Source organism: Cryptomeria japonica, chromosome 4 (assembly GCF_030272615.1).
Source record: "Cryptomeria japonica chromosome 4, Sugi_1.0, whole genome shotgun sequence".
NCBI lineage: Eukaryota > Viridiplantae > Streptophyta > Pinopsida > Cupressales > Cupressaceae > Cryptomeria > Cryptomeria japonica.
Genome location: NC_081408.1, coordinates 526,160,417 through 526,232,505, shown reverse-complemented (window position 1 = coordinate 526,232,505; position 72,089 = coordinate 526,160,417).

Sequence of the window (72,089 nt, the reverse complement as noted above, 5' to 3'; positions counted from 1 at the left end):
GTTGACAACGTTCAGTCCATACCGTCATCTAATCAAGATTGTTTGTAATATACAAATGTAGTGCATCCCACTCTCGATCAACTGTACAAAAAATAAATAGACGTCTTACAACCGATTTATTTTGAAGATTAAGAATTAATTAACTACAATAACATTTTATAATTACCTCTCACTTTCCTCAATCTACCTTTCCCCATCAAGTACTCCCCTTCAAATTTGTTAATGGGGTTGGGATCCCAAATGCAATCCACATGGATATTTGCTGCAAACTTAGGAAGATATTCATAAATGTACACTATAGTTTGGTATACCATATATCCCTCCACCATAGAACTCTTAGGATGTGCTCTTTGTCGAACCATAGCCTTCAAAAATTTCAAGTTCCTCTCAACCATCCACATTGACCTAGTGTGTATAGGTCCACACAATTCAATCTCCTCAACTTGGTGTATGAGGTAATGTTCTTGTGCATTGAAAAAAGATGAAGGTAGACACTTTTGCATTTCACACATTAGATGAGGAATTTTTCTCTTCCAATATTTTATATCTTCTTTATGGATTTCTTTACATGAAAACCGCCTACAAGATATTCAAGATGCAAAAAAATATATTACATAACAAGTAAAACAAATCGCAAATATAATATCTATACAACAAACTAAACAAATATCACTACTTACCACATGTATTTTCCAAGATCATATATGACTTGCTTGACATTATTGTTAAAGCCATCTGTGAGAGATAGAGGTAGAACGTACTACAACAATTATAAAATTATCTTTTCATTTTTTCTAACATAATACAATGAAAAGTACATGCGCAATATACAAATATATAGTAAAAACACAAGAACATGAATTACCTTAATGAAGGTATGCCAATCATGCATTTTCATCCCTGGCCCAAGTTCACTTTTCTTTGATATGAGAATGTTTATGTTCGCAACAAATCCTGTGGGAAATCGAATTTTTTCGTATGACTTGTTTTATAGCATTGCTTTGCTAGTCCGTTAATGACCAAGGAGGGTCACTTATATTAATCTGGTCTCCATGACTATTTGATTGAATGACATTTTTCATTGCATGATTGGATTCCTGAATGTCAGTATAAATTTTGACAATTTTTCCTTTGTCACGCCTTCCATCCAATATTTTCCATAATGTCTCTGTTGTATTCTTTCCAATATGCATAGTATCAAACAAATGCACAATTTGTAACTGCTCGTAGTAGGGCAACCTACTAAATTGTTGGGGATAACTTTTTAGTCCCTTAAGAAGGTGGTCATTTATGCCTTGACGACCTTCATGATCATCAATCACATCATCAGTAAACAAAACGCAATAGAAAAGATGTTTTATGATATAAACCATTAGATGGAATGGCATTACCTTGACGATTAATTCTATTATATTCCAACTTCCATAGGTGAGGTTTCATTCTTCGTTGCTTAGATGTTTTCTCTTCTTTCCCATTGAAAACATTTTTTTCAGTATTTCGATACTTATGATTTTTGTGGAGAAAGTGCCTATACTCATCAAACACCTGCTTTCTTAAACTTTTTGAATGACGAGATTTCATCTTTGGACCACAAACTGGACATGCAAGTTTTCCCTTTGTTTGAAGACCTACAAGATAATGTATGATTGGATTAAATATGTTAATTTTTTGAATTATAATTATTATGCGCAACTTGAACACTATAACATACCACAAAAATATGTTAGCCCTGGGGCATCGTGTATTGTCCATACAAGCATCGCATGGAATTGAAATTGTCTTCGTCCTACCAGTCTAGAGACATCATACATACTAACACCATTCCATAACTCCAACAACTCATCGATAAGAGGCTCAATATATATATTCATATATTTAACTTGGTACTTATCTAATCAAATGAACAAAAATATTACATAATTATTATGACCATTTTATTACAATATTTATAATTAAATATAGACGACTATTAAATGATAAAATACTTGGAACAATCATTGCCAACATTATGTGCTCCCTCTTTATTGGCATCCATGGAGGAATGTTATTGTTGATAACAAAAATAGGCCACACTGAGTAAACAGATATCAACTCTCCAAATGGATTGACATCATCAGGTGCCAATGAAAGCCTGAGATTACGAGGTTCTTCTTTAAAGTGCAGCCACTTTTCCTCTATGTCCATAAATGATGAACCATCCACAAGAATTCCAATAATTTCATCCCAATTTCTATTGTGTGCATGGTAATCCATAAATTGTGCCAAGCTAGTGCACTTGAATAATCGTTCCATACGTGGAATAATGGGAATATAATGAAGAACCTTGCAAGGAACCCTTTTTGTTATTTGATATGTTCAATATCTACTAATATGACATTTAGGGCATTCAGTTCGAAATTCATGTTGTTTGTGATATATAATATGATCATTGGGACAAGCATTTATTGTTTGATACTCCATTCTAATATCTTTCATAATGGCAGATAATTCTCGGTATGAGCGAGGTAGAATATTTGATGATGGTAACAAAAACTCACCTATCAATTTATAGTAAAAAAATATAATTTGTTAATATAAAGAATATTAATGGTACATGATTCACCATGTATTAACTAAAATGACATATATGACATACCTTAACATACATGAGATTGTTATGTTGGATAAACCATTCATAACCTTCAAATTCACCAACAATAATACAACAGAAAGAAGAGTTGTCTGGGAGCCTTCGTAAAGGGCCTCAGATGCCTTCTCAAGTAGAGGGACATCATGAACAACATCAAGGTCATCTTCATCATCATGATTAGCTGCACCAGTACTAAATGTGTCATGGATCAATGTATTTGTACCATCATCTTCAATTGTGTTTTGAGGCTCATGATCGTCATCTTCCATAGGATCATTATCTTCAGCTTCGATATTCACACCTCCATGTTCGTCCATTTTGAAAACCATATTCTTTGGGTTGTGTTGATCCATATCATGTGCTCCGGGGTGCTCACCCTATATAAAATTGATAAACATAAATAAACCATGATCATGATCTCATCATCAAGTCATTTCTTATGTATATAAATTGTTAAAACAATATAATGAAAAACTTACCAATGGATGATAATCATGTCCACCTTCAATGTGACCATGCAACCTACAACATTTCTTAGTTGTTTTGATTAGAAGTCTTCTAGTCTTTAACCCCTTACAAATTTTACAGGGACAATAACATTTTCCATCACCTTTTCTTTTCAAGTTAGACCACAATCTAGCAATTGTCTCCTTATTTTGTTGTTTGTTGATATTGTCTGACATGGTCTTTCTTCACAGGCAAAAGAATCGGGCTATAGAACTAGTTGTATAGAAGTTTAAATGTTAGTTATGAAATCACGTTTCAGTATAATATACCAAATTAAATTACTTGAACATAGAAATTATGCAAATTGAACCAAAACCATTTAACTCTTCTTTTTCATCTTAAAACATATCTAATGGCTTTGTGGTGATTTAGACACAACTCCCAGTGCCAAATGGGTGCATACCACTCCAAGGTACTGCATGAGAACTTCAAGGGAACTCTTTTTCATAGCCAAACACCCTTCTTTACCCTCCCAACCACCCTAAAGGTCACAAAGTATCCTACTGCTGCAACATTGTCCTATTAAGACAACCATGTATGCTTGGGATAATCACACTTTCAAGGGACAAACCCCCTTCCCAATACTCCAAATTCTTATCACAAATATTGTGAACCCCTTCTAATCTATTTCCTAACACCAAACACACACAAACCCCTTGCTTACACCTCTTTCCACTAGGATTATTTCAACCCACTACTGTATTATTGCAGTCTAAAGCATTGTCATTAGGCCAACCATAATCTTCCTTCTTTGGCTTGGTTATTTGGCATTGCCAACCCTTGGGACATATTTGTGATGTCTTCACACACCCTTCTAGACTTCCACTAACTCTTCCAAAGCCCAATTCTTGTCCAAAACTCATCATCTCATTGTCTTATCAGACTGAGACACAAAAACCAGTCTCTCCAACACACTTTGCACATGTAGATTGCATCACGGAACCATACAAAGCATAAGGTATAAAAACAGATATGTATACAAGATTTTCCACCCATTGGTGGGGTTATTTAACTTGTAAATAAAACAAAAATCATTATTGTACAGACACTGGTTACCCCAATTGTAAGTTTAATAAAGATTCATGAATGGTATATTGTCTTTATACCAGCACATTCCTAGGAATGCTTGGTATGCGAACAGTGGGGCCTCTAGGCATATGTCATTAACTACTATATTTACTTTACTTTTTGAAATGAATTTTTTTATAAACTATCAAAAAAATAACCATAATAACTAATTTTACGTCTTTTGTATCAATAGCTTCATTAAATTTGAAATTAAGGTTTCAACTTTATTCAATAATTATATATTTTAAGTAATTCACATGCTCATTACCACGTTTCAAAAATAATAGAATAATAAATATTGTGAACTCTATGAAACTGTATATTTTTATACTTCTTTTAGAGATCTTTTTATAACTGCTTTGGTGCATTCCAAATGGATAGACAAACTTTAAAAAATCAAAACATTGCTACATAAGAACTTACCAATGAGTTTAGATGCCAAATATAATCAAAGACAACATTATTGAAATTCACCTTTTATTATGCCAAATATAATCAAAGACAACATTATTTTATTGACAAAATGCTTTCCCTCATGACTTGTGATACTTAAGGAGCACTTAAATTTGGTAATGATATTATTGTACAAGAATTTAGCAGCAGCATATGCAATATAATCTTTGGCTGGTTTATTTTCTACCAATTTGGCTAAGTAGTCAACACGGGTAATAATGAATCTTTCTTTGGATTGCTTTGTTTAGCTCTATTTTCACCCTTTTCTTCATGTTAGGGTTTACATTGTATGGCCTTTTTGTATGTGGTTTAGTGCTCTCCTTTAGTTGTATTTTCATAGTACCTACTTCCTTAATTCCCTTCATCTCCATGAAAGTTTAGGGGAATAGTTCCACAAACTATGTCAATAATTCAATTATCGATACTACAACTAGTTCTTTCCTAATAGTCTCCTATTGTTGCCATTTTTGGGCTATCTGATATAGCTAAGTTTTCTTCTCAGAGATTAAGTGGTTAATTAAAATAGTGAATTTTAGAATCCTTGTTTACTTGTAATTGTCATTCTCCTTTTCCTACCTTAATATCTATTTTTGGATTTGCCTCTTCTTCATCCTTGTGAACCTTGTAACATCTATTTTCTATAAATTTGGTCTATTTATCCAACCACTTGACTAACTTACATACTCCTTAACTTTGAGGTGGTGGGTTGGGTTCTAATTACTTTCAACCATTCTTCTAATTCTAGTCCTCAAATAACTGGTTCACTTGTTTCTTCTTATTCCAGTACTTTTCCCATTGTTTTAATTGAAGCACCAATTCCTTTTTTCTGGCAAGGGTTGCTAGTTCTTAAAGCATTTTAACTTCTTCCTTAGTGAAACAACCCTCCTCTTCATTTTATTGTCAAATTATTGATTATTTAGCCTGCTCTACCACTCTCTCATGTTGCTTTTTATTGGGCTAAAAATATTTTGGTTCTTCATCATCTTCTTCCTCTAGACTATAACCTTCTTCATAATCTTTCTCTACCATTTATTTCTTCTTATTCTTTCTAGTATCAGTACCTTGTCTAGTTAGAACATGTGCTTTCTTCTCCCATCTAGTTTTCTTTTTCTTCTTATTCTCCATGACTGGTTTTCCTCTAGAGTACTCTTCCATAGAAGTATCCAAGGACCCCATATCCATTCTATGACATCCTCTAATTCCTTTTTCTAGCATCTTCAAATCACTCTTGCTTCTCTTTTTAACTCATCACTTTGGGTAGGTTGAATAGCTAGTTTTTGAAAGAATATCCTTGCATTTTCACATGAAAATATATATTGAGTGTCTTGCTCACAAAAACCACATTTCTCTTTCTTCTTCGCCCAATATATAAATGCATGATGTCCCACTTTTCCATAGTGAAAACAATTTGCATCACTTCTTCTTCTATTGCTTCAATCTCTTCATGTACCTCCTCTATAATTATATTGTCTATTGTCTCCATGATAAATTTGTTGCTAATTATTCAACATGCAGTAGGAATTTTGGTTATCTTGCCAGTGTGGGATTTAGTATCCAACATTGCTTTTCTTATCCACATCATAGTTGTGATTATGACAATATTGATTTCCTCTATTTTAGATTGGAGGTTTTTCTTCAGACAATTTTTTGTTAGATGTATATTTCATTCTTGATAAATAACATAGCACATAGAATTGGCTCATACTAATTTCATTGTAGCTAGTGTCTTCTTTGATTTGTCCTTGGGGCATTCATTTTGGATACACCCTTACCTATTACAGTATGTATACCAAATTTTCTTAGGCTTTTTAGGTTCACTGACCTTGTTTACTTCTTGTACTACTAATTTATGTACTTTTAGTTGTAAATCTTCAAGGATTTTATCATTCCTATCTTTCTTCAGTCTTCTCCATGTTTGAGCTTCAATCCGGTATGCCATGGCAATTGAATAAACATATTTGTTAAGTACTTCCATCCAATCTTGCTCAAATATCTCTATGTAATACGTGTATGAACTATTCTATTTTCTATTTTTTACTTAAAGGTTCCTCCAGTTTTCTATATACTTCCTTAAATTTCTTGTTATAGCTTTTAACTGATTAACTGTCTCCTTGTGTTAAGTTTTTCATCCTACTAACACTTTCTTTTGGAATTTCTAGGGTACATAGCTAGCACTGTAGAAAGATTATGCACATATTGCAGGAAGATATTGAGGACAATATTCAATCGAGAGGAATCAAACTGGTCTAATCGATTATGGAATTGTGACCCAGTAGTTTCACGATTGATCATTATAAAAAGGCCATTGTGTTTGTAGAGAGGAGGCATGTGATATTCAACTAAGTGTCATAGAAATGGTTCATCATTTCGGTTTGAGTTGCATGTGTAGAGAGGAAAGTTTTTAAATGCAGTGCAAGAGGTTGTTTCATACCGATGATAGGGCAGGAGATGCAGTATGGAGACTGGTGACCTCCATCTTGGGCGGTGGTAGATATTGGTGTGATGTTTTCATCTATGAAGTCGTGCTTTGCCCAATGGTCGATGTTTCGGATTCAAAGGAGGCATGCATCCAAAAGATAGATGGGTTTATTCACTCTGTGGATGGATAGGCTATTGCTAACGAAATATTGAACCTGGATTTAAGAAGCTAGGTAAGCCTATTGGGTTTGTTTTTCAATTGAGAAATTACATCTCGTTAGATTTAGAAGAGGACCCAGACGATGAGGAAGAGGACCACGTCCAAGCAAAGGTGAAGAAGGAAGGAAATAAAACCCTGGTAGAAGATGCATGAGAGGTGTACCAAAGTGGGGTCATCAACATAAATTTATCCCCCTTCCAAAGGATGTTGGATGCAGAAGATGGCTAGCTCTCAGCGGCTTCTGCAGTGAAAGTAGTAGAAATTGGCAATTATCTGGCTATCATTCTTGAAGCCCTTGCAAATTAATGCTATGTTTCAGAGGAATTATACATGCTAGTATGTCTATTAGGTCTAGTATACTGATGATGGGAATGTAAGGAAAGAGGTCCTTTTAAGGATTATTCCTGATATGATGTATGGGAGCTTCAACAAGGCTTAAGGGTTTTCTTCAACATTTTATTAAGGTTCAACTTCCATATTTTGTTAGCATGATCAAGGTTAATCTAGCTGTCGATAATCATGTTCTTCATAGATAATCTAGCTGTCGATAGCGTGGCATAAATTTCCCTTGCAGTAGGTCCAAAATTCATATGCAAAATTCAATATTATCAATGTTAAATTGATAATGTGCGACCCCAAAATGAAAATTCTTATGAAGTAGAGCGCCCTAACCTTTTAGTTGTTAAATTACGCAAAATGTTGTCAAAGTTGGAATGTGCCACCATAGTGAAGCTTGAATGTTGGGTTGGGTGGGAGTGATAGAGCTTTTCTTTTCATAGGTCGGTGGTTTGATTTAGGATTGGGTGGAGGAGATTGCACGCAGGGAGTGATAGAGCTCTACTTGCACGGGATTGCAACTTTGGGTTAAAATGAAATGCGGTGTTTCTTTTTTTTTTTCAAGTAATGCTCGTTGTCGTCAAAATTTTGATGAATGAGGGCACTTTTTAAAAACAACAAACAAAGTTCATTCCTAATGCCTTCTCCGTCGAAACCAAATGTGAATATCATCGGAATTCCAATGAATTCGGGCATTTTTTCAAAAAAAAATCAAATTTGGTCACAATATACCTTCTCCGTCAAAAATCTCTATTAGAATTCTAGACCAAATGTATTAGTGTTAGAATTCCAATGAACATGGGGCAATTAAAAAAAACAAAACAAATCAATCTGACAAAGCAAAAGAAATCCCATAGATCGTCGGAAATGCTCGTCGGAATTTGAGGCCAAATGTATTAGTGCAATATTAGATAGAAATTAATTTGATGCTCTGACACCAAGGTAGGATAACAATTCTTTGCCTATTTATAGCTCTGTTTCTTTCCAAATTCTTTAATGCATGTGATGACTCAAACGTTGTGCCCAATTTTTTTGTCATGCCATACATGTTTCATAGCTAGAGTAATAAATTTTATTTGCATTCGGTCTGCTAAAACTGGGAAAAAAGAAGCTGTTTTTATCTCTTTGTGTAAACCTTCCTTGGTGTTGCCATTTGTCTTGAAAATGATGTTAGATTATTCATTTTCACCTTCCTAGATACTCCTACATCGTTGTGCCTTGGAAAGGGATGGGGACTGTAGAGACACCATAGTTGTGTGACATCTACACAAACAAAAGGGATCATTATGATACATGGTTGTAGGGGATAAGGAAATGGTTAAGGATCTGTGTAGTTTAGAATTTGAGAGTGAAAAATAAATAGAAGAGAAAATAATGAAGGTGATGTAATAGATAATGACAAGGGTAAGTGTTGACTCTAAATTTTACCTTGGAAATGAACAACCTTATGGGAAATTTAGTGATGGGGAACCAGTTGCACAGGTTTCACTGAATGACCTCCGAGATTGAGAAGCCGGCTCTTCCTTATGGGTTTGGAGGAAAGGGAAAAGAAGGAAACTTTTAAAACAATAAATCTAGACTATTGAGGCGATGTGCCATAATTTTTTTAAGAAGACATGAGCATACAAAACCCAAGTACATATGATTTTGGAGCCCATTCAAAAATCTACAAGTCTGAATCAGGAACATAACCAAGATATAATTAAATTTACTTGCAACATAAAGAAATACTTATCATGCATTTACCAGATAACAAGTGCAAAACATAGTTTAATCAGCAAAATCTTAGATAATTGTATTCCCAAAGTTATTGGAATTCTAATATAACATCACATAAAAGACCATCAAAGCATACTAAAAGAAGTATCACAAAGGCCGTAGGCATAGTTTGAATAACCTTCTTCAGAAAACAATAATAGTTTTAAAAGGCTAAAATTCTTACTAAGCAAACTTAATTGTTTTTCTTGAAAAGTTCTGAACCCCTCAAAACAGGGAAAAAGGTAGCATAAATAGAGCCTGTGGCTTTGGAAACAGCTCCCAAACACGCCAAAAAGGCATAACCACCCCTGAATAGAAAACCATGTCGTGTTGCCCTGAAGATCACACCTAGCAAAACAGCCCTAAGACTTCACTCCCTACCTGCAACGATCTTCATACTGTCATAAACCGAAAAGATTTCGCTAACCGCAGAGGTGCAAGCTAGGAAATCCTTTCAAACAGAAATGTACCCGCCAAAACATGATGATATTGGGTAACCGCTTGCTTACTGCGCTAAAAGGTGGAGCCCAAAAAGAACCCCGATCAGCAAAGTCTTTCCATTTGTCACCATCGCGCTACTCCAAAAAGTAAATGCCAAATACGGACCAAGGGAGTAATGTCGAGCTGACAATTGTCTTATACGCCCTACGCTACTGGAAAGCTAAAAGGGTAAAATTAAGCAACCTGGCTGAAAACCTTAGTTATAGGAATTTTAATGTGAACATTTCTTGGTGACTAACAAGGGAAATTCTGCCTGCAAAATATGGGAACCCAAAAATGTTGGCTCACAGATTAGAGCTTATGCCAAAATGGGACAAGAAGATCGAAGGCCTGTTGCAAAGGCAACCATTCATCCTCGGAGAGTGGAACCCGTGCCTCTAAATTCTGGAAATACTGATCTAGACAAATCACTTCATCAAAAGGTAAGGGTGCAGGTTCATCCTGGACCTTCTTTCGGAGAGCAAAGAGCTGGGCCAGAGGGTGTAAAAGACACTCCACCTCAGTTACTGAAATAGGATTGCCTAAGCGTTGCAGGAAAGTTATATCTTGTTGCAAATGCTCAATCTGACTTAGCATTTGCTCAATGCCTAACACAATATCATCCATGGGAAACGGGGAAGGGAGGCCTAATGAAACAAACCTCTCTAAATGTTGCTTGATGTTCGGGACTAAAAACTGTAAGGGTGCAAGGGCTGCCAAAACCTGCATGATTACCCCATGTTGGTTGATGAAAGCATTCATCTTTCTAATCAATTACCAACGGTTGGCAATCCCCTTTTCCCTTAATTCTTCATCTTGAGCAGAATACAACAACTAAATAAGATCTGGGCTATCGGTAACTTAGGACCGATGACAAGCATAGAACTTCTAATGAGGGCATTGGCCTTAGCACAGAGGGATTGCACTTCACTAAGGAATCTTAGCACAGGTTGCAGTGAGGGGCAATACTGTTTTACCTTTTTCCAATGTGAGACATATAACTCTGTTAACATAGTAGAAAAGTCTTGGGAAATTTGCTCTGGAGGTGGAATGCTTAGCAATCACAAAATTTTATCGTCCTTTGTAACCATCTGCTGCTGGAGCCTACTGCATTTGCTTTGTTCAATGGCCATTTGCTTCTCCAAAGTGAGGATCTTTGCCTCTCCGTCTCGGACAACTTGTTTCAGCTGCGATGTACGATCTTGTTCACTCCGCAAAAGAGTCTCCATCTCTGAAATGCGCTCATCGGATTGTTCGAGACTAGCCTCTCTCACTTTTAGTTCTGCTTCAAATTTCATCTTTTCTTCAGACAATGATACTTGAGCCTCACTCAGTTGACGGGCATAACCTTCCTTTAGAATAATTTCCTCACGTAGCTGCATTTGGACCTGAGTAACATCCCTAGAGGCTGCTTTTAATTGTTGTATCTCTGCATCCTTCTCTTGAAATTATTTCAGAGCCATGTTCCTTGTTGCCTCTTAGCCTTTTAACTAAGAGCTCACATTGTTGAAGGCCGACTGTAGCTTCCCTTTTTCCGAATTAGTTTGGGCCAGTAGGCTTTGCAGATGATTGGTTTCTGAGCTCCGGGCTTTATCTTCCTTTCTTTGCTGGGTGAGGGAATCTTGGAGAATAGCATTCTCCACTTGGATCTTTTCCAGACGACGACTCTTCTTGATAAAATCCATGGATACAACTTTTGAAGTCTCCTCCATCATCTCTACTTTGTCAGATGTCATGGCACTTTGAAGGCTAACGTCGATGGCATGTAGTGTGTAAACATTTGGTCTCATCTGAGATTCTCGCTTGTCAACCTTGGGGAAAATATTTTCAAAGTAGAGGCAATCCTTTTGTTTGCTGAAGTGTGTCTGCAAATGAGGTCGGGCTAGATAAGCACCTTCCTTTTCCTTTTGCTTGCCCATCTTACCAAGGTGAGCAGTTCTATCATAAGCAACCTACTACTGGAACTCATCTGGATTATCGATAGCCTGACCCGCAAAAGTTGCGCTAGGAGGAACTGCAAAAGGGAATTGCGAAATAGGCCCAGCGAAAGTAGTCTGGGTGGGATGGTCCAGAGCTAATGGGAAAAATAATGGGATGAAGGGGGAAGCTCCTAACAGGAAAGGGTTTGAGGACGCTACTCCCATAACCTGAGGAGAGGATTCTCCAAAACCTAGCCTACATGACACAGAATTTGCTTCTAATGTTGGCAAGGGAAAAGCTACAGATATAAAAGTCGTGGCCAAGAAAGGGATAGAAGCCTGCGAGAGAACATTTTAGTGATCAAATGACATACCCGCTGGGGCTAAAGTGAGAGCAGTAGCGACTAAGACCTGTATTGCGGTCATGGGGACATCTGAAGAAATATCCTGAGCAAGAGATGAGGGAAAAAAAGGACATACCTAAGCAGTGGAAGATGTCAGCCGCTCAATATTTGAGGATGTTTCTAGGATTTGAGAGGGTGGGCTCCCTCCTGACGTGCTAGGATGTTGCCTCTTCTTTGGAGGGCTTTCACGTGACTACTTCTCGGACCATCTTTTACCAGTCTAGGAATGATGTCTGTGAGCTGTGCTATCCAAAGGAAGGAGAATTTGTGGCTCTGGATCTTTCCTTTAAATATTTATAACCTCTACCTCCTCCCGCAAGGCAACCTCGGGAAGTGAAATTTTAACCATGGGGAGCATCTTAAAATAGGAAAGTCATCAAGGCCCACATACAGGCTCGGGTCGTCAACCTGGGGGTTTGTGCACTCCACCCATGAATTCTGAGGCTCATGATTAACAACATTCTTTCTTTTGCTGAGCTCACCGTCAGGGTCATAGCTCCAGGAGTCATCAATCACTACAAAGTCGAGTTGCACCATTTTAGACATCAGAACCTCTTCTACTATATTCCTCCACACTAGAGTGATTAGGCCAATGGCCTTGTTGTCTTCAGTGATAGAGGTATCATGCTTACCTGCTCCAATGGCCCTTTCGATCCTCACCAACTACATTACAATTTCAAGAGCCAGGGTTCGATCAGTTACATAAGTAGGTAGTCGGAAGGGCTCTTCGGAGAAACCTTGCACCCGGATGAAAGAAAAATTAGGACCCAAGAACCAGTCGCAAGAGGGATGCTCATTTTACATCCAGTTCATCTCGACCTAGGAGAAATAGGCTAATGGTTCATTAGGGATCACGTCGAGGTCATTGAGCATGAGAGTCATGAATAGATCCGAAAACTGGTATGAATCATAGGAGGCTAGTAGAAGAGGTGTCTAGCAGGACACCAACATTCTATTTTCGGATTCATCATAAGTGGCCAATTGCATGAACTGACCGAAGAAAGCCTCATTTTGGTATAATAGCAGGTGCACCAATACTGAAGAGAACCTGAAGTGCCGCAACTGCTGGAACTCTAATAATTGCTTAATAATGGCCTTGGAAATAGTCATAGAGAAGTCAAAAGTGAAATAGATCCCTTTGTTTCCTACATTTGAAGAGAAAACCCATCATGGAGGCTATGATATCCCGGTCTCTGTCATGACCGCACAACCATGCAAGGGTAGAAGAGATATCCTTGAGGTCCTCTTACCTTAGATCACTGTAGGATAGGAGAAACTTCAGAAGTCTAGAAGATAGACTTCGATTGAGAGTTCTTTGATAGAAAATCAAAGCGTCTCTCCTAGTGCTCCAGAACTCCTCCATTGAGCTTTTCGAGAATACCTCTATTGCTTCAAAAATTGGGTAGCACATCATCTCCCTAATGGTCTCTAGAGATACTACCAATCTCAAGAGGGAGCCGTTGACAAAGCATGAGGTTGGATCAAAAACCTCCACGCAAGCTGCTATGAGCTCAGGGTAGTATGGGACCATGGGAACCGCACATTGGGGAGAACCACTAGTCCAGAAATGTACTACCATGGATTGAGAGTCTGCTCTGTGATGAAGAATCCTGGAGCATGCAGCCTCTCTGAGACTCTTAGGCTGCTTATGAACCTCAGGTTCAAAAATATTTTCCAAGGAGTCCAAAACAACAGACGCATTCCGAGTTGTCATTTTAGCCTTGGTCTTCATTCTTGGATACTCCATCTTTGGAGGGATGGCATGCGCATGATAGGATAGTTCCCCGAAAACATCAACCCAGAAACCTCCAGGAACAACACTTGTGGACGTAGCCTCAGACTCCATTATAGGCAGAAAGCTACTTTCCTTTGCTAGAAAAATTCTAAAATCAGGAGAGAAAAGCACTTGGGCTTCCTTTTTCTTTCTTTTAAAAAATAGATGGATATGAGGAAAGAACCTCAAGCCTTAAATGCAAAATGCGCCTAGATTTTTGCAAAAGTGGTTGTTTAATGGCAAGTACCTGCTTACATGCATGCCAGCTCAAATTGCAACTACAATAAAATCCCACAGATGAAGGGCACTGCCATTCCCGCTTCCCAAGACTGCCTTTGGCTAACTTGTCGTTACTCAAGGAAAATCCATTCAGGCAAATCTTTTCTTTGATCGAGAGGATCGATAGGTAATAAAGTTCATGCGAGCTGAGATAGTCTGGTGGAACTTGGTATTTAAAATGTGATGTACCTATATATACGCGTGGCTCTTGATCACATCAACCTTCCTCTCGAGGTAACTGGTAGGACAATGACATTCTGAGAACAAGCTCATTCGCATGTCACAAATTAATGGAGATATGACAGAAACATTGGGATTTGGGAAGGCATGCGCTTTGAGCATTCAACATCTTCTGCTGAAATTCTGCTATAAATATATCTTTTCAGACATTCTTTCACCACATTGCAAGCGTTAATGGTGGAGCTTTTATAGTCATGGATACTCCAGTTAGGCTCATTAGCAACAAAGTGTAGGTCGCTTTCTTAGAAAATATCTTCGATCGGAGATTACAGAGGATGACGCATAGGAAGAATCTTTTAATAATAGCCACCATTAAGTGGATACTTGGAGAATATTTTATTGATAATAAAGAATGATGCCGAGTGAATACAGATATCTGCTCGTGGTTCATAGCCTCTCTGCTAGATTGTGGTCAGTCTGGGCTGCTAGCTTCGCAGCTGACTCGGGCTCTCTTTTCCAAAGATTACTTGGGTGGACTAGAGAATGTGGTTGCATACTACATCCCTTTCCAAGGGCTTGCCCTGCCATTTGACCTAGAGTAGTTCGTCACACACAACGAGGAGGTAGCTTGGCACCCGCTCATCAGTGGGATGAAAACAATGACGTTGTCCTCTCATCGGTATTGTGTCGAGCTTGCCACACAATTTCTTCTGTGTGTCCATTTGATAGTCCCGGTCCTAGAAGGTATGGACTGGTATACTGGATTCAGGGACTATATCTTCCTGAGGATTCTGACGCCCGATCAATAACCAAACCTGGTTGTTATTTTCATGTCCAGGGAGCTCGAGAGCACCTCTAACTCTGAGTGGTCGGGATAAGAGGAAACTTCTGATGATGATGAGGAAGAGATTGAAGAGAGCTATTGAAGATGTCATGAACCGTCGTCTTAGACTTGAGCAAAATTATTGTAGAAAAGGAGGGGCCTAGAGCCTACTCATTTTGTAATGAAAATACAAAATTCTTTAATATAATGAATTTTTTCGCTTTTCGCTTTTCTCCTTTCTCTGTTTTCTCTTCTTTCTCTTCTTTCTTGCTTGATTTTAGCCGAGAATAAATAAGATAAATAGGCACTAAAAATACAATATATACATTATATACATTTAAAAGGGCATGAAACACCTAATGAAAAGGTTTGAGGTGGAAACCATTAACCGGGATTGGGAGGGGGTCCCCATTCATGTCTTTTAGCTCAAAAGCATTGAAACCTTTGCAATGTACAATGCAGAAAGGTCCCTCCCATAGGTAATTGAACTTGGCGTACTGACCAGGCTTTGCCGCCCTCTCATTGTATTTCAATACAAGGCTAAAGACCATATCAGAGCTCTTTTTACTATCAAACCATATTTTGATGACTTCCTGTCTGTCTTGGAGAGCCGCAAAGCCTGCCTCCCTTGCTTCTTTTAGCTCCATAATCTTTGCCAATTTTATGGTCATAGGGTTGTTTTCAACCACTTTCATTGATTTTAGTAATTGCAATGTTGGGTTCTCTAGCGACATGGGGAAAAGTGCACCCTTTCCATATACTATCTTATATGGGGAGTTTTTTAGAATCTGCTTGGGTGTTATGCGATCCACCCATAATGCACTTCTCAAGTGGTGATGCCACTCCCTCTTGTATTTAGAGCCTATTCTTTTAATAAGTCTGATTAAGATTTTGTTAGTGGACTCGGCAAGTCCATTCCCTTGAGGATAGTAGTTAGAAGAGGTTTTGAGATAAATACCTCTGTTGAGGGCAAATTGGGTAATTCGCGAACCTATAAATGCGCACGCATTATCCGATATAACAGTTTTTGGGGGACCGTATTGGCACACCAGATCCTCTAGAAAAGCCAACACCTCACTTTCTGATGAATTCCGTAAAGAAATGGCTTCGGACCATCTGGTGAAATAATCAGTAGCAGTCAGGATCCACTTATGTCCAACTGAATTGGGGATTTGATCATTCCGATAAAATCAAGGCCCCATTGAGCGAAAGGCTCTTCCACTAACATAGGCCTGAGTGGCATTGTAGCTTTCTTGCTCCTTCCCGTGTAATACTAGCACTCCTTGCATCCCCTCACTAAATTGTGTGTTTTTTTTAACATGAACGGCCAAAAATACCCAGCTTGAGTAATCTTGATAGCAGTTGTTGGTGCAGAGAAATGGCCTCCTGAGGAGTCATAGTGGAACTCGTTTAGGATTTTATCAGCTTGGCTCTGGTCTACATAGTGGAGCAGGACTCCATCAAAATTTCTTTTGAAAAGTGTTCCATCTATTAAGTGGAAACCGCTATTTTAGAGTTTGTAAAATCTCCTCTTAGCCAGGGGGAGATCTTTGGGAAAAATCCTGATCTTCATAAATTGCTTTCTCTTCTCAATCCAGCTATCATTTGGAACATCAGGCAAAAGCATAACCATTTCCTCTATAGATGCTTCTTTATCACGGGGCTCACATTGTTGAACTATATATTCACACAGATCTCTCCCGCGAATGAGCTTTGTTGGCTTGACGTCAACATCATATTCCAAGATCTTGATGATCCAATTTGACCTTTTTTCAGTGATGTTACCCTCCATAATGTATTCCCTTACTGTGGGATGGGCTACGTACATTGTGGTTTTATTATAGGCAATGAAATGCCTAAATTTTTTTAGTCTTTTTACAGCGGCTAAGGCCTGCTTCTCGACAAAATTGTATTGGGCCTCATAATCCTTAAGAGTTTTTGAATGGAAAGCTATGGGATTCTCTCCTCCTTTTTGGGCATCTTTTTTGGTTAGGACCATGGCGATGCTATGCTAACCAGAAAAAACATACATTATGAAGTCCTTTGACATGTCTGGGTTAGACAATACGGGAGCAGAATAGATAGCATTTTTAATTTCATCAAAAGCTTTTTTGGCCTCAGTAGTCTATTTGAAATGTATATCCTTTTTTAACATGAGGGTGATGGGTCTTATTATTCCAGCAAAGTCAAAAATAAAATGACTAACAAAATTGACCTTTCCTAAAAAAGATTGGACTCCCTTTTTGTTGACTGGGAGGGGAAGGTCTTTAATGGCCTTGACTCGGTCTGGGTCAATGGAAACACCCTCCTTTGAAACTATATGCCCGAGTAATTTTCCTTGAGGAACCCCAAAGATACACTTTTTTGGATTTAAGGAAATCCCAAATTCAAGATATTTTTGGAGGACTAATTCAAGATGGTCAAAATGATCTTCCTGGTGCTTGGAAAACACAATCAAGTCATCTAAGTATATTAAGATGATCTTATTAATTAGCTCTTTGAAAGCTGAATCCATGGCCCTTTGAAAATTTGCCCCAACATTTGACAATCTGAAGGGCATCTTCTGGTATGCAAACATCCCCCACTTAGTGGTGAACGTAGTCTTGTGTTGGTCCTCCGCCTTCACACTTACCTGGTTATATCCTAAGAAACCATTGAGCATTGAGAATATTTCTGATCCTGCCATTGTGCTCAGTAATTGCTCCATTGATGGCATAGTATAGTGGTCTTTGAGAGATGCCTGATTTAGATATTGGAAATCCACATAGAGACGGATATCTCCATTCTTTTTCCTAATAGGCACCAAATTTGACACCCATGTACTGTGTTTTATGGGGTAAATGATCCTTGATTTGATCAGATTTTTCAACTCTTAAGCCATGAGAGACTCATTTTTTGGGTTAACCGGTCTTTGCTTTTGTCAGACCGGCTTGGCCTCATTTGTAAGCTCAATGGTATGCTAGATGATATTAGGATTGTATCCTCTTAAATCCTCATAAGACCAAGCCAAGACACCTTCATATTCATCACCGTATCGGGCCAACTTCTTTCTGTCTTCAGAGGAAACATCCTTTCCTACTTTGAGAACTCTTCCACTGTCGACCGACATTTTGGCTTAATCCTCTTTGTTTGTTGTGAGCTTCTGCTTATTTTTTTTGACGTCCTCATGGTCAAACAAGTTGTCTAAAGTGATCAAATCGTTAGGGATCTTGCTAGATCATAGCTGGATGACCTGATTCCTGTAGGCTTCTTTTATCTTAGGTTGCAGCTAATCAGCAAATTCTCCCAAGCTTTGGATGAACAAAGCAATCTGTTCATCTCTCTCAAACACCTACGAGTGAGTATCATTATCAGGGATAGCCAGGGGGACAACCATGCCGACTAATTAGGAGATGGTGAGTAAGTCTGTAGCTGGATCAAATTGCACTCCGATGGTAGCCATTTGGTCCGCTATGATATTTAGTTTCCAAGGAATGCTTATGATATTGAAAGCATCAAAACTCTCTATTAGATCCCACACTCTGGTGCTATAAGACCTCATGTGGACGTGCTTGGCACTGGATATCCCTCAAACTTGATGGACCACTAGCTCAGAATCGCCAAGGACTTTCAACTTTTTAATGCCCATCCTTTCCACCATGCTCAAACCTTGAATCAGTCCTTCATACTCCACTTCCTTATTTGAGCATGCGAACTGTAACCAAAAAGGCTTCAAGATTTTTTTGCCCCAAGGGGGGTGAGACAAACTCCTGCTCCGGAGCCCATCTTGCATTTGGCATAGTCAAAGTGTAGGGTCCATAGTGTCGAAGACAATTGTTCTTCAAAGAACGGATCCTTAGTAAGCTTTGGGATGATCCTATTCTGTTCAAAAATGCAATAGGTACCCAGGCTGGTGGCATGGTAGTTAGAGAAGGGGTCCGAATCTATGAACTCATTTAGGAAGGCCTCTTGCTTGGGTGGAATTTCTAAAAGTTCTACCACCTTTTGTTCATCATTTGATATAGAGGTGTATGTAGGTTTGAAATTGATCAAGGCCTAGTCGGCTATATGCTCAGCATGGAGGGGTTCTGAGAGGATTTTCAGCTTGGTGTCGTGCTGGGTAAGAAGGATGAGATGGGACCAATCTAGGGACATATAGCCTCCTATTTTAGCGGTAAAGTCTCAAGAAAGATAGAGCCCAAAGACAGGTGGGATATCAATGACCACTACTTCTTGAGACACCATCACACTCGGATATGCAAACAATGTTAGGGGAAGGTTTTTAATGAGATCTACCATCTGAACCATGTTCATGTCAAGCTGCATAACCCCTTTACTCAAAGGATCATACCCGATGTTTAATACCTCGACAATTTGCTTAGGAATGACAGTAGTGCTAGCCCTAGAATCTATCATGGAGTTATGTAAAAGTTTATCTCCAACTATAAGGGTAAGGTAGAATGGATTTGGCTTAGGCTTACCTTCTCTTTGGGTAGTAGGGGCGAGCCTTCATTTGTCAATACGGTCGGACAGTGTACTTTGCCTGCTCCGGGTCGGAGACCCGTTTCGTCAGTTTGAAGAGATTGTGGAGCTATCACACTTGTGTCTTTTCTGTCATGAGACAAAGCCTCTCTTAGTCTATTCTTTTTCTCTGGAATACTCAAGAGATCCCACAAAGAGACATGAGATGGGGCCTTCTTCAATTGTTCTACCACATCTAGCACCTGATCTGTGAGAACCTTCAGCTCCTTTGACTTATAAGGGATGAACTCTTTTCTCGGATGGGTAGAGTTAACAACCAGTCGTTCAGGGGGTTTGTCCAGGGGCACTTCTCTCATACTGTCAGTGCTTTCCCTGGTCAAATGCCTTTTAGAGAAAAGATTATAATCTGAGTGCACGATAAGGGTTCCATCCTTCGGGGTGATTGCGTTGTTGGTCAGCACTACATCCTCATCTTCCATCCATGAAAAAAGCGCATGATCAGGGGCGATCTCTGCTTCTTGTTGCAATGACATCCCTTTCATCTGAGCAACAAAAGCCACATTATCTATACCCGGAGATGTATATGCAGACTCATCCAACGTCATGCCTGAATTCCTTTATTCTGCAACCATCTATTGCAAATTCCCTCTTGGGCAATTCCTTGGAGTATGAGCATTGTTACACGGAAAGCACCAAGAGTTGGCATCATCTGCAAAGTTATTTTGGCCCACTGTTAGTTCCCTACCAGTGGTTGGGTAGATAGTCTGCAATGGATTTGGGTTTGGGACTATTTGGCCATTCGGCTGAGGAGGTTTATCAACATAGTGATTTGTATGTTGGTACGGAGGTCGATTCCCTTAAAAAAATTGCTGAAAAGGGGGCTTGGCGGGCGAGACCTGGGCTCTTTTTAGGTTGGCAATCTCATTGGAGAAGGATCTTAGGAGATTCTTCATATCACTAACTTCAGCAGCCAAAGAGGTGGTTTGGGGAGTAGGAAACGAATACATAGACTACAAAGTGGATGTACTAGGAGTAGCTTCTTCTAAGACTTGAGTGGATATCTCAGGGAATACTGGCATTATAGGGCGAGGGGCTAGCTTCCCGGTGTCAATAAGGTTATTTTCAGCTTGGACTGCTATGTCAAATTCTTGCAGAAGAGTATTGCCTCCTAAAGATTGAATCATCACTGATATGTTAGAATTGAAAGCTTTTAAATAGAATACAAAAGTCATATCCGCCGAAGGGCAAGTGGACAAAGGTATCCTCTGCCAGGTTCGCTGAAATCTCAGATTAAAATTAGTTAGTGCTTCGGTCGGAGGCCTCTTTATTGTGATGAGTTGGTGCATCAAGGACGATCTGTCGGCTTTATCCAAGAATCTCTGAAAGAAACGATCTACCAGCTGATCCCAATCTCCTATAGTGCTGGAGCCTAAGAATGTGAACCAATCCAAAGATTTTCCCTTGAAAGAGGCTAGGAGTAATCTTAGAGCTACATTTTGTTCAGTGATGCCATGGATAGTGCAGATAGTGGCTACATCTTGCAAATACTCCCCAGGATTTTTATGACATTCTCTTGTGAACTTAGGAATGAGCTTAAGCGCAGCTGTAGGGATGGCTCCCCAAACCACGGGTGGAACTGAGGGAATGAGAGGGCTACCATTATACCTGGTCACAAAATTTCTGGGGGGAACGTGTGCCATCACAACATGTATGACTACAGGAAAACTCTGTGAGGATGAAGCTGTGGCTGAATGGACAGTGACCAGTGGAGGAAAAAGAAGGTGAGGATTCAAAGTTGTTTGACTCCTGGTGACAGGATTATAACTCATAAAATAGCTTGGAGATATAATTGAAGTAAATGGTCCCACCGAGCGTGGCATAAAAAGAACTGTTGACTCTAAATTATACCTTGGAAATAAATAGCCTTATGGGAAATTTAGTGATGGGGAACCATTTGCACGGGTTTCACTGAATGACCTCTGGGATTGAGAAGCGGGCTCTTCCTTATGGGTTTGGAGGAAAGGGAAAAGAAGGAAACTTTTAAAAGAATAAATCTAAACTATTGAGGCGATGCGCCATAGCATTTTTAAGAAGACATGAGCATACAAAACCCAAGTACATATGATTTTGGAGCCCATTTTGTTGAAATGTGGTGACTGATCAACAAAGTAGTGCACACTTAGCACGTATCCTTGCTGGTTTTGGGTATTTTTTTGATGAAAACGGACATTGTAATAAAAGCCTAAAAAGGCTGACTTTGGTTTTGCCCTAAAAATGCATGTTATAAGCGGTTGGGATGCTTAAGGCATTGGAAGGTTGATGTACTGTTTTTGCTGGATAATAAGAAAGATTAGACGACTGTGTATGGTGGACGTAACCCATTCTGGGTGAACCACATTAAATCTTTGTGTTATTTGTGTCTTGTTTTATTTCTTTATCTTTTGTATTTAAATCTGCATATAGTTGTTAGTTCATATTTGCTTTGGATTTGCTTGAAACCCTAACAATTGGTATCAGAGCAAAGTTTTCTCTAAATTGGCAGGACTCTCAAATTTGATTGGAAGCAATGGAGGATTCCAATTTCAAGGTCAAAAAGTTTAATGGCCAGAACTATCAGTTATGGAAAATGCAGATGGAGGATTACCTGTATCAAAAGGATTTGTGGTGGCCATTGGAAGGAAATGCAAAGAAAGCGACCACAATGTCAGATGAAGAGTGGGACATTGTAGATAGAAAGGCACTAGGATCCATTCAATTGTGTCTTGCACTGTCTGTAGCATTCAATATAACAGAAGCAAAAATGACTGTAGATTTCATGGCGACATTGGAAAAGTTGTATGAGAAACCCTCGGCTTCAAATAAGGTATTTCTTATGAAGCATTCATTTAATTTGAAAATGAGTGAGGGAGGATCTATAGCAGAGCACTTAAATGAATTTAATACAATTACCAGTCAACTGTCTTCGGTAAAAATTACCTTTGCAGAAGAAGTTAGGGCTCTCTTGATTTTATGTTCTTTGCCAGAAAGCTAGAATAGCTTGGTTATGGCTGTAAGTAACTCTATCTCTGGTGAAAATACTTTGGTATTTGATGATATTGTTGGTGTTATCCTAAGCGAGGAAATGTGAAGGAAAAGCACAGGTGAGACTCCAACATCATCGGGTAGTGTTTTGAATGTGGAGAACAGAGGAAGATCAAAAGAAAGAGGAAAAGGCCCTGGGAATGAGAAGTCACGAGGGAAGTCAAAGAAAGGACGCTCTCAATCTAGAGGAAAGAAAGATTGCTGGTACCGTGGAAAGCTTGGTCATCTAAAGAAATATTGTTGGTCTTGAAAAAACAATTAAGGAGACAAAAATGAAAATGACAGTAAGGAAGCTAATATTGCAAGTAATACTTTACAAGATGCTTTAATCTTATGTTTGGATAATGTTAATGATTCTTGGGTAATAGATTCTGGGGCTTCATTTCATGCTACACCCCATAGAAAATATTTTCTAGATTATGTTCAAGGTGATTTTGGACAGGTATATTTGGGTGATGATGAGCCCTATCAAATTGTTGGAAAAGGAAACATAAAGATCAAGTCGCAGAATGGAAATGACTGGTTTCTGCAGGAGGTAAGACATGTTCCTAATTTAAGAAGAAATTTAATTTCTGTAGGGCAACTAGGTAGTGAAGGTTGCATAGTTACCTTCTCAGACAATATGTGGAAGGTCACTAAAGGATCATTGGTAGTGGCTAAAGGTGCGAAGGTAGGCACATTATATCTGTGTACTGGTAACAAATACTCTACCCTAGCTGCTACAGATAAAGTTACTACAGGGACAACAACAATAGATGTTGCAAGAATAGATTCGATAATGTGGCACCATAGGCTTGGGCACATGAGTGAGAAAGGGATGAAAATCCTTCACTCAAAAAATCTATTGCTAGGACTAAAGAAGATTGATTTAGAGTTCTGTGAAAACTGTGTTTATGGTAAATAGAAAAGAGTCAGATTTCTCAAGGTTGGGAAAGAGAAGAAGACTGAGAAGTTAGAGCTTGTGCATTCAGATGTATGGGGACCAGCTTAGGTATCATCTCTTGGTGGATCTTGTTATTATGTTATTTTTATTGATGACTCAACCAGACAAACATGGGTATATTTTATAAAACAAAAATCGGATGTCTTTGAAACTTTTAAGAAATGGAAAGCTTTGGTTGAGAATGAGACAGAAAAAAAGTTGAAGTGTCTCAGATCGGATAATGGAGGTGAGTATTTCAGCAAAGCATTTGAATATTACTACTCCTTAAATGGAATTCAAAAGTAGAAGATAGTTCCAGAAACTCCACAGGAAAATGATGTGTCAGAGAGAATGAATAGGACTATCATCGAACGCACAAGGAGCATGAGATTGCATGCTAGATTATCCTTACATTTTGGGCAGATGTTGTACATACTGCTATCTATTTGATAAATAGAGGACCTTCAACCCCTTTGGATGGTGGTATTCCAGAGGAGGCATGGACTAGTAAAAAGGTAAATTATTCTTTTCTGAAAACCTTTGGTTGTGAAGCTTTTGTCCATGTTGATAAAGAAAACAAAACCAAGCTTGATGCTAAATCTCAAAAATGTACCTTCATTGGATATGGGATAGATGAATATGGCTATCGGTTATGGGATTTTGAAAATAAGAAAATAACTAGAAGTAGAGATGTTATATTCAATGAGAAGGTTATGTATAAAGAACAGATGCAGGAAAAGAAGCATGAATAGGACAAGCAAGAATATGTGGTGTTGGATGAGATTCCTGAAAATGAAATACCACAGGTACCTGATGCTTAGCAACAACAAATTGTCCCACAAACTCCTGCAAGTGTTAGACATTCTACGAGGTCAAGTAGACCCCCTAAAATATTTTCTCCTTCTCTGTATTCTATATTATTAACTGATTCTGGTGAACCAGAAGAATATGAAGAAGCAATGTAGGTGGATGCCAAACAACAGTGGGAGCTAGGCATGAAAGGGGAGATGGACTCCTTGATGAAAAATAAGACTTGGGACTTAGTCCCTTTACCTGTAGAAAAAAAAAGCCTTGCCTAACAAATGGGTTTATCAGCTAAAGGAGGAGGAAGGAGGTCAGAAAAGATATAAGGCCAGACTTGTGGTAAAAGTTTTTGCATAGAAAAAGGGTATGGATTATGATGAAATATTTTCTCCAGTTGTAAAAATGACTTCAATTAGAACTGTACTTAGTCTTGTGGCTGCAGATGATTTACATCTTGAACAATTAGATGTCAAAATAGCTTTTCTCCATGGAGATTTGGAGGAGGAAATTTACATGTTGCAACCACAGGGATATGAGGTCAAAGGTAAGGAGAACTTGGTGTGCAGGTTGAAGAAAAGTTTGTATGGCCTAAAGCAAACACCCTGACAATGGTATTTAAAATTTGATAGTTTCATGGCTGAACACGGTTATCATAGATGTCATTCTGATCATTGTGTATATTTTAAGAGATTGGATAATGGTAGTTATATTATCCTATTGCTTTATGTTGATGACATGCTCGTTGCTGGTTCTAACATGGAACACATAAATGATCTTAAACAAAAATTAGCTAGGTCATTTGCTATGAAGGATTTGGGTGCAGCTAAGCAAATTTTGGGTATGAGGATTACACGAGACAGAAAAAATAGAACCTTGAATTTGTCCCAAAGTGAATATACAAAGAAGGCGTTGAAAAGATTTAACATGCAGGATGCAAAAGCAGTTAGTACACCTTTGGCTAGTAATTTGAAATTGACTAAGGAGATGTATCTAAAGGCACAGGAAGATCTAAAGAAAATGTCTAACATCTCGTATTCATCAGTTGTTGGTAGTCTGATGTATGCAATGGTATGCACAAGGCCAGATATTGCACATGCAGTGGGAGTTGTGAGCAGGTTTATGAGTAATCTGGGTATGGAAAATTGGAATGCTGTGAAATGGATCGTTCGATATTTGAAAGGAACCACTATGAAGGCATTATGTTTCAAAGGATCTAATGCTGCTCTGAGTGGATTTGTTGACTCTGATTTGACAGGTGATATTGATTCACGAAGGAGCACTACAAGGTATGTTTTTACTATAGGGAGAACTGTAGTCACATGGATTTCTAGGCTGCAAAAGGTTGCACTTTCAACCACTGAAGCTGAGTATGTTGCTGCTACAAAAGCCAGCAAGGAGATGATTTGGTTACAATGTTTTCTGGAGGAATTGGGTCAGACATAGGAGGATCGCCCATTGTATACTGATAGCTAGAGTGTCATTCATCTTGCAAAGAACTCTACTTTTCATTCAAGGACAAAGCACATTCAACTCAGGTACCACTTCATTCGGACTGTTTTGGAGGAGGGTCACTTACAACTTGAGAAGATTCACACAAGTGAGAATCCTGTCAATTTGTTCACGAATGCAGTTCCACAGGAGAAGCTGATTTCTTCATCAGTTTCTATTGGTCTTCTTGATTGATAATTGTGGAATTTATACCAGTTGAGTCCTAGTGTTTTATCCAGCGGATGTTGCATGTATAGTGGTGTCATGTAGTATCAGTCTCCAAGTGGGAGATTGTTCGGTGTGGAGCTTGATCAGTCTCCAAGTGGGAGATTGTTGAAATGTGGTGATTGATCAGCAAAGTACTATACACTCAGCATGTATCCTTGCCAAGGTTCGGGGCTGGGCTAGGCCCCGAGCAGGGGTTCAAGGGCGGCAGCCCCCGAGAAAATCGGGGATTCGAGGGCGGGATCCCTTGAGAAATTTTTTTTTGGGTATTTTTTTGATGAAAACTGACATTGTAATAAAACCCTAAAAAGGCCGACTTTGTTTTTGCCCTAAAAATGCATGTTATAAGCGGCTGGGATGCTTAAGGCATTGGAAGGTTGATGTACTATTTTTGCTAGATAATAAGAAAGATTAGACGGCTATGTATGGTGGACGTAACCCATTCTGGGTGAACCACGTTAAATCTCTATGTTATCTGTGTCTTGTTTTATTTCTTTATCTTTTGTATTTAAATCTGCATATAATTGTTAGTTCATATTTGCTTTGGATCTGCTTTAAACTCTAACGCATTTAACAATCTACAAGTCTGAATCAGGAACATAACCAAGACATAATTAAATTTCCTTGCAACATAAAGAAATACTTATCATGCATTTACCAGATAACAAGTGCAAAACATAGTTTAATCGGCAAAATCTTAGATAATTGTATTTCCAAAGTTATTGGAATTCTAATATAACAGCACAGAAAAGACCATCAAAGCATACTAAAAGAAGTATCACAAAGGCCGTAGGCACAGTTTGAATAACCTTCTTCAGAAAACAGTAATAGTTTTAAAAGGCTAAAATTCTTACTAAGCAAACTTAATTGTTTTTCTTGAAAATTTTTGAACCCCTCAAAACAGGGAAAAAGCTAGCATAAATAGAGCCTGCGGCTTTGGAAACAGCTCCCAAACATACCAAAAAGGCATAACCACCCCTGAACAGAAAACCATGTCGTGTCACCCTGAAGATCACACCAGCAAAATGGCCCCAAGACTTCACTCCCTGCCTGCAACAATCTTCATACTGTCATAAACCGAAAAGATTTCGCTAACCGTAGAGGGGCAAGCTAGGAAATCCTTTCAAACAAAAATGCACCCACCAAAACATGACGGTGTCGGGTAACCGCTTGCTTACTACGCTAAAAGGTGGAGCCCGAAAAGAAGCCCAGTCATCAATGTTTTTCCATTTGTCACCACCGTGCTACTCCAAAAATTGAACACCAAATACGAACTAAGGGAGTAACGCCGAGCTGACAATTGTCTTGTATGCCCTGCGCTACTGGAAAGCTGAAAAGGCAAAATTAAGCAACCCAACCGAAAACCTTAGTTACGGGAATTTTAATGTGAACAGTAAGTGCATGGAAATGGGGGACTAGAAGGGGACCTTAAGTGGCCACCTTTTTTTTTTAAATCAAGAAATATTAATCCTGGATGAGAATAGTTATGCTCAAAATTTGAAGATGCAATAAAAACAATAGTTGTAGTATTCTAAATTTACTGTCTAGACTACTATTCTTTTTTTAAAATAGTAGAGATTAAGTGGTTCGAAAAAAGAGGCCACACAAAGTGGTCCTATTTTTTTTCAAAAAAATAATATAGCATTTGGTTTGGCCCCACTAAAATGTTAACATTTTTTTAGTATTTCAAAAATCACTTATGTGAAAGATTAGCTAACACCATGTAGTTCATGCCCAAATTTTCTACTAGTTTCTTAATGAATATATTTTTCTAAGCAATTTTCAAAGTGGACACATCATTGTTAGGGTTTAGGCAAATCAAAGCAATAAACAATATTAAATATAATACAAAATAAAAGAGGAAAAAATAACAATCCATAATAACTCATAGGCTTAACATGGTTTACCTCATATGGGATACATATATAGAGAAACAATCATCACTTTATTTCTATTATCCAGTAAAGAGAAAATTACAATATGATGCTATTTAACACTACACAACCACTTATTTATTTAGCCCTTTTTCATAGTTTACAAAGGTCGGTTTACATGCCAAAACAATAGCATAATGGGAAATTTATGCTTTGAGGGTGTTGCCCTTGATCCACTTGCACTCCCCTATTAATTGATTTGGGAAAAAACATGACTAACAAAGTCACCAAAATTTAAGCCCAACAATATGATCGACTGCCACATACAAATAATCTCCTACTTGGAGTCTGCAAGTTCCACACCAAAAAATCTTGAAAAGCTAAAAACTAAGCACAGAGAAACCTGAATTTAAAAAAATACTATATATAGAAAAGAGTAGTTTCTAAAATGTATTTTATTTGTAATTTTGATAAATGGTTCAAAAATTAAGTAAAAACGGACACATTGGCTCTTGACAAAAAATGCATACACTAAGAAAAGCAATTAAAGATGAAAAATTTAACATACTTGAAACGTGAAAAAAATTACATGGTTAGAAATCTAAGAGATATTTTTATGTTATTGTGGTATTTTTTAAAACTTTGTATTGGAATACATGCAAACCTAATGGATTTCAAGCTTGACATTATGCCATTTTAAAAAAAATTGTTACAAACACGTCCCTGGTCATTGAAAAGTCAGTCCAAACCTTTAGGTTGGATGCCCAAGAGGAATCCAAACCTAAGGTTTGGATTTTTCCAGTGCAAGATAGAATGCGATCACATTATAACACACTCACGTTCTTGAGAACAAAGTGTTTCCTACACTCAAAAGTAATCATCACAATGATGAAAGCACACTATAGTTCATGTTCATGTTCGTGTGAAGATAAACCTTCACTCTCTCATTATCTCTCTGTCTTTCTCTCCCTCTCTTCCTCTCTCCATCTCTCCTTGACTCTCTCTCACTCCTCCTTTAGTCTCTCTCTAATATTTTGAATTCCATGGGAATATTCGGAAAAATAACAACCATGATTTTGTTGGTGTAAATAGTGACTTTATCAAACTAATTAGCTATTAGCATTCATAGAGATAGTCCTATTCACATTGGTTAGTGTCCTCAATTAATGAGACACCTATTTCATGTACATTAGCCACTTGATCACACACTTGTAAATTATGCTCACAAGTGTTCCATCTTTGGAGGGTAATTCAATCGTTGTATTCTAGTTTTCTATCTCAATTCACTTGCCTATATGATGCAGGAGCATCCGAGGTCTATGAGAAATCTTGCATCAACCAAAAATATTTCCTTTCAGTTTTCTTCTTGTTCAATTTTGATAGCAGTTTTTTGTGTTTTCCTTCAGTGTGTTCTTGTAGATGGTTCTTTTTTATTGTGGATCATATTTTTGGTTTCCAGGCTTTCTTTTGTTCTTCATTCTAGATTGTCAGTTCATTTGGATTCTTTTTCGGTGGTTTATCGCTATCGGATTGGCTGTCCTAGTTCCTGAAGTTGTTTTGAGATTAAAGACTTGTAGGTGATTCCTTCTCATGTTGAGTGATTCCTTGGATTGAGGATCCATTTGGTTCCTTGCTTGATGTTCTTGAGTCCTTGGCCAACCTTTCTTTCTATCTACACTCCTTGGTTTTTCTTTTTCAGAGGATTTTCCTTTCACTCTTCGGGCCGAACTATTTGCACGTTTCATTTTCCTATCTTGGTAAATGTAATATTTTATGGCCAACCCAAATGTGTTCTGGAGGGATATATATATTGTTGTATGTGATCCTTAGAAGACAGTTTGGAGGTGAAGGCATCTAGTCTCTAGAATTGTAATCTGGTTGCCTCTTGGAGGTCTGGATGAATTGTAATCTGGCATGTAACCAGTTTCTTACCGGATGTTCTATGATGATAATATAATGATGCAGATATCTAATTTTGCATTTTATCAATGTTTTGTTGTTTCTTCCATTGTGTTACTCTTACTTCATGATCTGGCTAGTTCTCTTTGAGGACCCACGAGACCATGGTTGCACCACTATATTTGCAAGTCTCTATGTAAATTTTCCTCTACTCTTTGATAATATCAATTAGAGTTAGTCTTGTGCTCATAAGTTTATAGTTTGGTCTTTTCTTTCTAACTCTGGGCGATCCCAACAACTTCCATTTAAAATAATAGAAAAGATAGCATAAGAAGTGTACGCTTGAATAAACTTGCACCAATCCTTTCACAAAATAGTTTTATTAATAAAACAAAGTAAATATCCATTTGACTCTACTGTAATCCTTTGAATTATCAAGCTTGATATTAATTATATAGGAATTTTCCTTTTATTGAAAGAGTGAAGGATGCCCTCAATTATATCTCGACTTGAATAAATCATCTTTTTTTAAAGCCATAATTTAAGGAATAAGATTGATTAATTCCCAGTACAAATATTTTGTTAAAAAATTTTAAATTATATTACAAAGATAAATTGGATGAAATTCATAAAAGAGGAGAGTATTTTCCTGCTTTGGGATCAGAGTAATAAATGTGTAATTTAGTTCCTTTAAAATATTTTTTTTGTAAGCATCATCCAAAACTAACCCTCCAAAGAAAACTCCAATCGTCGAATCTATTCAAGAGTAAAAGGACATATCAGAAAGGAATTTTCATCCTTAGAAGTGATAGATCGGATGCCCTATAGTATATGGCTTCAAGATTAAAAATAGTATTGGAATCTTAGGAGAGGACTGTGTTTAAAATTAGTTAAATCTGAATTAGTGATGAGCTATCCAAAAAGGGGTCAATGGCTTACATGGTAGAGAACTCCAATTGAAATTGGAAGGTATTATTGACTCCTAGCTAGTCGATATGAGCTATAATTCAACATGTAGTATGGGCTAACCATAAAGGGGCTAGTAGATATTTTAGTAGAGCACTCTAGCACTAAATGGAAGATTCTATTACTAAGTCCTAGCTTGTCTATATGAGTTGTATCTCAATAGATTGTCTTTCTCCTTGTCCTTAATTTTTTTCTAAAGTAGATTGAACTCCCATAACAATTTATTCTTGAGTTTTGATCACTTTTTTTTGGTTTCCTTTCTTGTTTTGAGGGCCTAATTCTTCCTTTTAACAATTATTAATAGAAATATTGAGAAATAGTTATATTTGGCCATGGAGGAGGAGCCCCATCTTCCACAAGAACCTCATCAATCAATTCTTTTGTAAAATATTCCCCCACTTTTATATCAATTCATCTATCATGCTATTTAGACATTGTAATGGATGGAAAATTAGGGTTTCACAAGCTTAGCTATGTAAACTAGGAAATGATCTAACTTTCACATTCATCATATTAAAAGGAGGATGAGCTCAATAGATCCAACCTCAATTATATTAAGAATATGGTTGAATGTTGATTGAGGTCTTATTCCCCTTTTGTTTGAGTTGAAAATGTAATTGAAAAGATATAAATTGAATGACAAACCTAGGGTAAGAAGGTGAATGCAAGATCTAGTAATTTAGACTAATTATACTAACTAATAATGAAACAAAAACTACAAAATAGGTACAAAAATGGAAGGGGAATCTGACTATGCACCTGTAGTTTAAATCTAGAGCTAAACTGATAGGACTAGGGTGCCTAGTGCCTTGGTTTGAAAATCTGAATTCTAATGCAATTCGGGAGACACTTGTCAAATTTAAAATTGTTATGGGAGGACTATGGTACCCTAAAATGCCCTAGTCCTAGACCATGGGGCCTAGAGCACCCTCGTGCAAACACCTTTTTGTGAAATTTGGTTGCATGCTCTATTTTTGGGTCCTGATGTTGTTCTGGTCTTCCTGGCTCCACTATGTAGCTATAGTTGCACACAAGAGGAAAGAAAGGGAGGTGTAGATAGGGTTTTGGATTAGATCAAACCTCAGGCTTGGAATTAACCCCAATTGAAATAGAAATTCAACTTGAACTGAATTAGAAAAACTTGCCTTTTGAGGGCAAGGCTAAAATGCTTGAATGTAGATGATTATACCTTCAATGGGTGATGCAATGGTCTTAGAATACGTCCTCCATGTTTTGATGCAATAGCATGATGAATCACATAAAATCCATCATGAAATCATAATTGAAACATAAATGGAAGATTCCTTGATGTAGTTCATTGCTCCTTGACTCAGATCTACTCTTGAGGAAAATGAATTGCTCTTGAATTGATGATAATGTTAGCATATGGTGTGATGTTGAAAATAAATTGAGAAGGATGCCTTATATAGGTATTTGATAATTAAAATAACCTTTAGGGTGACTTAGAATTAATATATTTTCTCATAGAGCTAGATTTGAATTATACAAGACTGCCAAGTTATCTTCTCAAAATTGGGAGAAAAAAGTACACGACTAGGTAGTATACAACCTGGTCCAACAAACTTTTTTTTATTTTCTAGGGATACGAGATATCATGATTCTAATGTGAAATCTATCTTAGTGGGTCAAAAAAAGATGTGTAGATATGTGAAATATACCTTCAAGATTGAAATTAGGGCAAGATTGGGATTAAATCAGGATTAAAATAATAAAAGGCATACCTAGAATTAAGGGTCCAAACAAAAATGTGATGATGTAATAAAGTGGAATAAGGCCCATAATATTGAATTAATATTAATTAATTACAAGAAAGGTCCTATAATGCATAGAGGAAAGTGAAGTACTAAAATAGGTGTTAGGAGACTGTGAAATTATACACACTAATAAAGGTGTACAATTTATGATGCTACATTTATTCCCTACTTTAGCGGAGCATGATCTCACGAACATACTCTTGGTAAAGTAGAAATGAAGAGATAGAGCATTTGAGAGAAAAACAAACTAGGGATAGGATAATACTGAGGGATGATCAAGCCCCCAAGCATACGATCTTATCAATCCATGCGAGTAACCTTCAAGCATAAATAAAAGCAAACATCATTAGTACTAAACACACAAAGTTCCAAGTCAACTAGTTGAAGAGACCTTGATAATAAAAATTCCTCAATCAGTAATATCACTCTTGGCATGTTATTGCAAGAGTAAAAGTGGGTCACCTATAGAAAGAACAAGGACGCACACCAATTGAAAGCACAAGAAACCATGATCCAACACTAGCAAAGTGTGTTATGCTATGGGTTCATGGGACAAAAAGAAGGAACATGGATTCCATGAGCTAGAAATTTGTGTTATGCTAGGTGCTCCATATTGGGGAGGAGGGTCAAAATAGTGTAGCTATGTTTTTCTAATTCCACTCACCTTGTTGCATATGTTGTTGTCTGGTTTTAGGAGTTAAGAATCTTGTATAAGACTTTGTGTTGTTTGGTTTCGAGCATGCAAAAACCTATATAAGACGTGAAATGAACACTGTATACACCTAGAAATGGTCTAAAGATAATTAATTAAATACCCAGTTATTTAATTAATCCCCCTTCCCAATTAATCAAATTCACAAGCAAATTTGATTAATTCCCTTATTCATCTACTAGTGAATAAATATACATGATTTATTTATATAGTTCATTTCATATCCCTTTTGATTAATGAATCTAAATTAATTAATCCTTCCCCCCACATATAAATCAATTCTTCTAATCCCTAATTAAAATTAACAAACTCAAGTTTGTTGAGATTAATTACCATTTTTCCAATTATTTGAATTTCTAAATTCAAATGAGCACATGGCTCCTAACTTTTAACCACCTAACCTAACAATCCCCTAACCTAACTCATTCTATCTAATCCCAGGGTCTAACTAACCCTATGCTATCATGCACATCCTAACCTCTTATGGTGTGGATATTCTCCCCTTGGGACACATGAGACTTTTGCCACATATTTCCTCCCTTGGACACTTGCCCTCTCATGAGCAAGGCTCCTTGACACTTGTCACTACAGAGATGACAAGTGTCCCTTCCTCCAACCTCTTCTCCAACTTTCTCAATCTTGGCCCTTGATATCTTCAGATCAGATCTGGACCGTCAATTCCTGCCACCTCAGCTTTGGCCTTAGAATTCCTATAAATATCCCCCCTTTTGGAGAAATAAGGATCCCTTGCATTCATAGTTTTAGCATCATTACTATATGCATTTTAATTTCAATCATCTAGTAATTAGAATTTTGGATTAATCATAGCATGTTAATCTAGTTTCTTAGATCATACATTTCATATCATTTGCATAATTAATCATGATCAAGTAGCTACTCAACTCTTGAGTTTCCACTTTGGAGGTCATTGCTCTGCTGAGAGCCAATCAATCCAACACCTTCAAGGTCCTCAATAATAGATGAAAATGGGACATTCCAAGGAAGGCTTATGGTTTGCATCTTTAATTTACTTTTGAATTAAGCTTTCCATTATGTGTTATTGTCTTATTATATGTGTATGCCATTCTATTTACCACATTTTTAGCATCACAAAAACAAAATGTCAAGTTTCAGGAACATCTCATATAAGACTTTATTTTGTTTGGTTTTGAGTATGTGTACCCCATATAATACATATAAAAAATGTTGTGTCTATTTTTGGTTATGAATCATCTCCTATAAGGCTTTGTTTTGTTTGTTTTCGAGTCTAAACACCCCGTATAAGACATGCCAAAAATATAGTACAAAGAGGGAGATATGTATTCCCCCCCCCTTAAGATGTCAACATAGTCCTATGTTTATGTTTTAAGGAAGCTATAAAAAAGATACACACCTTCAACACCAAGGAGATATCCTTTTAGGAAACAATGTTCATAAATTTGAGATAAAGAGAAATTACTCTTATAAGAAAGGATAGGATAGTTGAAAAAGAGATATCTTGTAACAAGTGTAAAGGGAATCCTTGGAGATAATAGGTCTTTTCTCAAAGACATATAACTCCAAGAGGAGATTTTTGAACAAAAATAACATCATTATCCAAAAGAGAGGAAGGAAAACAAAAAGCATACCTTCCCCCTATTGCTAGGTGAGAGGGATTATTGATGAAGGATAACACACTCTGACACAAGGAATGACATCACATCATAAGCAAACACCACTCAACAAAATAAAAGTGGATCGTTAGAAAGGATAAGAGAAATCAATGTCGTCCAAGCATAGGGACAAAGATAAGGATTACACATCCTCCAAACAGATATTGTGCATAAAATATATAGTACTTCAAGCAAACAAAGTTCCTAAACAAGGAACACACATGTACTCACATGAAGGAATATTTAACGCAAGAAGAGACATCAAAATATGAAAGATGCAACTCCAAAGAAGAGACAATATTCAAAAGGAAGGAGAGTTGCATATAGTATCCTTGCCCCCTAAGAATGGCGACAAGGACACCAAAGTGTTCATTTACAAAAGACACACTCTTCTAAGGTAAAGAAAAGATCCTCATCATGGATTCATTTTCTTACAAGAGTGATGGGATCCTCAACAAGGATATGCATATCCACAATATAGAAGGGTCCATTATAAATCATACCATTCAATAAAGAGGAGGGTTTTATGAATGATTATAGACTTCCAACACTAAAGAAGAGATCCCAATTAAGAATATATATTTACAATCCTCATCAGGGATGCTTGTTCTAATAAGAGGAAGGAGATCCTCAACAAAGATATACACTTCCACAATCAATAAGAGACCCTTATAGTAGACACTAATTCATAAAGAGAAAGTTTAATCTTAATGAGTAGAGATGTTTTAAAGTCATTATTAACCCCCAACATAGAGACAAGAGAAGATACAAAATAGGCTATTATGTTTCTACAAAAGTATGATTGCATATGAAATTATACCACCGTGAATGGAAATGAACCCCCAATAGGTAAGCTACTAATGTCACATAGTGATGAGAAACATAAGCCACTAATGTTATTTAAATAATATGATAGATTGGATGAATAATTTGAATATGATATGTTAAATTCTCTACAACCAATGAAAGTAAAACCATACATAAGATGATAAGCATTGGAATGTCTTGATCGACAAAATAGTCTCTAAGAGAAGAATGGGCATCTACATCATGTTCTAATTTTATAAAAAATTCCTCATACATAAAAGAAACCTTAGGAGAGGGACAATCATAATTCATTAGGGCCTAATTTCTATAAGGGAGGGTATTTGAATAAATGGAAGGTGAAGCCTCATAAATGGGATTATCAATCCTATTAACCTATTGGGAGGCTTCATAAAGGGACTTGTCAATCATCATAATTTTCTTGTACTAATTTAAATAAAGTCATCAAGAGCTTCATTTAACATATCACAATAATCACTACTAAACATGACATTCACATTTAGAGATGGTATTTGAGAAGCTTTGGTTTTCTTTGAAGGATTACACCCAAGTCCAAATGAGTTTCTTGTATGTTATTTTCTAAAGGATCTCTAATCCCTTGTTCACTTACACCACAATTATTGCCATTATATCAAATTTTAGCTAAAATGTGAAAACCCAGACCATAAAGGGATGCAATATCAGAAAGAGATGGAAGGGCCTCATAGGTTGCAATGTTTTAATTAGATGAAGTCGAAGAATATTTCAAAGAATTTATTGAATTAGAAGTAGCCACAAAATTGTTACTAAGTTGTTTAGGCAAAGTTCATATCTTCTTATATTTCACCATATCATCTTCCTCTATAGTCTTAGGCTCTACTGGGTGGATTTTATATTCTCCTGTAAAGGTAGATGTAAAATCTAAGGACCCCCAATCATCTTCTAAGAGTACCTCTTCAAGTGAATAAGTGTCTTTCAGAGGAAATGGTGTTTCAACTTGAGTAGTAGAAGGATGTGAAGAAGATTTAGAATCATATGAAGTTTGAAAATAAGCTTGTAAATTAGTATTAGTGTGCAAAGTATACATCTTGTTGTTTTGAATAAATTTGACTTGACGATGAAGAGTAGAAGTGACAACTTGCATATTATGAATCCAAGGTCATCCTAAGAGAAGATTGTAAGTAAGTTTATTGGGCATGACTTGGATAGGTGTAGGTAAAATAATAGGTCCTAGCTTGATGGGAAAGGTTATAATACCTAAGGATGGCCTAACAACATTCTCAAAGCCACACATAGAAAGAGATTCAAGTTGAATAAGAGAAGTTTTTGTATTAATCTTATGCAAGTGTTCAATGCTATAAACATTAAGGCAAGATCCATTGTTCACTAAGGTTCAACTTATAGCATTACCATTAATAAGGACAACTATCATAAGAGAGTTATATTGACTCTTAATCTATTTATAAGGTAACTCATCTTGAGAAAATAAAATCTAAGCTTTAGGTTCTTTCATATAATCAACAAATAAGTCATATTATTAGGTGTCACTACAAGTGGGACATTTAAATTCTTTAAAGTGTCTTGTAACATTCCATGATGTATGTTTGTGGAACAATCAATCTATCTATTAGTGGAAAAAAAATGGGAGGAGCGGAGGAGCGGGAGCTCAAATTTAAAATTTCCATCAAGGCGGGAACCCTGGATCCAATGGTGAGAGTGGCCAAATCAATGGTGCTGGTCTTATTGACGATAAGGACAAGCCCCCGGACCTTCTAGTTCCAGTTGCTGACTCACAGTCCGATGGTAGTCTATTTGCCGTGACAACGGATTCTTCTAGGCATCTGGGGGTAGGGTCCAATGGGGGGCCTATACCACTAGTTGACTTCGTGGATAACAGGAGGGAGGGGAAAAAATGGTCTTCCCTTTTTGGATCTAGACCAACTGGTAAATCCTCCCTTCCTCGTGTTAAGAACATTTCTGACCCTTCTGGTGGTAAGTTTGCTATCTCCATACCTGACCAGGTTCTGGACCATAATATCAACAGTATGTCGAACTCCTTGGTAGGGAAATTTATTGGTCCACACCCAAACATTGAAGTTGTTAGGGCCTTTGTTAATCAAAAATGGGCACTTAAAGGAAATTTAGAGGTCTTGGCTCTACCCAAAGGTCTTCTATCTTTCTCTTTTTTGTGTGAAGAAGATAACATTAAGATCTTGTGCGGGAGTCCCTGGATGGTGGGAAAGATAGCCCTGGTTCTAATAAAATGGCATCCGAAATTAAATATGAATGATTCTATTCTGGCGCAGGTTCCAGTTTGGATAAAACTCCCAGGATTGCCTCTCGAGTATTGGGCAGAAAGCATCTTCTCTGGAATAGCAAGCTCTTTTGGTGAGCTGCTCTCTATTGACCTAGTCACTGCTTCAAAAAGAAGATTAACCCATGCAAGGTTCTGTGTTGGAGTAGCCCCTGAGGCAGATATGCCGGAACAGATTGATCTAGTTTCAAAACTGGGAACCTGGAAGCAACATATAGAATATGAAACTATTCCTTTTGCTTGTTTCCATTGTAAAAAGGTAGGTCATTGGGCAAAATCTTGCCCGAAAAAGCAAAAGGCGGAGCCTAATCAGTTAAAACCTCAGGTTGAAAGCTAGAATATGCTAGAGAAAAGGGTGTGGCAAGTTAAAAACATAGAAAATAAGGAAAAAAAATTCAAATCGCCTTTCTCCTTTGGTGGAACAGAAGGAAGCCTCAAACTCTATGTTCAGTCCCACGGTTCAGGAGGCAAATAGGAATGAAACAACCAAAGCTAGCCCCATAAAAATTACGCAGAAAAGGGATTTGATCGATCAGAATGATCCTCCAAAAGCAAAAGATGAAGTGGTGGATGACACATATGAAAATAAGGCAATAGAAGCTAGAGACTATCAATAGGAGGAAGGTGAGATCCCAGATCCACAAGTTGAAAGGACAGACTCTTCTGTAGCCATACCTAGTTATGAAATACAAGAAGCCCAAAAGTGTGCAATTTTGGGATTGAGTCTTTCGGATTTGGATCAGCATTCAAGAATAGCAAACATTATTTCAACTGAGTCCAGAACTCCTAAATGGGGTAATGAAGATGAAATTTCCAAAACCCTAACCAATCCAAAAGTGGCTCTTGTGTTAGAAACAGAATGGAAGCAGCCTAAACATAGGAGTATGAAAGCAGCAACACCCTCGACATCCTTGATTAGGAAATCCAGCAGAATAGCTCAAGTTGATGTGGGATACGTCTCCTCTTCCCCAGGGCGACTCTATCACTCCTTGAGATACAAAAATTTATAGAATCCAGTTAAGTTGCTAGAAAAAATTTTAAATTCAAAATGCCTAAGAAGGGAGAGGGGTCTAAAGAAGGCGGGAGTTAAAAAAAGGGTGAAAGTTATGAGAAAAAACCTAGGTCATCTAACCTAGTGAAAAGGCCTTGCAAAAATCTTTACTAGATGCCTTACCTAGGTCAGAGAACATAAGAGCCAAGAATGTATTTAGGAATAGGCTTGAGGGATGCAGGGATGCCTCAATTCCCATAGAAAGAAGGGATTTATTTTGGTATAAATTTATAAACACAAAAATGGGAAGGTCTTTGTACCGAATCCCTAAACTCTTTATGTTGAAAAATTAATAGTACCCAATGTTTTCATTGATGTTGAGTTGATTCAAGTGTTGGAAGACAATTATCATCTATTGACTTGAACTATAAGAATACCCAGTGGAAACCCAATAATGGTGGTCACAGAGTCCGCCATTATTGACTATTTTTATGTTGAACAAACATGCTCTAACTAGGGTTGACCTAAAACAATTTGATATAGATTACACTAGGTTGAAAAAGACCTTTAGAAAAGATGAGATGCCTTTCCATTGGAGGAGGGGCATAAACAATAAGCCTTTTCATGTGGATGAATTCCTTCTTTACTTCCAAAAAACTTAATTTTCTTTGTGTCAAATCTTGGGAGACGATGTAAGGGCAAAAATACCAATGTCATTAATCTATATGGCTATGAGGATACATAACCTCAAAGTGAACCTTGAGTTTGACTTTGCCCTTGAACTAGAAAGGATAATTCATACTTAGCTTATAGCATGGAAAGAGAAAAAGGGTTGTGATTTCTGTCACTACTCTTTATTGTGTTACCAGATCATGTACCAGAATAAATAAGCTTTCAACCAATAGTTAAAATTAGGGATGGTAGACAATGAATGAAATAGGCTACCAGTACAATTATGGTGTTATTTATGGGATAAGAGGTGTAGGGATTGTAATTATAAAAAAAAAAAATGTGATTCATTTGTTATTGTAGTTTTCAGTTATCTAAATCATCAATTTGAAAGGTTGTCATTGAAATTGAGGAAAGTATTTAGGATACTTGCTCTTGATTCTAAGAAAGGTCACACACAACTTTTTTGATTGGTTTTACATGGGAGAGAAAACTATCATTAGAGTATATGGGTTCCCTCAAGCTCCCCATTTGTTACCCATGTTTGTATCAGACGGGCTTGCATTCTTGGAGTTTATGTGGCAGATGTTGTGGTTTGAGAAAGAAGTTATGGAAAAGAGAAAGAATGGGACATTCTTGCCCCATGTAACCAAATGTGCAGACTTTTATATTGGATCAAATGTTTTGGAAATGTTGCTAGGATATCTAAATGAAAATTATTCTTTGAAATCCGATCAAGAAAGGACGTGTGACCCGGAAGGCCATATTTATTATCTTGTTAAAAAAATCTCACATGAGGTACTGATATAAGAATATTTAATTAGAAAATGTGTAACATTATAGGAAATTGTGCAAAGAAGGAAGAAATGACACATTTTAATGAAATTACAAGAAGAAAAGAAGAAGAAGGATCCCAATTTTCTTGGTTTTTTTAATGAGGAAACTAACGAATTAAAGAAAATTGATTTGTATTTAGAACTTTGAGATAATTTATGGAAAATAAATAGGTGGTGGATCGCCACTAGAGAAGGCCAAAATACCACCAAGGAAACCCCATTGGATTATTATTCATGATACATCTGATGATGAGTCTATGTAGGAGACTTCACCGACTTCAGCCCACTTAAAAAACAAAAGATAAATGACCCAGATCAGCTAGTGCCTTATGAAGAATCAGAAGGACACGGTGACACTAATAAGGTCATCAATGCATTAAGAGCTTTAAATGATGATGAAAGGGAGGAGAAATCACAAATGGATCCAAAAAGGTATAAAGAAGAAACGCATGGCTATGAAGCTCAAGTAGAAGAAGGGGCGGAGCTAGTAAATGATGTGGATGAAAGGATGGATATATCAATGAGGTCCATAGAGGATGATGACTTCATCAAAATGATGGTATGATGAAAGAATAAGTATCTGATAGATTACTGAGAGGGGGGATGAATCAGTAAATAGAAAAACTGATACAAACTTCCCAAACTCAAATTCAAACATACAAAGTAAACCTATCATGAAATACCACTGTCAAGATCAATACTCATAAGAATACCGATTGACTGTTACAATAACTTAATAGTAAACAACATTTAACTTGTAAACATCCAAATGCTTTATCATATGCCAATGCTTCATTCCTCAATGCATTCAGTTATCATGCCTTATCAAAAATAATTAATCAAATCAACAATAAGATCATAACCACAAAAACATTCACCACATGACACAAGTATTTATATGTGGAAAACTCAAATAGGTAAAAACCACGGTGAGATGGGACTCATGAGATAATATCTGAACTCTTCTAAAGTTCGCCCTGTTAGAAGCCAAGCCTGTTAAAGCTTTTACAAAAGTCATATTAACAACTGATCTTGTTAGGAATCACCCGGTTAAGGGATTGACTACAAATGCCTTGTTAGAAGCAAATACCCTGTAAGGAGTAACCTTAGTAGAGGATTTGAAAATCCAATCTAATGGACTACCTTGTTAGAGGATGTAATAAGTAACCAAGCTTGTTAGAGCTTACCTAGTTAGGGGATTTCAATTCTGCTGTAATTGTTAGAAAACAACAGGAGCTTCTTGATCTGTTTGAATAACACTACATTTGCTTGATCAGATCCATTTAAGCTTCTAACTGCCTTTACTCAAACTGCAGACTCACTCTCAAGTTTGACAATCACACACTCAACTGATTTATGCCAACTCTTACCAATACTAAACAAAACAACTTCATCTACCTTAAATAAAAATCAATTAGGTTGGCAACACAACAAAAATCTAATCCTCTCATCGATATTACAAACAAGTCGGTACAAGCATGACCATTGGATTTCATAGCAATCTCTACACATCAATCAAGAAAACCTCAACTTCTCCTTGATTACCACTTCATCAAGCTTAGTAACTCATCACATGCTTGCATTAGATGCAATACACTTTTCTCATTCCCTAGACAAACAATCATGCCAAAAAAAATTGAACTTGTCTTCATACAATGACCTTACATGTCACCATCATTACCGCTCAACATTAGATCATAAACCAACATAACCAATTCAACAACCTTAATTAGTTAGGGTTTAACAAAAAACAACTGGTAGGGTTTACCAGTTACATAACACAAAAAGAGTTTAACCTTTTACTCTGATTACCGGTTCAACTCACACACTTACATACTGGTTTACAATAACCTTCACAAAGCTCTTCCTATCGGTTATAAGACAATATAAACAATAACAACAATATCAACAATATCATTAATATAATTGCCTGTTAAATTGACATCAATGACAACATAACATATCATTAATGCAATCTTCATGCAAATGCCAACAATCTCCCCCTTTGGCATTCATGGCAATACAAAATATCAACACCATTGCTTTGCTATTGTGAATGTGAATAGGAATCCTGGTTTACATTACCATGTATTCACATGCTCTCTCTGTCTTCAATCTATCATTGGTTTTCCTTCCCATAATCACATAATTCTTTTCCCCCTTTGACAACAATGCCAAATTGAAAGTAAAACATGTAATGTTAAATTTCACTGTGCATCAACAACATACTGCAACTTGATGCTCCCCCTGTGGAATACATCCACTTCTAAATCAACCCTTATAAAAATTTGCAAGAGATTCAAGGACTGATTCAGTCAACATCATGTTCAACTACCTTCATGAAGAGGGACAACCCCTAATTGACTTCTAAGATACTCAAAAGTAGTCTTAGGTAGAGGTTTGGGAAAATATCTGCAAGCTGCTCCTTGGTAGAAACATGCTCTAAGATAACATCTTTGCTCTGAACTTTTTCCCTCAAGAAATGATACTTCAATTTAATGTTCTTGGTTCGTGCGTGCAAAACAAGATTCTTGGAAATATCTATGGTACTTTTGTTATCACATAAAATATTTATAGGTTTTGAAATCTTCATCTTAAAACCTTCCAAAATGTGCCTCATCCAAATAGCCTGTGTGCAATTCATACAAGTTGCAACATACTCAGCTTCGGCAGTAGATTGTGAAGTACAACTCTTCTTTTTACTACTCCATGAAACACGCCTTCCTCTAAGAAAAATGCTCCATCGGTTGTGCTTTTCCGATCATCAACATTTCCTACCCAATCAACATCTGTGTATGCCTTCAAATCAAAGTTTCCTCCATATGGATACAATAATCCATAGTCAACAGTACCTTGTAGGTATCTAAAGATTCTCTTGGTTGCTATCAGGTGTGTCTCCTTAGGATTCTTCTAGAATATAGCAACTATGCCAACCGTATGGGCTATGTCCAATCTACCATGAGGAACATAGAGCAATTTGCCAATCATTGATTTGTATTCCTTCTCATCAACAGACTTAGATTCATCTTCCTTGGACAACTAGTTTATAGTCGCTCATGCCAAATGTCTTCAAAACCTCTTTCACATACTTAGACTGTGTAATGAAAATACCATTCTTCATTTGTTGTATCTGCAAGCCTATGAATTTTTTTATTTCCCCTACTAAAGACATTTCAAAATTATTTTTCATTTCATCTGCAAAACTATTGCTCATGACATCATTACCTCCAAATATAATATCATCAACAAATACTTCGCTGACTAGTATTTCATCTCCTTTCGACTTGAGATATATGTTACTATCATCACTGGTTCTCAGAAAGCCTATCTTCATTAGATGTGTATGAAGCCTTTCATACCATGCTCTTGGTGCCTTCTTTAATCCATATAAAGCCTTATGCAATCTGCATACCATGTCTTTCTCATCAGTCAAAGCATAACCATTTGGCTTCTCTATGTATACCTCTTCTTCCAATATCCCATTCAAAAATGCAAACTTAACATCCATCTGATATACCTTAAAAAATTTATGCGCTGCAAATGCAAGTAAAGTTCTGACACCTTCTAGTCTTGCTACTGGTGCAAACATTTCTCCATAATCTTCTCCTTCTTGCACATAACCCTTGCAGACTAATATTGCCTTTTTGCGAACTACAACACCATCTTCATTCAATTTGTTCCTATATGCCCATTTAGTACCTATAACATTCTTATTTACCAGTTGAGGTACTAGGTTCTAAGTGTTGTTCTTCTCAATTTGATCCAATTCCTCCTCCATAGCTTTAATCCAATGTGTTGGCATTTGTGGTAAGTATGTTGACATGATGATATTATGTTGTCATTGAGGTCACTATGTTGGAGAGTGAACCGGCAATATGCTGAAATGTGAACTGGTACAATGTGGTGAACCGGTATATGTGCAAAGCAGTAAATAGGTATATTGAAGCTAAACAATTGGCAAAGTGAACTGGTATAGTGGTATAAACCGGTATATTGAGCAATAGCTGAAGTGGTATGTTTGTCCAAGAGAACCGGTATGATGAAATGTGAACTGGCATATGGAATGTTCTCTGTGAAGACTTAAAATGATATGACAACCGGTTGGTAGTCTTAGCTTAAGGGTTTCTGGTTGAAGTGTTCCAAGCCTGTGTGATGAGTTAGCATTGTAATGAAGATCCGATCATGTTGCCACATCAGCTTGAGTACGTGAAGGATCTTGCATGAAGGAGATCGATCCTATCTACCTCAAGAATATGTGAAGTCTCTGTAAATGATGGAGAACGCGTGATGGGTTACAAGCTGCCATGAAAGCAGTGAAGAATGAACGATGGAGAATGTCTTGAGATATGTTCAAGACTTTTGTATTCAAATGCAAAGTATTCAATGGCTAGGATTGAACCGCCTGAATTGCTTAACCTAAATGTTAAGGGTTTAGGGTTTATGCTACCGACCTATTTGTTTCCTATAAGGTCAATGTTGTGTTTCTTTTTGAGGTTGTTGGCAAATGGTGTGTGTGTATCTAGGTGAAGAGATACATGATTCTTGCCAGACCAGATGAGATAAGAGGATTGATTCCTACATTGTGTGTGTGCAGAAGGAAGGAACTTAAGTAGATCTACATTAGGCATTGAGTGCTATTATCAGATCATTGTAATACCTATTGATCTTTAACCACTTCAACAGTTGGAAAATCCGTTAACCGGGTAGCTTTAATTAGCTTGCTATAAATCCTTTAACAGGGTGACTCAAACTAATTGAGTTGTTGAAATCCTCTAACAAGGTAACCTCTAACAGGGTTTAACCCTTAACCGGGTGATCTCTAACAAGATCAGTTCCTAGCAGAACCTGTTGTAATAGTCTTTAATCAGACTAGGCTCGTAACAGAGAAGACTTCTAAAGAGTTCAAAAGCATCTTGTGGGTATTCATTCCCACCATGGTTTTTCCCAGTCGCGTTTCCACGTGAAAAATCTGTGTGTCATGTGTAGTATTTTTCATGTGATGATTTAAGTGATTTGTGTCTGAAGGTAAATCATGCTGAGCTAGCTGTTATTATATTTCAGATGATAGATTACCTATTCATGCATAAGGGTGAAATGGAAGTGTAGTATTAAGTTGAGTGGAAATTTAAGTGATTAACTGGTTAATGCTTGTCACAATCATTCTTAGCTTTACCGGTTGCACTTTGTTTCAGACTGATATTACTATCTATCAAACATTTGCAGTGTTTGCAGTCAAACGAGTTTGGGAAAAGAATTTGTGACTATATTGATTCACCCCCCCTCTCAGTACCGGTTTGGTACTTATTGTTCATCATTGAGTTATCAATTGGTATTGGAGCATCCTCCAAGTCCTCTGTGTTGTAAGCTTAACCGCTTGAGGGAAAGATCCTATTGTAATGATGAAGAGAGAAGCTCCAAAGTTCAACAGAGATAACTTCAAAGTTTGGAAGGACAGAATGAAGATTTAAATCAGAAGCATGGGTGTTCAACACTGGAGCTATGTTGAGAATGTTTTTGTTACTCCTATCGGTACTCTCACCGATGATCAAAAGAGAGAAATACAAGAGAATGGGCAAGTCATGGAAGCCCTAATCAGCAGCTTATCTGACATTGAGTTTATTGATGTCCAAGATAAAGGTAATCTCAAAGAAGTATGGGACACTCTTGAGAATATCTATGGCTGTGATGAGCATGTAAAACAAGCTAAGGAAGAAAGCCTTAGAGGGAAGTTTGAAGACATGCGGATGATTGAAGGTGAGACCATTCAATAGTATGGAATAAGGATCAAAACTATTGTTGGAGATATCAAGAGTGCAGGTGGTAAAATGGAAGATTCCACTATGGTAAGCAAAGTTCTGAGATCCTTATTACCGGTCTATGCAATAAGGGTTGCTGCTATTCAGGAGTTGAGATCAATTGACAAGACTAAGGTATCCCTAGACTCCATCATTGCAAAGTTGACAGCCTATGAGCTAAATAGTTTTGATGGCAGTGTTCAAAAGATTGAATCAGATTTTAGAGCTTCTATTGTACCATCTAGAAAAGGAAAAAAAGAAAGCACCAGTGGTGAACCAAGACAGAGCAGAGAAATGGATGATGAGGAGATCATGATGGAATTTTAAGCTCTTCTTGCCAGGAAACTTCCTAAAGGAACCGGTAAATACATAGGTAAGCTCCCTTTGAAATGCTTTTCTTGTAATCGGATAGGACATATTGCTATAAACTGTCCTAATGGTGACAACAAGGACAAACCAGAGAGGTTCAACAAATTCAAAGGAGGAAACTGGAGAAACTGTTTTGTTGTAGTTGATGAAGGTGTCACAGATGAGGAATCAAAAGATGAAGAGAATGAAGATATTGTGTTTGTTGCAATAAAGGAAGATGTGTCAGACAAGAAGGCTCTTGTCTCCAGCTTTGATAATTCCAATGAGTGGATTATTGATAGTGGATGTTCTCACTATATGACTGGTGACCGAAGCAAGTTTCTATCTTTGGAGGAATATGATGGTGGCCTGGTTCGCTTTGGTAATGATGCACCATGTATGGTCAGAGGAAGAGGGTCCATCTCTTTGAATGGAAAGAGTAGTGTTGACAATGTGTATTGGGTGGAAGGTCTCAAACACAATCTATTGAGTGTTACCCAGCTGAATGATAGTGGACTCACTCTGGAATTCAAAAATGGAGCATGCAAAATCAAAGGAAAGAATGGTGATTTGATGGCCACCAATATGTAGACCAAAGATAACTTATTTTAGCTAAATGCAAATGTAAGTACATTTCTTATGGCTAAATTTGATGATAGCTAGATATGGCATAGGAGACTCTACCATGTAAACTTTGATAACATTGTGAAGGCTAGTAAGACCAAGGTAGTCAGAGGATTGCCGGTGCTGAGCAAACCGGAAAATCCTTTGTGCATAGAATGTCAACTGGGGAAAATGTCTTCCTCAACTTTCAAAGGTAAATCTTTCACAATAGACAATTTACTTGATCTTGTGCATACTGATTTGTGTGGTCCTATAAAAACTAGGAGTGTGCAGGGAGATAGGTATTTTATGATTCTTACAGATGATTTCTCAAGAATGATGTGGGTCACATTCTTGAAGGACAAGTTTGAAGCCTTTGGAAAGTTCAAAGCTTTCAGAGCATTGGTAGAAAAGGAAAGTGGTAGAAGAATCAAATGCCTTAGAACTGATCAAGGAGGGGAATTCACTTCCAGTGAATTCAATAAATATTATGAAGAGAATGGTATCAAGAGGCAATTGTTTGCCCCTCGGACTCCACAGCAGAATGGCTTAGCAGAGAGAAACAACCAGACTATGGTTGAAGTAGCTAGAACTTTGTTGATCCAAAGAAAAGTTGCTCACACCTTTTGGAGAGAAGCAGTGAGCACTGTAGTATACACAATGAACCAGGTACTCATCAAGAAAGGAAATAATAAGACTCCTTATGAGTACTTGACCAGTAAGACACTAGTGGTAAGCTACTTTAGAATGTTTGGTAGTAGATGTTATATCAAGAGAAGTGAACATCAAAGAAAGTTCGATGCAAAATGTGATGAAGGAATATTCCTAGGGTATTCCACCAAGAGAAAAGCTCTCAATGTTTCAACAATAGGACTCAAAGAATTGTTGAAAGCAGCAATGTTAGAGTTGATGAAAATTCTAGAAAACCTAAGGAAACCGACAGTAAGCAAGTAAGAGATGAACCGGTAGTAACCTTTTGGGAACCGGTTGCTAATCAGCCAATTACGGATAACAATGTTCCTATATCGGTAGATGCTGATGCTGATGAAGGTGAGGATGAAGAAGAAAAGGAGGAGGAATCAGTCAAGAGCATTCCTCAATATGTCAAACTGAATCATGATCCAAAGCAGATCATAGGAGATAAGGATGTAGGAATCCTCACAAGAAGAAAGGTCAGAGAAAATTCTTGTATGATCTCTAAATTTGAGCCTAAATCATTCAAAGAGGCACATAAAGATGAAGACTAGATCAAGGCAATGGAGGAGGAACTTGACCAGATAGAGAAGAATGGTACATGGTCTTTGGTACCTAGACCAGAGCATAAAAATGTCATTGGTACCAAATGGGTTTTCGAAAAAAAGCTGAATGAGGATGGCACAGTGGTAAGGAACAAAGCCAGACTAGTATGTAAAGGATATGCTCAAGAAGAAGGAGAAGACTATGGAGAAACCTTTGCCCCAGTAGCCAGATTGGAAGGAGTTCATATGCTTCTTGCATATGCAGCTTTTAAAGGATTCAAGGTATACCAAATGGATGTAAAATCTACATTCCTAAATGGAATACTTGAAGAGATGGTGTATATAGAACAACTAGATGGGTTTGCCCTATCAGAAGATAGTGACATGGTGTGTAGGCTACATAAAGCCTTGTATGGACTGAAGCAGGCACCTAGAGCATGGTATGAATGCTTGCACTCCCACCTTGTGAAGATTGGATTTGAAAGAACAAGTGAAGATAGCAATATCTACTTGAAATCAGAAGGAGATCAGATTCTGATCTGTGAAGTATTTGTTGATGACATCATCTTTGGAGGTGATGACAAGATGAGTCATGAATTTGCTGATGAGATGAAAAAGGAGTTTGAAATGTCACTCATAGGGGAGATCAAGTTCTTCATTGGACTACAGATTCAACAAATGAAAGATGGAATCTTTATTACTCAGTCCAAGTATGTCAAAGAGGTGTTGAAGACCTTTGGCATGGAAGATAGTAAACTGGTTGGTACACCAATGGTGACCGGTTGTAAGCTATCAAAAGAAGATGACTCAGTGGTGGTAATGAGAAGGATTATCGATCAATGACTGGTAATTGCATTATGTAGTGCATAGTAGACCGGACATTGCACATGCAGTGGGTATTACCGCTCAGTTTCAACAAAGCTCTAGAGAATCCCACTTGGTAGCAGTCAAGTAGATTCTTAGATATCTGAAGGGAACTATTGACTATGGATTATGGTATCCATACAATAATGATTTCAACCTGAAAGTGATCATAGATGTTGATTGGGTTGGTAATATAGATGATCGGAAGAGCACAACCGGTGGTGCATTCTTTCTTGGTGGTAGACTGGTCTCATGGATGAGTAAAAAGTAGAGTTGCATCTCTCAGTCTACAGCAGAAGCGGAGTATGTTGCAGCTTTTATGAACTGCACCCAGACTATTTGGATGAAGCATGTATTGAATGGCTTCAAAGTACTTGTATCTGAACCGGTAAGCATATTTTGTGACAATACAAGTGCAATTAACATTTCCAAGAATCCAGTTTTGCATGCTAGAACCAAGCACTTTGAGCTCAAGTATCATTTCTTGAGGGAAAAGGTTCAGAACAAGGAGGTTGTACTGGAACATGTTTCCAATAAGGAGCAGTTAGAAGATATATTCACCAAGCCTCTACCAAAGGCTTCATTTACCTATTTAAGAGGTGAATTAGGGGTGTTGCCCCTTCAAGAGGTGAACTGAAAGTATGTACTCCACATCAGTCAGGTATTGCAGTGTCCAAATTTTTCAGGATTAATGTGTTGAAGGATTCTACTCCTCAGGGGGAGCAGCATAGTGAAATAGGAAAGCTTGTGCCTCCACTTTGGCAGAAGATGTGAAGAAGAGAAGATATCTGCAGCAATGGGGAGAAGATGTGATGCAGAAAGAGAGATCTTTGTATATTGCCATCAATGCCAAAGGGGGAGATTGTTGGCATTTGTGTTGAGTATGTTGACATGATGATATTATGTTGTCATTGATGTCAATATGTTGGAGAGTGAACCGACAATATGTTGAAATGTGAACCGGTACAATGTGGTGAACCGGTATATGTGCAAAGCAGTGAACAAGTATATTGAAGCTAAATAGTTGGCAAAGTGAACTAGTATAGTGGTATAAACCGGTATATTGAGCAATAGGTGAAGTGGTATGTTTGTCCAAGAGAACCGGTATGATGAAATGTGAACTAACATATGGAATGTTCTCTATGAAGACTTAACATGATATGACTACCAGTTGGTAGTCTCAGCTTAAGGGTTTCTGGTTGAAGTGTTCCAAGATTGTGTGATGAGTTAGCATTGTAATGAAGATCCGATCGTGTTGCCACGTCAGCTTGAGCATGTGAAGGATCTTGCATGAAGGAGATCGATCCTATCTACCTCAAGAATATGCGAAGTCTCTGTAAACGGTGGAGAACGCATGATGGGTTACAAGCTACCATGAAAGCGGTGAAGAATGAACGATGGAGAATGTCTTGAGATATGTTCAAGACTTTTTTTTTCAAATGCAAAGTGTTCAATGGCTAGGATTGAACCATCTGAATTGCTTAACCTAAATATTTAGGGTTTAGGGTTTATGCTACTGACCTATCTATTTCCTATAAGGTCAATGTTGTGTTTCTTTCTGAGGTTGTTGGCAAATGGTGTGTGTGTATCTAGGTGAAGAGATATGTGATTCTTGCTAGACCAGATGAGATAAGAGGACTGATTCCTGCATTGTGTGTGTGCAGAAGGAAGGAACTTAAGCAGATCTGCATTAGGCATTGAGTGCTATTATCAGATCATTGTAATACCTGTTGATCTTTAACCACTTCAATAGTTGGAAAATCCCTTAACTGGGTAGCTTTAATCAGCTTGTTGTAAATCCTTTAATAGGGTGACTCAAACTAATTGAGTTCTTGAAATCCTCTAACAAGGTAACCTCTAACAGGGTTTAACCCTTAACCGGGTGATCTCTAATAGGATTGGTTCCTAGCAGAACCTGTTGTAACAGTCTTTAACCGGACTAGGCTCCTAATAGAGCAGACTTCTAAAGAGTTCAAAAGAAGCTTGTGGGTATTCATTCCCACCATGGTTTTTCCCAGTTGGGTTTCCACGTGAAAAATCTATGTGTCATGTGTAGTATTTTTCATGTGATGATTTAAGTGATTTGTGTCTAAAGGTAAATCATGTTGAGCTAGCTGTTATTATATTTCTAATGATAGATTACCTATTCATGCATAAGGGTGAAATGAAGTGTAGTATTAAGTTAAGTGGAAAGTTAAGTGATTAAATGGTTAATGCTTGTCATAGTCATTCTTAGCTTTACCAGTTGCACTCTGTTTCAGACTGGTATTACTGTTTGTCAGACATTTACAGTGTTTGCAATCAAACTGGTTTGGGAAAAAAAATTGTGACTGTATTGATTCACCCCCCCTCTCAGTATCAGTTTGGTACTTATTGTTCATCATTGAGTTATCACAATGATCATCACCAAATGCCTCCTTAGTAGTTCTTGGTTCAATGCTGGAGATTATGCAAGAATTCTCTCTGATTCTTCTTTTGGTTAGTACTCTGACATCCTTATCTCTAATAATCTGCTCAAAATTGTGATTCAGTCTCACATATCTAGGAATAACATGATCATTATCTTCAGGTTCAGCTTCTTCATTATCATCATCTTCTTTTGAACTTATATGTTCCGGTTGGACCGGTGCATCATAATTTGCTTTACCGGTTTCAGATTTCACAGTTTCTAGTTCCAAAAACAAAATGCAAGGATCTTCATCCTTTTTCTTTGAACTGGTTCCTTTTGAGACTTCAAGAAATTCATCCACTCGAACATCAACACTCTCAACAATTCTTTATGTTCGGTTGTTAAAAAATTTGTAGGCCTTACTTTTGGTGGAATAGCCAAGAAATATTCCTTCATCACTCTTAGCCTCAAATTTGCTAATGTAATCACCTCTCTTAATAAAATATTTGCTTCCAAATATCTTAAAATAGCTAACATCAGGTGATCTTACATACCAATATTCATAAGGAGTCTTTTCCTTACCTCTCTTTACCAGAACCCAGTTCATTATGTAGACAGTTGTACTGACAACTTCTCTCCAAAAGGTTTTTGTTACATCTACTTGTATCAACATTGTCCTAGAAGCTTCAACAACTGACCGGTTGTGTCTTTCTATGATACCATTCTGTTGTGGTGTCCTCGGTGCAGAAAGCTATCATTTGATACCATTTTCTTCATAGTACCTAGTGAATTCCTCATAAGTAAATTCACTGCCTTGATCTATCCTCATACATTTTATCTTCTTACCACTCTCTTTCTCAGCTAAGATCCTGAATGGCTTGAACTTACCAAAAGCTTCAATCGTATCCTTCAAGAATGTGACCCACATCATCCTTGAGCAATCATCAGTGAGAATCATAAAATATATGTCACCTTGAATGCTTTTCATTCTTATTGGTCCACAAAGATTTGTATGAACTAAATCTAATAAGTGCTCTACTGAAAAAGATTTTCTTTTGAAAGTTTAAGAAGTCATCTTTCCTAATTGACATTCTTTGCAAAGAGCATTAACTGGCTTTTCTAACTGAGGCAAACCTCTCACTATCTTGGACTTACTCACTTTAACAATATTATCAAAGTTTATATGACAAAATCTCCTATGCCAAAGCCAACTATCATCTATTTTAGCAATAAAATAGTTGCTAACTTTAGAATTAAGATGAAATAGGTTACCTTTAGTTTGTTTCCCGGTTGCAATCAATTCACCTTTGTTGTCAAAGAATTTGCACATACCATTTTTAAACTCCAGTGGGTATCCTTTTTCATTAAGTTGTGCCACACTCAAAAGATTGTGCTTTATTCCTTCAACCTAGTAGACATCATTTGCACTGCTCTTTCTACTAAGAGAAATAACTCCTTTACCTTTAACCATGCAAGGTGAGTCATTGCTAAATCTAACAACACCGCCATTAAATTCTTTCAAGGAAATAAATTTTCTCCGATCACCGGTAATATGATGTGAACAACCATTATCAATGATCCACTCATTAGAGTTATCCATCCTAGATACTAATGCCTTCTGGTCCGATATCTCTTCCTTAATAGCTACAAACACAATATCTTCACTAGCATCATCATCAGATTCTTCATCAGTGATACCATTATCAATAGCAATAAGATAATCTCTTTGGTCTTTACCCTTATACTTCTTGAATTTATCTCTCTTGTGTTTATTTTCACCATTAGGACAATTAGCTACTATGTGACCAATCTTGTTGCATGCAAAACATTTCAAAGGTAATTTACCTCTGTATTTACCAATGCCTCTAGGCAATCGCATTGCCAATAATGCTTCAAGCTCCAATAAACTGTCTTCATCATCAACATCTCTGCTGGATCTAGGTTCATAACCATGACTAGTATCTCTACTTTTTCTCACATATGGGTTAGAAACAGAAGCTCTAAATGCAGACTTAGATTTCTATACACTACCATCATAACCATTTAATTCAAAAGTAGTAAGCTTGCCAATGATGGAGTCAAGAGTTACCTTACTTCTGTCAATGGACTCCAGCTCTTGAATAGCTACAACTCGAATAGCATAGACCGGTAGCAGGATTCTCAATACCTTACTGATTATTGTGGCATCTTCCACTTTCCCTCCTGCACTCTTAATTTCACCGACTATCTCTTTTATCCTTTGACCATACTGCTGGATATTCTCACCTTCAGACATCCTCATGTCATAAAACTTTCCTCTTAGACTCTCTTCTTTAGCAATCTTAACATGTTCATCACCGCTATAAATCTTTTCAAGTTTTTTCCATACTTCATATGCAGTTTCAAGACCATGAATATCTACGTATTCAGCATCAGATAGGGAACCAATAATAGCCTCCAATTCTTGATGATTTTCTTGTTGTTCTTTCTTCTGATCATCGGTCAAAATCCTAGTACGTGCAATATACTTAGTATCTACATGATCCCAATACTGACTTCCTAGACTTTTGATGTAAATCTTCATTCTGTTGCTCCATATCCTATAGTTTTCTCTGTTAAACTTCGGACCTTCCTTCTTCATCATGATATAGAAAATATTTTCCTCAAGCTGTTAAGCTTAGACCTTAGAGGACCTAAGATGCTCTAATACCAATTGATGGTATGATGAAATAATAAGTATCTGGTAGATTACTGAGAGGGGGGTGAATCAGTAAATAGAAAAACTAATACAAACTCAAATTCAAACATACAAAGTAAACTTATCGATGAAATACCACTGTCAAGATCAATACTCATAAGAATACCAGTTGACTATTACAACAAATTAACAGTAAACAACATTTAACTTGTAAACATCCAAATGCTTAATTATATTCCAATGCTTCATTCCTCAACGCATCTAGTTATCATGCCTTATAAGAAATAGTTAATCAAATAAATAATAGGATCATAACCACCAAAAAATTCACCACATGACACAAGTATTTATACGTGGAAAACCCAAATAGGTAAAAACCACGGTGAGATGGGACTCACAAGATAGTATCTGAACTCTTCTGAAGTTCACCCTGTTAGGAGCCAAGCCTGTTAAAGCTTTTACAAAAGTCCTCTTAAGAATTGATCCTGTTAGGAATCACCTGGTTAAGGGATTGACTACAAATGCCTTTGTTAGAAGAAAATACCCTCTATGTAGTAACCTCGGTAGAGGATTTGAAAATCCAATCTAATGGACCACCTTGTTAGAGGATTTAATAAGTAACCAAGCTTGTTAGAGCTTACCCGGTTAGGGGATTTCAATTTTGTTGTAATTGTTAGAAAACAATAGGAGTTTCTTGATTTGTTTGAATAGCACTACATTTGCTTGATCAGATCCATTTAAGCTTCTATCTGCCTTTACTCAAACTACAAACTCATTCCCTAGTTCGACAATCACACATTCAACTGATTTCTGCCAACTCTTGCCAACACTAAACAAAAAAAATTCATCGACCTTAAATACAAATAAATTACGTTGGCAACACAACAAAAATTGAATCCTCTCATTGAGATTACAAACAAGTCAGTACAAGCATGACCATTGGATTTCATAGCAATCTCTACACATCAATCAAGAAAACCTCAACCGCTCCTTGATTACCGCTTCATCGAGCTCAGTAACTCATCATGCACTTTGCATTAGATGCAATACACTTTGATCATTCCCTAGACAAACAATCGCACCAAAACATTTTGAACTTGTCTTCATACAATGACCTTATGTGTCACCATCATTACCACTCAACATCAGATCATAAACCATTATAACCAATTCAACAACCTTAATCGGTTAGGGTTTAACAAAAAACAACTAGTAGGGTTTATTGGTTACATAACATAGAAAGGGTATAACCTTTTACTCTGATTACTGGTTCAACTCATAAACTTACATACCAGTTTACAATAACCTTCAAAAATCTCTTTTCTTACTGGTTACAAGGCAATATCATTAATATCATTACCTGTTCAATTGACATCAATGACAACATAACATATCATTAATGCAATCTTCATGCAAATGGCAACACAATACCCTCGAGTTCAAATATTTCTTGATGAAGATAAAGATAAAGGAGTTTGAGGAGAGAAAACATATGAACCTAATGAGCGTGGATGAATCCAAACATGAGGAAATAGTTGCCCAAACTTTCAAAGAAATAAAGTTTGATGAAATACACATTCCTACTTGCGGAATCAAGAGAATTAGTTATGAAGGGTAATATGTTAATTATTCTAGGACTGAGACTAAAATAAATGTTTTTATTATATCAAGTGAGGTAACAAGAAGATCCCATGTTGGCAACAGAATTTGATTTTGAAGAGGGAGTAAGTGGTACATGGTATAACCCAAAAAATGAGATACTAGCTGCATGGGTAAACTTTAAAAGAACTAACAAGCCAAAGCTAGTAGATATGGTGAAAGAAACAAAGGGAACAACTATTTTGAAGACCATGAAAGATACCTCCCCATTGGAGGCGACCACACTAACCATGCACTCTACTATGTTCACTAGGGATGTATTAAAACATATGCAACAAAAAATAATTGAACTTGAAAAGGGGCAAGTGGAGATGAATGATGAAATTAACAGGTTGTATATTGAAAATGTTATGTTGAAAGATAAAATAAAAGAACTCTCTGATAGCCAAACAAAAGCCATCATCTTGCACAAACGTGCTACACCTAATCCAATAGACAACACTGAGGATAATAAAGGATGGAGTGAAGAGAAGCAAAATTATGAAAAAGAAATCAAAGACTTGAAAATGGCCAATGAAGAAATTCTACAGAAAATACAACATCAAATGTATATCACTTTTGAGCAAATATTGGCCCATAAAGTAAAGCTTGTCATTGAGAAATTAGATGATGTTTATAAGGGCTACACATTTTTATTAAAGATGATAGAAATATTTAAAGAGAATAAACCCAAGTTGGAATCCCTGTCAAAGAGATGGCAACCAACCCATCACACTTTGGTTACTATGTGCAAGGCTACACATAGGGACCCAACTGATCCTCATGCAATAAAGTGAATAGAGAAAACAATAACAATAGTCATTAAAGAGCTCCAGTACATTACAAGTGAAGAACAAAGGGTGAGAGCCAAAATAGACTCCTTTCATAATTTCAGCATTGGACTATACCCCACATCCTTGACAAGGACATGCATATCAAAGACTTCAGTGATTGGAAGAGAGAATTATGCCAAATGCTTCCCAAAATTGTGTCTCATAAGAAAGAAAAAAAGGATACAAGCATTCAAAGTTTCAATTTTTTCTTGGACAAGATTATCACCTTAGATGTTGTATATTCAAAATTTGTTATAGAGGTATGAGCAATGACAGATAAAAGGTGGAAATATCATCTTACAAATATACCAATAGTCCAAAATTTCAAATGGCAAAGTGATTATGAGGTGTATCAATGGGAGAATACATACTTGAAGACCTCAGAGAATTGATGTAGTAGAAGGCGCACCAGTGGATGTGGAGCGTACCCTTACTTGAAGTAGAACCTTTCCCAACCCACTAGCCATGGGTTGCTACATGCATTGTCATGATAAAGGGCTTACTCACATTCACCAGCTATTCTCATATTTTATTGTTTTGTTTGTTTTAATGCGTGTTACAAAAAGATTTGTTAAAAACTTTTAAATGTTTTAATTACGTTCTCTTTTAATTATGCACAGATATATTTAGTTATGAAGGGTTGCAATGTAATAGTTTGATGCTTGTTGCTTCTGCTAATTTTGATGTATAAAGGAGAAACCAAGACCAAATGAATGAGAGAAGATAGATATACAGACAAGAATACAGGCAAAATTTTGTACTTTCTTTATCATGGTAGATCATAATAGAAGATTCCAAATTTTCTGCTCTCAGTTTTTTATTGGTTGTGGATGATAAAATATTATATGGTTGTCTCCAGTTCATTTCTTTCTCATTGTTTAATTCAAATTAGCAAGGGTATATCTTATTTATCAAAGCAAATTTCTCTGCTCTTTGTGATTTGGTTAATTGGTTTCTCTAAGGAAGAATTAAAATCCATTTAATTGAGTTACAACAATTTGAAAGAAAATAACTAGATTAAAAAGAAGAACCTGATAATATTACATTTATGCATGTTTATATCAGATATAAACACATTTGTATGCCAAATAACTTGAATTCTGATAAGGAATCAGATGAATGTAATTCTATAGCCTTGAAGGAAGGCATCAATCTTAAATATTTTAAAAAATAAATTAATTTTTATTGAAGATTCATTTTTCCTTTTAATTATTTCAAAGAAGTAGGTAGATGTAGGAGTAATAAGGGATAAAACATCCACTTCAAGTATATGTGCTTTACTAAGTGGATCTGAATGAGGATTTCAACATAAAGTTATAAATCTACCTTAATCATCAAAAGGTATACCCGCTAAGGTTTCACAAAACCTAAAGAGAAGAAGATATCTTCTTTTAGAAGATTCTTGTTCGTTGGCCAAGTGAATTGCATAACTTGATTATATAACTTGGCACATTCTTGGTGTTTTGCAATCTATTAATTTGGGAACCAACAATGTAGATGAAATTGTTCAATAAGTTCATACTCTTTGCCAAGATATTGTGACAAATGAGGTGTTGATGGAAGTATTGGTTGAGAAGAAGGGATAACCAGAGTAGGATTAGGTTGCCTATTGTTCCTAATATTATATGTACAGGCAACCAAATTGTAACTCTCTTGGGTGATTTGTTTAGCGTATTCATAAGAACTCTTAGAGGCATAACCTCCTTGCATAGTAATAACTAGTTTGTTAGGTGTGTAAAAAGTATCATTATTATAACCACCTTGAACCACACAAATAGGTTTCTTGAGAGGTTGAGAGGTTTGAGGAGTACTACCACCATGAACAACAATCACATGCTTGTTAGGTGTTTCATAACCGTTCACATGTATTAGATTGATCAAAGATGGTTTGGGAATATGGGAGGAAGATCTAGTAGAGATGAAATCATGAAGTGGTTCATAAAGAGGTTTATAAATCTTAAAGACTTCTTCATGAATAGAGTTATCTTCAGATTGAATAAAAGGGAAATCCTCATAGGAGGAATTGTTAGTGGTATTAAACCCTTGTAGCCTAGGAGAATCCTTACAAGGAAGGTGCATTTTAGGAGAAAGATTAACATTACTTCTAGTAGGGAGATTATTAAAAGAAGAGTTGATAATATTTTCTTGCACCAAAATATCACCATGGACAAGACCAATTTTGGGAGAGGGACAATTACCAGGCATCAATGCTTCTACCTTTCTAGTGTAACCATCCTGTAAGGTTTTCTTATGAGTAAGACAATCTTTAGGAGAAGGATTAACACTATTTATCAATGCTTTATCTCTAGGAGAAATAACATGTGTGGAAGGTAAGGTGAAATTTTAAGGAAGGTGTTTATGATATCATCCTCTTCTTTTAGGATATCCTTATGGAAGAGAAGCATTTTAGGAGAAAGATCAACATTATCCATAAAAAATTCATGCTTAATAGGGAGAGTTTTGAAAGAAGTGTTAATAATATTGTATTGCACCAAAGTGTCCTCATGGGTAGAAGGATCTTTAAGAGAGGGTAAATCATAGCTATGAATGAAAGTATCAACTAAACACATGCATTAAAGGGAACATCATGAACAACTTGAAAAAAACTTGAAATTGAACTACCAAAATAAGATAATAGCTCCATATGCAATTATGACCCAATGTAACAATGCATATAAATTGAAACACACACAATGCATAAGACAAAAAAAATTGTATTTTTATTTTTATTTTTTAAATGAAATGAACATAAAATTAGAAAATACAATGTAAGAAGGTTGGGTTCACCAAAATGTAATGGATAGAAAATTAGGGTTTCACAAGCTTATCTATGTAAACTAGGAAATGACCTAACTTTCACATGCACCACATTAAAAGGAGGATAAACTCAATAGATCCAACCTCAATTATATTAAGAAGAGGATTGAATGTTAATTGAAGTCCTATTCCCTTTTTGTTTCAGTTGAAAATGTAATTGAAAAGATGTGAATTTAATGAAAAACCCAAGGTAAAAGGTAAATGCATGAACTAGTAATTTAGATTGATTATACGAACTGATAATGAAATAAAAATTGCACAATGGGTACAAAAATGGAAGGGGAATTTGACTGTGCACATGTAGTTGAAATCTAAAGCTAAACTGATAGGCTCGGGGTGCCTAGTGCCTTGGTCTAAAAAGCTAAATTCTGATGTAGTCCAAGAGACACATGTCAAATTTGAACCTATTTTGGGAGGACTATGGAACCCTAAAATGCCCTATTCCTAGATCATGGGGCCTAAAGCGCCCTGGTCTAGGCATTTTCTGGAGAAAATTTGACTAGATGCTCTATTTTTGTGTCCTGATGTTGTTCTACTATTCCTTTCTCCATTGGGTACCTGTAGCTACACACAAGGGAAAAGAAAGGGAGTTGTGGATAGGGGTTTTCCTTTAGTCAAACCCTAGGATTTGAATTAACCCTAATTAAACTAAAAATTGTACTTGAACTGAATTAGAAAAGATTTCCTTTTGAGGGCAAGGTTCAAATGCTTGAATGTAGTTGATTATACCTTCAATGGGTGATGCAATGGTCTTTGAATAAGTCCTCCATGTGTTGATTTAATAACATGATAAATCACATAAAATCCACCATGAAATCATAATTGAAACATAAATGGAAGATGCATTGATGTAGTTTGTTGCTCCTTGAATCAAATCTACTCTTGAGGAAGAAGAATTCCTCTTGAATTGATGATAATGTTAGCATAAGGTGTAATGTTGAAAATGAATTGAGAAGGATGCCTTGTATAGGGATTTCATAATTAAATTCACCTTTAGGCCCACTCAGAATCAATATATTTTTGCGTGGAGCTAGATTTGAATTATACAAGATTGCTAAAGTATCCTCCTGAAATTTGGGGAAAAAAGTATGGGACCAGGTAGTATACTACGTAGTTCAACCAACTTTTTTTGATTTTCTAGGGATGGGAGATATCATGATTCTAATGTGAAATCCAACTTAGTGGGTCAAACCAAGATGTGTAGATATGTGAAATATGTCTTGAAGATTGAAATAGGGTAAGATTGGGATTAAATCAAGATTAAAATACTAAAGGGCACAACTAGAATTAAGGCCCAAATAAGAGTGTGATGTTCTAATAAAGTGGAATAAGGATCATAATATTAAATTAAATATTAATTAATTACAACAAAGGTCCTACAATGCTTAGAGGAAAGCAAGTACTAAAATAGGTGCTAGCAAAGTGTGAAATTGGACACACTAATAAAGTTGTACAATTTAAAATGCTACAAACACAGAGTCAATTTTTCCATTAGCAAGCCACCCTTGGGATTACTTTATGAGGTAGAACTGCAATTTATTTCTTTTCTAATAAATAAATTTTTTTTTGACGTGAATTCTACCTAATTACAACTTAATCTATATATTGTAGCTGATTATCTATAGGCTCAATAAAATGGACTTTATCACCAACAATCTTGGAAGGAGAATGTTCTACCCTTGTATTTACTAAAGCATAAAAGGCATCCATAATTTTATTGATATCATTGTCAATAGCTTCCACAATATAGTTTATTTTACCAAAATCCTTAAAACCTTCAACCAATAAAGACATACACAATTTTTTTTCATATTTCTCATCATTTTTAGCATTCAATATTGAACAATGAGATTCTTTTCCATATCAAAAGTAAGGTTAGGCAACCTTTTAGATTTACAAAATATGAGAGAATGCTCTATATTTGAAACAAAGGAAACCAAGTTACTCAATCTACATATATTATCTCCAACTCCCATTAAAGGAATTTAATAATAAAAAGGGAGGTACCTTTCTATAGATTTACCATCACATAAATTATAACATAGATATATAAGTCTTTATGAACAAAATTCTCATAATTTTTTTGAAGAGAACCAATTGCATTATCTATCACCCTTAAAACCATTAGATCTTAGTGCTATGTACTATGCAAACAAATCTAGAATGGAACCAAATTATAGGTTTTCATATATGAATCAAAATAGAGAAACCATATTTGTAAGTAAATCATTTCTCCTTGAAACATCCAAGGATCAAAAGAAAGTATATTATCACTAAAATTTTGATCTTTAAAAACCACCATAAAGAGGCCTTGAGAAATAAAACATATTTCTAGAGTTTTACCACAACTTTCTTAGATGTAGTTTGAGATGAAAACTCTAGCATGCCATAATCTATAAAATGCCCCCAAAATATCAAATTTCTTACCTAACCCTAAGAGCCAAATATCAAAATCCATCACCTCTTTCCCTTAAATCTAATTGATCTTTCTACATCCTCTCTTTCCCATTATATTTTGAAATGTTTATTCGGCCATTTTCATAAGTTTAAAATCTATTATAGCAAGTATAATTCATGTTATCCTATCTAGACTAAACACTATAATGGTTTATCAATGTGATTAATACTAACATTATCCACCTAGACATTTTTTCTATTAGGAATCTTACAAAAGAAAAGAGAAGGACAAAGCATAAACAAGGATTAAAATATAAAAAAAAGAAACCTTATACCTCATATACCTTGCTCCTTAAATTGAGATACAAGAAGAGATACATTGAATGCTCTACTTCATTTTCTCACTAGATAGGTATTTGATTGTAATTAATCAATGTTGATTTATCAATAAACCAACATAATAATAACATAAGGATGTAACAGATTCTCAAAAGAGAAGCATGGATTTGGCATGAAAAATGTTGTATATTGATAATGGAGGAAATGACATCCTATTTATAGAATTTTGATGTATAAAATAGAAGGCTAAAATATAAATTTGATGAAGGATTGAGCTTTGATAAGATTTAAATGTATGGATTGATGGTGCAGCTTTTGAAAAATGTCAAAGGTGGAGGAAGGGATTGACAAGTGTCCATGGGGTGCAAGAGTGGGTGTGCTCACACATGTTAAAGTATTATGACTTGTGTACAAGGTAGGGCAATCAATCTAGGACATTTGTAAGTAGGGTAATTACAAATGTATGAGAAGAACATGCTTACGCATATGTAAGCAAGGTAGTGGGCCTAGGATACATGAGACAAATATGATATGAAAGAATGAGAAGATTTAAAGCTTTCATGATTGAATGTTCATACATGTGTGAGAAAGGAGTGGGCTGAGGTGGCATGCTTACACATGTGGGAGCAATAAAGATAATTTAGACACTTGTCACATGATGATAAGTTTGAGAATTTTAAAATAAAATAAATATTAGTGGGGAGTAATGAAGATTAATTAATCACTTGGATTAACTAATTAATTAGGAATAATTAAAAGGGGTTAAATGTTGAAAAATCAGAATATTGAGAGGGGGGTGAATCAGTATTCCCCTTATTAAACTCTAAAAATAACCTTATTATCACTTTGCAGATTCACATCAATTACTATTCAACAAAAAGAAATGAGTGATCAAATGAAAAAAAAAAGTAGAGATACCATCCATTGCAATATACACAAGAGAAACCAAATTTTTGCATAGAAACTTGTTAGATAAAAACCACGAAGAGGGCTAGCTCTCAATATAATATAACTAGTTATTGAATATTACAAAATGTTCACTACAAGGATCACTACCAGATGGCTTACTTCCCAAAATATGAAGGCTCTCTATCAAAGGGCTTACTGCCCAAAAGAGAAGAAGTAGAAAAAATGAACTACTACAGTTGCATCTCACATATGCTTGGAATATAGTTCCAATTAGGCTCAATAGACAAACTTCAAACACTTCATTCGCTCTACTGCAATCACATTTCACATCTAACCATTTTGTCACACTTCTATATCTGTATCTCTCTATATTTCTGTGTGTTGTATATTATCATCATCAAAAGAGTACATCACATATATATACTTATGCATATCTCAAGTTGGCCACACATGCCTTACAAAGAAAATACTTTACACACAACCACAATATACTTCATACATTTCACTCACATGAATTGAATAAGATATCACAAAGATTAATTCCAGCTAGAATACACACATTATCCATGATTATTAATCATGTCCCAAAACCGCAGGACCAACAACAATCAACTGATGAAATGCAGATGTCTAGACAAATAGTTTTGTTCTAGAGGAACAAAGAAACTAACAGAGTGAATTGTTGAACTGTGTATCTCACCTTCCAAAGATCCATAACATGTACAAACTATAATATAGGTACATTTTATATTCATGAGTATACTACCCAAACCACAAACTCATATCTGCAACTATCAAGTAATGTGAAGCAAAACATGATGAATAGAGTCACCAAATTACTAGAACAACAACAATATAAGTCAATAGAAGTATGTTGACAAAAATTTAAAATGATAGACCATACAACATTCACCTTTACCAAAATATATCAATGAAAAAAATCCAACAGTCTCCTCCTTTCTCATTCAATCCAAAAATCCAGCAATCTTCTATTATGCCATACAATCCTTTACCATCACTTAATCTCCCTTTTTTCACCATCTTTCCCCCTTTTTTATTACTCTCCAATATCCTCCAAACTTATTATTCTTTCCCCACTTCACGTTGTCACCCCCTTTTCCATCAAGGACAAAGGGTATCAAAAAGATACCTTCACACATCTTCCCTCTAACAACAGTAATGTAATTCAGAGAGAAAAAGTCTCAATTACCTTTTTGCATGAAAACTCCTTATAATTTTGTTTAAGTTTCAGGAGAAGGAATTCTAGGAATTGATATCAGATGTCAACACTATGGACTGACAATTGCACTACACAAGAAGTTCAATTGCACCAATCAAATCATTTGGTACAAACAAACTCAACTCAACTTTCTCTGCATCTTCCAATAGATGAGTAAAATGATCCACTTTAGTTTCAATAATTTCTTTGATAGTCGAGAAAAAATCATCTCTATGTCTTTGCACCAAGGACAATTCCAACTACAATGAATCAATATTACTCCTAGCTGCACCATCTTTATCCTTGAAATTATTGGAAGATTCTACAAATCTGTTTATCTCAGACTCCAGGGAATCAATATTTTCTTTGTGGTTTGTTGTGATAGAAGGCCACCTAACACAATATTTGTAGACATTGGCAACTACACCCACACATTTCCTCATGTCTTTTATACATTTAGTCAATTTCTTCTATGCAACAATACATTTTCTGCTCATAGCTCTCTGCACTTCATCTTCAAGATCTGGTTGTCCCTTTTTAGTGGCTTTCAAGGATAATTATTCACTCAATTGTTCAAACAAAACATCCAAGAGAAAAATTTCAAAAGAATTGAGAATGATATTGTTCTAGAGTAAGTAATTAGTCAAAACTTCTTTAATTCTTTCTTTGTCATAAGATGGTTGTGATAACCATGCATCTCCTATTTTCTTTATTCCATCAAGTTCATCAAAAAAAATTAGCACTTTAACAACTTCAAAGGGATCTTCATCAGAAGAGCCAAAGGGTTCCTTCTGCATTTCTTCTTCTGCAACAACTATCTCCTTCTGCTTAACATTGGCTTCAACAGACTCAACATCATCAATGCTAATAAACTTAGTCTTTTCTTTTCTATCTGACTTCCTCTTCTTTGAAATTGAAGATTGGATCTCAATTGATTTTATGTTCCTCTTCTTACCAAAGGAGGTTCCTTTTCAAGCCACCTGTCAAGTAACATCTGATCCAGTGAGTTCTTTATAAGTACCAAAATTATCTTCAGTGAGATCTACCTAAAGTTTAAGAAGCTCATCTGCATACACTAGACATTCTTTAGCACTAGTTTCATATCTAAATTTTGTTAACCAAAACTTCTGGAGCAACACAACTTCCATGAAATAATGATTAGTATTATCCAAGAGAGTAATATTATCCCTATATATCTCAACACATCTTTTTGAAATCCTAAATCTTGAAATCAAGTTCTTCTGCAATTCATTGAAATACGCTTTGCATGCCCTATCTTTGTCATTCAGATTATCAAAATATCTTTTCATTTTCTTTCCTATGGGTAACTTCCCAAACAATCAATGATCCAAAATAAAAAGAATAACTATCATTCTTTATCAACTAAATATTGTTCAATACTTGTTTTCTCAACATTTCGGATAAATCATAGTTCATTCTTGTCTTAGCCATATGATAAGAAATATATACTGCAATAGCAGATATAGAACCTCCTTTATTCCAAAAGTAAATCTTATAGGTAATACCCATAGCAACATATCTTTCCAGAGGGTCTGTAATGGTGTCAATCCGTACACCTCTTTGATTCACAGTCACACCTGTCAATTCTTTAACTTCTTTGTTTCTAATTTTCTTCTTCACAAGTACGGTTCCATTTGAACAAAGACCAATAATAACCTTTAGAGCTTCCTTTATAATCTAATATGGTTTGTCCAACCAAATGCAATCATCATGAATTTTTATCAACACAATCTTGACCAATTCTTCATCAAAAATTCACTCCAAATATCCAAACCCTTGTCCCCAAACTTAGTGATCAACTGTAAATTTTCTCTAGAAAGAGAATCTTTGAGGTTCTTTATTTTTACCTTGTCATACTCCTCAATTTGTACATCAAAAATCTGGTAGATATCTTCAAGATATACCACCCTAGCTGGTAGTGATGAAAATACACCAAGCAAAACATCTCTTCTCGTCTCTTTTATAAATTTCTTGAATTCAGGTTGAGATCCATCTTCACAACTAACAAACTTTTTGGAATCCATGAGATAGAATTTGTAAATACTTTAGCTCTGCTGATAGCAATTTTTTTCTTGAATACTTCTTTTTGCTCCTCAAATTTGCCAATTCATTGATAACAAAATGAACATAAAAAAAATCAAGTACTCTACTGAATAACCTAGGGTTTTGCTGCCAAAATTGTCATATCACCAAAAAACTGCTAAACATCTCTGCCTATGTGAATAGTCACTTATGAAGGTTCGCATTCTACCACATAGCCATGTTTTCTGTTGCGATCTTTACCAAGAATTCAAGTACATCAATTTACTCAACATATCAACATGCTATGACAACAACATCAACCTCTTTGGTGGGGGAAAGGGATATTCATTATAGGTCACCTGAGCCAAAGCTTCTGGACTAGTTTTTAGAGGGATTCTTTGCATTGGAGCAAGATTCAACAATACCTTCCATCAAGTCTATTTCCTTCTTTCTCCAAATATTTTTCATTTCACTCCTCACCTCTTCTACAACAATCTTCTTTACAATTTCATTCTTTTTTATTGAATTATCTTTCTTCATATTCCTACTTCTACATGCTTTAGCAATGTGCCCAAATTTATTGCAACTAGAGTACTTGATATTCCTCTATTTTGAATTTTGTGTAGTCATTCTAGATTTGTATTGACTAGCCTTATGCCTAAAACCATTGCATAGCTGACAATAACCATAAAAGAATCTATTTCTCACATCCACAATTTAATTTTTGCAATCACTAGCCTTATGACCAAAGCTCTTGCAAGAAAAATATTGAATATTTTGATTCATTCCAATTCTAAATTCTAAAGCCTTATGACCAAATTTATTACAAGAGAAATAATAGCCATTGAATGAAGGGTATCTTTGAGAATTAGATTGTCTGAATAGAGCGTTGCTTGTAGAACTTCTTTGATTTTGGGGCTGCCTTCCTTTATTTTCTTCTTTAGTTCATTGTTTAGTTTCAGCCCTCTTTATCTTGCCTTCTTTGGTCCTTTGATTTGAACATTCACCAACTTCAAAACCTAATCCACTTTTATCTTCCAAATATTTCTGCATAGCCATCATTTCACTAAGTCTCTTAGTACTTTCTTTGAATTTGTCTTCAGATCTTAGGATTGCAACTTCTTGTTCCAGTCCTACACATTCTTCAATCTTGTGTTTGATTAAGTCATTAAGACATTCCTCAGTTTTCTTACTTTCCTAAACTTGTATCTTTAGATCGATAATTTTTTCATTTGTTTGCTTTCTTCTATTCCTTGCTAACCTCTTTATATATTTCTCTAAACTTTTTGATTCGTTCCCTCATTTTTTTGATGCATTTATTTGCTTCGTTTACATTTTTTTTCAAATATTTGTTTTCACTTTCCATATTCTCAAGATCCTTAAGAGAAATCTATAATTCTCCATCCATAAGAATTTCTTTAGCACTTAGCTTAGGAGACATTTGTTCAACCAACAAGATCTCCCTCAAGTGGTTAAGTTGAAATAGATTTGATACTAAATGTTGAACAATCGAAATACTGAGAGGGGGGGTGAATCAATATTTCCCTTATTAAACTCTAAAAACAACCTTATTATCACTTTGTAGATTCACATCAATTATCATGCAACAAAAAGAAATGAGTGATCAAATGAACATAAAAAGTAGAAACCCATTAGGGAAAAACCACGAAGAGGATTAACTCTCAATATAATACAACTAGTTATAGAGTATCACAAAATGCTCACTACAAGGCTGACATCTTAAGGCTCACTGCCAAAGGGCAGCCGCTCAAAAGATGAAGGCTCACTACCAAAGGGTTTATTTCCCAAAAGAGAACAATTAGACAAAACGAACTTCTATAGTTGCATCTCACATATGCTTGGAATACAGTTCCAATCAGGCTTGGTAGACAGACTTCACACACTTCATTTTCTCTGTTGCAATCACATATCACATCTGACCATCATTTCGCACTTCTATATTTGTCTCTCTATATTTTTGTGTGTTGTATATCATCATCAAAAGAGTACATCAAAATATATATACCAATCCATATCTCAAGTCAGTCACACATGCCTTATAAAGAAAATACTTTACACGCTACCACAATATACTTAATGCATTTGACTCACATAGATCATCCAAGATATGACAAAGATTAATGTCAACTGGAATACACATGTTATCCACAATGCTTAATCAAGTCTCAAAACTAGAGGACCAAAAACAATCAACTGATGAAATGCGAATGTCTAGACAAATTGTTCTGTTACAGAGGAATAGAGAAACAAACATATTGAAATATCAAACTATGTATCTCACTTCAAAAGATCCATAACACATACATGCTATAATATAAGTACATTTGATATTCATGAGTATACTACCCAAACCACAAACCCATATCCATAACTATGGAGCAACGTAGAGAAAAACATGATGAACAGAGTCATCGAATTACTGAAGAAACAAAAGTATAAGTCAATAGAAGTATGTTGACATCAATGACAACCGGTAGCCTATACAACATTCTCCTTCACCAAAAGATATCAATGACAAAACTCCAACATTAAGGCTATTTAGTTAATTAAGCTTAGGCAAGAAGTGGTAGAGTAATTAGTTAAGTCCTTTAATTGATTACAAGAATGGAGATAATTTGAATAATAACTATTCAAATAATTATAGAAATGAGAAAATATGGTTAATTAAGGAATAATTAATTAAATTTTTATTTATTTAATTATTAATGAATAAAACAATAATAGTTCTAGTGATGAATCTAAGGATGTCTACATTTCCCACCTTTTTTTAAAACAAGTGGTGTCATATCAAAGAGATAATAATATGTCCTAGTTAGTCAAAAGAAATGGTGAAGAAAAGGTGATGGAATGATGCCCCGTTGAGAGGTTGCCTAAAATAATTCATCTAGGCAACTCTTGGAATGAAGAGATGGAGGTAAAAATTGGATAGAGGATGAAAGGTGATCACAATTGAAAGAAAAATGAAGAAAAGAAAATAAAGGATAGAGAAATAATGGAAGAACTATTATAGATATAGGAACCTTGAATTAGGGCTTGGAAGGCCTAAAACTATGTTGGGGTGTGAATGATTCATTTGCACCCTAAGCCCTTAGGATATTAGAGTTCATATTACACCGAGGAACTAAGGAAGATGGTCAATATCCCATGCCACACCCATCAAGTGGATTGAGAGAGGGTATAAGTGATGTCCAAAGCTATAAGCACTAGTATGTAAAAAAAAACCATAGGCTAGTTTAAGGTGTAATAAATAAAACATAAAAGTGGTAAAAAAGAGGGGCCAATTCATGAGTTAGTGAATACATGGGTGGGTTATAGCTTGTATGAAACAACTATTACTTGCATGGATGAATTATCTTATAGAAGCATGAGCTTGTATGGTTTTCATTGATGTCAAACCTGGTTATTCAGATGGATATTGGTCTGGATATGCTTTGTCTGAACTTGGTTATCAAGATAGAGTTTGGTCTGGATACTCTTTTGGTTTTGGTTGTGAAATCTTATATTTAGGGCAATCTGAAAAGATTTTGATGCCCTCTAGATATGTTGTTATTTGCATTGTGGTTTAGTGGATCATGTTCCCTTGGTCTGGATATGCGTTGGAAGATATGTTGAGATGATTATTTGGGTCTCACTTTGGTTTGTGTAGATCTACATGGAGTATTTTACATTGGATGTGGTTGTATGGCTGATCGGTTGATTATATCTACACTTTATGCTTTGTAACATATTTTGGAATACGTGTTAGCATGTGCAGATTATTATATTTTTTTTGGGATGATGTATTATAACATATTTTGGTTCCCTCTTTCTCTTGGAGTGGACCGATCTAAGAATTTTTTGGTCCAGGTGGCTTATTTTATCTTGGTCGACCCTTTTTTAAGATTTTAATTCTATATCTCATGTATAATATATGCAAAAGAATGAATTGAGTATGGATGGGAAGTGTATGCAAATTATTTGCAAGCAAATTTGAGTTTTTGGTGGTGTGAAAGACAATTTGGGAAGAGCTTTGAAGCTGATTTATTATGCCAGACAAAGTGTTGTGATAATGGAGATTTCCAAAGATGTTTTCCATGTTATTGGTTGCTTGATTTCTATTCAAGGACAATTTCATGATCAGGAGAATCCTTCTCCATTTTAGTTTAGTTATTTCATTCAATGTTGATTGATAGTGAGTCCTTCGACAATAAATTTTATCTTGTCCTAAAGAAGTGTTCTTCAATTGCACAAGTCCTTTGTATCTTGCTCAAGGTTGGGCACCTTAGTTCTGCAAGTCCTTCAAGTGTTGTGTTCCTTGGCTATAAGCCTAAAAGTTTGTAAACATTGTTATTCATATTGTGAGTTAGATTCTCACCGTATTTTTTCCCTATTTGGGTTTTGTTATCCTCAATTTTTGGTTTGCTCAAAATTGTGGGATAACCCCTACAAATTTTGTCCAATTTTTAGCCCTCGTGTTCTAAGCACGTTGATTGAGGTAAATTTTCATTGTCTTTGTTCGTGACTTGGACCTCAAGAAACCATTTTAATTTGAAGTCTCAAGTTGTCAATTTGAAAGATTGAACAAAATGCCTTTTGGAGCTTAGTTTTATTTTGTCTTTTTTTTACTTTGGTGTCAAATCAGATCTTACACCCGATTCTACACTTGTGTAGTTAGTTTTGGTGTAAATCGGTCTCATAGACCCGAATGTACCTAATTTGGTGTAGTTCGGATCTACGAACCTGAACAACACTACTTCTATCTTTTTCCTTGGTGTATGTTAGATTTACAAACCTGACCGACACCTCCACCAAGTCATACCCTAGTGTAATTTGGGTTCATAGACCCAACCTACACCACCCCTTTTGTTGCATCTTATGTAGTGTAAGTTGGGCCTATGAACCCGACTTACACGAGTCATTCTTTTTTAGGTGTATGTTGGGTCTATAGACCTGACCTACACCATTATGATTGATTTACCCCTTTCAAGTGCAAATCAGGTCTATAGACCCAACTTACACTAAATATTTGATTTACCCTCGAAGGTTTAAATCGAATCTATAGACCCAATTTGCACCAAACTTTTCATGATTTCTATCCTAGGTGTAAATTAGGCCTACAAACCCAATTGACACCAAAACTTGGAAATTTTTCTATGTAAATATGTGTTTCAAATGGATTACTTAGAAATTTTCTAAGTATGAAAATGAAGTTTTACCTATGGAGGACTTTTGAAAACAAGATCTTTTTAAAATTCCTAA